Source organism: Microchirus variegatus, assembly GCF_963457635.1.
Source record: "Microchirus variegatus genome assembly, chromosome: 5".
Classification (NCBI taxonomy): Eukaryota; Metazoa; Chordata; class Actinopteri; order Pleuronectiformes; family Soleidae; genus Microchirus; species Microchirus variegatus.
The window spans coordinates 36,387,659-36,459,424 of NC_139806.1; the positions used below are offsets into that span (position 1 = coordinate 36,387,659).

General features: G+C 40.7%; 3 protein-coding genes across 4 annotated transcripts; 1 reads left to right on the forward strand and 2 right to left on the reverse strand.

The window, feature by feature from the left end:
• Positions 1 to 8,991: 8,991 nt before the first annotated feature.
• ppp2r3b (protein phosphatase 2, regulatory subunit B'', beta) lies at positions 8,992 to 30,314 on the forward strand. 2 transcript variants are annotated; one of them, XM_083890200.1, is made up of 14 exons: positions 8,992 to 9,110; positions 10,467 to 10,837; positions 19,775 to 19,960; positions 20,327 to 20,430; positions 21,100 to 21,202; positions 22,555 to 22,629; positions 22,770 to 22,856; positions 23,210 to 23,366; positions 23,963 to 24,011; positions 24,118 to 24,207; positions 24,773 to 24,948; positions 26,170 to 26,288; positions 26,388 to 26,494; positions 28,925 to 30,314. In XM_083890200.1, exons 2-14 carry the CDS (start codon positions 10,484 to 10,486, stop codon positions 29,061 to 29,063), a joined length of 1,746 nt encoding a protein of 581 aa, XP_083746326.1. In that variant the 5' UTR covers positions 8,992 to 9,110; positions 10,467 to 10,483; the 3' UTR covers positions 29,064 to 30,314. The 2 variants fall into 2 exon arrangements, with proteins under 2 accessions (XP_083746326.1, XP_083746327.1); XM_083890201.1 differs by lacking the exons at positions 8,992 to 9,110; positions 10,467 to 10,837 and adding an exon at positions 17,094 to 17,310.
• A 1,533-nt stretch (positions 30,315 to 31,847) lies between these two features.
• LOC310927002 (cohesin subunit SA-2) lies at positions 31,848 to 51,367 on the reverse strand. Its single transcript, XM_083889236.1, has 32 exons — positions 51,245 to 51,367; positions 49,867 to 49,956; positions 49,664 to 49,751; positions 49,210 to 49,374; positions 47,566 to 47,662; positions 46,273 to 46,349; positions 46,121 to 46,192; positions 45,483 to 45,687; positions 45,219 to 45,370; positions 45,045 to 45,118; positions 44,810 to 44,933; positions 44,614 to 44,712; positions 43,571 to 43,650; positions 43,389 to 43,496; positions 43,177 to 43,297; positions 42,971 to 43,088; positions 42,723 to 42,826; positions 42,208 to 42,300; positions 41,994 to 42,080; positions 41,626 to 41,826; positions 40,721 to 40,797; positions 40,532 to 40,619; positions 40,337 to 40,417; positions 39,108 to 39,200; positions 38,815 to 38,989; positions 36,414 to 36,550; positions 35,523 to 35,624; positions 35,262 to 35,413; positions 33,849 to 33,977; positions 33,576 to 33,757; positions 32,375 to 32,450; positions 31,848 to 32,288 (listed from the first exon to the last, which is right to left on the reverse strand). The coding sequence occupies exons 2-32, from the start codon at positions 49,908 to 49,910 to the stop codon at positions 32,153 to 32,155; spliced, it is 3,537 nt and encodes a 1,178-aa protein (XP_083745362.1). The 5' UTR covers positions 49,911 to 49,956; positions 51,245 to 51,367; the 3' UTR covers positions 31,848 to 32,152.
• A 7,002-nt stretch (positions 51,368 to 58,369) lies between these two features.
• Positions 58,370 to 70,010, reverse strand: med14 (mediator complex subunit 14). Its single transcript, XM_083890182.1, has 29 exons — positions 69,629 to 70,010; positions 69,143 to 69,169; positions 68,909 to 69,014; positions 68,152 to 68,325; positions 67,922 to 68,051; positions 67,670 to 67,798; positions 67,443 to 67,550; positions 66,512 to 66,644; positions 66,222 to 66,372; positions 66,008 to 66,119; positions 65,503 to 65,628; positions 65,196 to 65,274; positions 64,715 to 64,874; positions 64,374 to 64,565; positions 63,861 to 63,995; positions 63,694 to 63,770; positions 63,418 to 63,578; positions 63,052 to 63,198; positions 62,496 to 62,740; positions 62,008 to 62,277; positions 61,433 to 61,676; positions 60,801 to 60,923; positions 60,412 to 60,591; positions 60,053 to 60,291; positions 59,749 to 59,928; positions 59,435 to 59,542; positions 59,169 to 59,294; positions 58,873 to 59,062; positions 58,370 to 58,742 (listed from the first exon to the last, which is right to left on the reverse strand). The coding sequence occupies exons 1-29, from the start codon at positions 69,802 to 69,804 to the stop codon at positions 58,669 to 58,671; spliced, it is 4,302 nt and encodes a 1,433-aa protein (XP_083746308.1). The 5' UTR covers positions 69,805 to 70,010; the 3' UTR covers positions 58,370 to 58,668.
• Between the last annotated feature and the right edge of the window lie 1,756 nt (positions 70,011 to 71,766).

A 71,766-nucleotide genomic window follows, 5' to 3' on the forward strand; every position in this document is an offset into this window, starting at 1 on the left:
ATGTTCCACATAAGAGAGTTCTGGAGATATTGAATGCTCTTTAAGCATATAGTGCTGACATCATAATAAAAGGCCACCGTGATCTGACCGCTTGTGCGGTTCGGGAGCTTAAGGCTAAAGAGATGAACGGCCTCTGAAGAAGAAGACGAAGAAGAAGAAAGGCAATTTTCAAAGTCAATACTGCAGCCAAGTGCTCTATGTGGTTGCATTTAGTGCACATAATGAAACTACAAATAGCCTCTTAAACAAAAGACACAATGGATATACTAATATGGAAATGGTGCCGTATAGTCACAATAATTATACAATAAATGGAATGATAAACAATGTGTTCAGTGATTTCTCTTTCACACTAATAGTGCCCTTGACTTATTTTGCAATATTTGGGTTCAACTGAAGTCTTTTCTGAGCGGTAAAAAAAAAAGTGTCAGATATGTAGGCTACATATTCAAATTGACATTGCATAGAGTTTATTTTTAAATCTACTCAAATGCACTTTCACCTCAGTGAGTGTGCATCTGCATCTGACAGTACATTTAATCCATTGTTCGTGACTTCATAAAAAAAAGAGATAAGGGTTGGCAAACTCAGACATCAAAACATTAAGTTGGGTGCTGTGTCTGTGTAGCTGTGTGTTTTCATAACCCGAGTGTCTCAAAGCATTATTAACAAATATCTTTTGCTCAGCCTCGCATTTCCAGGGCCAATGAAAGCAGATATAGAGAGGCTGCACTTTGGCTCATATAAAGCATGCACAGCACAGACAGCCATCTAGTGTTGGAAAGGAGCAGATTCATGAATCCAGTGCAGAGGGAGAAGGCACTTCATTGTAGCCAGTACAACACATTTAGACCATCACTTGGTTTTAAGGGCCGCAAAAGGAGGGATGTTTTGGCTGGAGCAGATAAACAAAACAAAAAAAAACTACCACAATAAACTAACAAAGCCTGGATTATATACTGAGTTATTTGTTGTATGTCATCATTATACCCATAAATTGACGGGAAAACTGCACTTTTATTCTCTGGAATGAGGCACAGGAGGTAGGATGATGGTCAGAAATGTGTCTTTTCAGCCCACACAGAACACAGCGCACCACGGTTTAGCTTAATAGCTAGCCTGCTGCAAGAGCTTAACCTCTCCCAGGGATACGACTGGAATAACAAGGCATTGACTCGAGAGAATGTGTCCACCTCCTTTATGAGGAACCTGTCTTCGCTGTCACCTTGTAACCCCGTTTGCGTTGCAACCGCAAACAGTGCGTTTTTTTCTTAATGTATGCAAACCCAAATAAACAAAGATTATAAACAAATGTGTGCTATTGTGTGTACATTGGGAACATGAATATGCATTTGCCGAGTGTTCAAACAAAGACACAAAGGGAGGCCCAACCTGTTGTCGGCTCAGCCCCTTTTTTCCCTGCTGTGAAAACCCTGCTCCCTTAATAATCACACATCATTATGACAATAGATGTTAGGCAAAACACACAAGCCACGTGCAAATCACACGAGGAGACAGACGCACATGCAGACAAACGCATCACTACTGTACACCATGCATATAATCACACACTGCTTCGTTTTATGCGGGAATAACTAATTTTGTCCCATTGAAGATCTAAAAGAAAATCACCCGAACACAATTTCCGACTTTATACCCTGTTTTCCACGCTGCTGTAAAGGTCTTTGGCCCTGCAGTCACACACATGTGGCTCTGCCTCCACGGACTTATACTCTAATTGCTTTTCATTGATCCTGTCAGATCAGGTGCCTTATGTTCATTCTTTTCTGACGCTGTCTCCCAAGTACTTCTGCCAGCCCTAATCTGAGACGTGTGCATCCTTTTCAGTGCTCATAAAACACGCTGGCAGAACAACAGCGAAACTGTGGTGGATTGTTTTCACACTGTGTGAAAGGTTTCCATCAAAAACATCTAGGTTTTGCTTGTGTGTTTATGTGCTTACACATGGTACGTACATGGAACGGGATATCTCCTGGCCAGCTGTCAGATCCCATGCAGGCCAAATGGTATTTTCTAGCTATAAATATGTATTTAATGCATTGTGAACAGACTGCAACGCTGAGAAGCTTCATTACCTGAAGATGAGAAGACAGTTTGTGTTCCTTGGACAACAGAGAGCACAAAAATGAGTCTGCTGATGCTGGAAAACAGACAATGAGGCTCATCCTGTAAGGTGAACCAAATCAAGGATTTTGGACAAAAATCCCAAAGCTCCTACTAAAGATTAAACGATGTCAGGATCAGGAGTGAAAGCCGATGTGTTGGCAGCCGTTGAACTGCTCGGCTTCTGAGGGATATCACAGATAGTGTGACAATTAATGGACAACTCGTCTGAATGTGCTGTCTTTCTTTTTTTTCTATCCTTAAACTGAACTATAGCCATGATTTTGCACACTGACACACACACACACACCCCCCCCCCCCCCCACACACACACACACACACACGCACACAATTCATCATCTCTGAGAAGCTGTATTACAGCATTGGTTTAATATGCAGGCCAGTTCTTGGTGGTATCAGATCAATGGAGCGTCTCAAATCAGACACAGCCGCTGAGACAGACAGAAGAGACCATTATTGGCGCACATTAAGAGAACACTTTCTTTCCCCTTAAAGATCACAGTTGTTCTCTTTTTTTAATGGAACTATTGAGTAAAGCTCAGCTGTCTGGTGATGCTTATTAAAAATATTAACTCTAAAGTTTGTTTGCGTTTTTCCTTTTTTGTCCTAATTGTGGGATAGGGTTACTTTAAAAGTAATGGCCTACTTACAGTAACATAATGTGTTATTATAATAACCATCTCTGGAAAGATCTGAAAAGGTAACTGTGTGTTTAATACTTTTTTTTAGTTATTCCAAGAGCGACTCTGAGAAGCTGTGGTCTTTTAGTCATTTACCTCACATTTTGTTCACATGAGCTTTGTTGTGGGTGTAAGTATCACTTAGGGAACTCTTATCCTGAAAGTGACCCACAAACAGCTCACCTACATTCTAGTTTACGTTATAGTCTAGTGATGCAAAAATCCAAGGCAATCCTGATCTACTTATCTCACTCCATGTTCACTGTGTTTCATATGTGGTATATGAGGAGTCAATCCTCCGTGCTGTTGCCGACTCCCTTCGCGCCTTTCCCTGCCTTTTCCCGTACATTATTCAGTCTTTTCCTGAAGAAACAGCCACCCCTCTACATGCAGATGTGCCAACCACTAACACACCACACTAATGTGATGTAAAAATGAATGATGAAATTCAAGGAAGCCAAATGAAAGCGAAACCAATGTGTGTTTATGTGTGTGAGAGAGAGAGCAATGTTAGCCCTGGTGTAAGCTTGTGTGTGTGTGTGTGTGTGTGTGTGTGTGTTCAAAGGTTAGGCCTTGGGTGATAGAGAATAGGATTCCCTTCCCTCCTATACGTACAGGATAAAAGCCAGCTGTAATGACCTTGGTATAATGAAGGCCTTGCTGATTTCCATGATTTTCTTGCTTTCGTGCCACAAATCTGCTATTCTATAGGAGGGTCGGGAAAGAAAAAGAGAGCTTTGTCTGGCCAAACGTTAGCCGCCAAAAACATTTACCAAGGATCCAACACAAAATCATGTTCCCATGTTCAAGTCATTATGTAAATGATTATTATCTTGAAGCAAATTTACAGATGAAACACATTTTCTCTTTTTTAGGTGACTAATTTCCATGCAATTTCCTTAACTTACAAAGTTATTTAGAAAGTGATGTAATTCTTGTTTCTTTTTATCTTGAAAGCACAGGCAGCATTGTTGTCTAAGGCTGCTCAGCGCAACTAATATGGCACAATGAAAGGCTTCAAAAGAGCTTTTTCCACTTGGAGCTGATGTAGTGTTGTGGCTGACCTCCAAATATGATTAGACTGCAGTAAACAAAACAATAGCAAACAATAAACAACTGGTAATTGGTGTCACCCGCTGTTCCAACAGACGCTTTCTTGATTTGCTATGAATTATGAGCACTAATGTTCCCGTGCACCATGATCCTGTGAGGATATCAAAATGTCCCGGCTCAGTGTTCATGGGTTTGTCTCATTACAAGAAAAATGGAGGCAAACGTGGGAAAGTGATGTACAGTACATTCATCTGAATAACTGAGTGAAACTAATGATTATTATACACAAGTGAATAATGTTAATGTGTGTGCATGTCTGCCTATGAGTGGGAAAGGCAAAGGTGCACATAGCCTTGATGCATCCCAGGTGAAGTGTGCCCTCTACAGGCAGCCGTCGCACACTCTACATCCTTGCATATTGACTGCACTGAATTTGTCTCAATACTATTATGGGGGAAATGTGCAGAATGTGTGAAGCACATCAGTGATTAAGATAAAAATGTCAAATACCATGTCTATGAATCTGTCCTGCATCCTTGAATATAAACACATCGTTGCCACCAGGTTTTCCTGTTTGAGCTCTCCAACTCCATACTTTCATTAATATGTGATGAGAAAATCTCCAAAGGCCCCGATAGGCAGAGGCATTGTTTCTCTTTTAAAGTCATCTCAGATGGAAGGAGCAAACTTCAGAGCCTCCGTGAAGTGTCTAATGAAAAAAGTCTCCTCCTCTGCGGCTGCTTTTCGCACAACGTATTAAGAATCTAAATGTTGACTGAAGACAGTTTGATTCTCTGTCTGTGATTTTTCTCAAGGAATGAAAACTGTGTAGCATGTTTACAGCGTAGCCATGAAAGAACTATGAGAAGACTCATCACTACCCGATGCCATTTTGGGAGGCGTAAAAAAAAGTGAGGTTCACGCCACAGTTCATATGAAAGCAGTATCAAACAGAGAATGTTTAAGACCAAGATCAAAGCGATTTCTGGTCAAAAATATCACTGGACCAGTAACGTTCTTTTAAAATTGCTGCTTTATGTTTGCAGTTACTTCAATAATGCCTGGCTATTATTGGAAATCAGAGAAGGGGGGGGGGGGGGGGGGGGGGATATCTACAAATCTCTTCTGTCTGTTCATTTTGGAATAGCAGTATCTGCTGATGCATAGGCAGCGGCAAAAGACAAAAAGTTAAAATGACATCTCTGGACCACGGTGGTGGAAGCCTGTAAAGCCAGTGTAGCAGGAAATTGTTTTTATCGCTCTGAGCTGTGCAAAACAACAATTTAAAAAATAATACATTTCCAACATCTGTTTGATATTAATGTAACTAAACAAATACAGCAGGAAAATGCGGATTTGAGGAAGTACACAGTACATGTTCTGTACATGTTATAAGAATAGATTTTGTATATATTATGCATTGTTTTTACTGATAATATCCAAAGTCAGCACAGTTTTCACACAAAAAGCACCAAAAAAACTATGAATAATGTTTTATACATTACAACAAATACAGCATGCTATTTAAAAGCTAAATTAACTTCTTAGTGAGTATTTAAAAAAAATTTAAACACAAGGTTTACTCCTGTTTTCTGGATCATGGTATCTTCACTTTCCTACATTAGCAGTTAGCACTGCTGCAAACTTTCAGCACAAATATATATATATATATATATATAAAGAAATCCTATGATCACTAGACTTCTGTCATTCAGAGTGAAGAAATGTGTAATTCTACACAAAATATAAAAATATATCCTTTATACAAAACTTGTGAGGAATAATAGAAAAGTTTAACAATTTTTTAGAAACAAAATATGAAACTCCCCAACAATATCACACCTTAAAGTTTCTTTTTCTCCACCTAAAATGAATGTGAAACCTTTTTAAAAAACACCTATCAACTCAATAATGTTATATGTGCATAAAATAACAATCCAAAGATTAAAAAAACAGCCATCCTGTAATGAACACAAAAGAATTCCAGAATAATCTGTATTGTATGTTTTAAATGTATCTGTATTTTGTCTTCACTCTTTGCATGTTTGTATAGCGCATAATTATCAGATGCATTTTTCTGAAAAAGAGGAAACTAGCTCAAACACTGTTATTGTCGTCATGTAACCTTGATGAGAAATTTTGAATTTTGAAAAAAATGTAAAAGCACCCATTGCATGAAAACCAAAATTATAATGGATTGAATTTTAAGTCCAAAAACACCAAATTCCCCAAGTTCACTTATAGATATCAAGAGGCTTGAAGGGAACCAGAGACTCTCTGTGATCCATCTGCAAGATGAGTCGTCGTAGTTTGTTTGAATGTAGAAATATAAGCATTTTAAGTTATAGGGAAAATGATATTAAATTACACAATCCATCCGTGTTTCAATTAATTGAGTTATTACAAACAGATATTCTAAATAGTACAGTTAGATAACTTCTTAAAAAGCATTCCATTCATGCTGAACTTGATCTACATAAAAGTCTAAAATTGTAATACGAGAGTCACAGTTAATATGAAACAAAGTTTACAAAGTTGCACCTAAACTTCTCTAATGTGAAACAGACATAAACTTTAAATAACCGTGGTTTATTGCCTAATCTACTATGTGCATAGAATATGGTAGCATCCAAATAAGTCTCTATAGTACACAGCTACAGCACAACACTTTCAACTTTATTCACTCTCCTTATTAGAGCAGATTGCTTATCGCCTACTTCACAGAGCACCCATATAACATAGCTGACAGCAGTAAGGGAGAGCTGCACACATGAACTCCTCACTAACACTTTCCTACCCTAACCAGCTGTCCCCCTGTGGTTTCAGCCTCGGCCAAACCTTTGAAATGTCCTTCAAGGCATGAAAAAACAACATGCACATTGCTTTGGGTAAAATCCTATTTGTACACTGTAATTACGCTTTGAAAAGCAGCAAAGTTTCAAGTTTGGAGACCTTTGCTTTTTAGGCTCGCTGTTCTAAAGAATAAAAAAGGTTTCTCATTAAGTTCTGCGCCTCAGACAACTTTGAATGTTTCAGATTGGATTTACTGCCGTTACCAAGGGAAGCAATCAGTCAAAATTCAGTCGATATTTCTTTTCCACTGTACAGCCACCATTCATTTGCTCCTAACAAGCACGCTGCAAGCTCCTTTTGGGTGTCGTAATCATTGAAATAGCAATTAAAAAGTGTCTGATATCACAAAGACACATATCTTGTCAGGTCATATTTTTACTGACTTTTTCAAGAATTGTCGTTGTTTGATACAGAACAGTATCATCCTCAAGATATATTTAACAAACTAATATTTTTTCTATATTAGAATATCAGTTTTAATTTTACATGTTAGCCACAGTGTGTTACCTCATCAACTAAATTTTGAACATTCCATTTTTATTTTTATTATTTTGCTTCAAGATGTGGTGACAATGATTCAGACTGACCTTTTCCTTGTGTTCGATGCTGGGGATGCAGTGAGGGAGCCACGATGACACTGACCACTCCTCCCTACGGTAATCAATACATATGTCCAACTCCATACGCACCAGTTGTGCAGCCCAGCTGCTTTTAAGATTGTGGGCCGGAGGAGAGAAAGCAGAGTGGAATCAGGCACAGATGTATCATTGTTATTCATGCAAAGACAGTCAGGATCAGGCCCAGAAGAGGCTAAAGTGAACATACAGGAATGTTTTTTTTCTCTGTAAATTAGTGCTGCAGAGATGACCAGCTCCACTTTTGAGTGTGTGCATTGCAAAAGGCCAAACCAATCATAAATGAACATACAACGGAGATGGTAATCAGAGATTAGAGGAAAACAGCGTGCATGAACATAACTGTGCTTCAACAAGTAAGAGCCTTTGTTGTTGTGATGTTGTATTGCACTGTATTATATTATTGCATTGTATACTGTGGAATACACATTTACACATTGTAAAATACAAATATAGTACATGGGAAATTTCTCAAGTGTTTTTTTATGAATGAAATATTGAGACTCATGTATATTTTAGGTTTTGTCAAGGGTTTGCACCACTTACCACTTTCCTCTTGCCCACTGTGGTGAACAGGTTGGTTGGTTGAATATTCCTTGCCTTATCTCAAGCTTAGTAGCTATTACCTGTGAGCAGAAACATAATACACACATTTAAAGGTGAAGTAAGTAGTTCATAGTGCCATCTAGAGGAGAGGCTGAAATTTACAACAAAGAACTGCTCCTCTGCTCACCCCCTCCCTTCCCTGAGCGCTACGGTATCCTCAGAGGGTCAAATGTCGTCCTCGTCGTCTTTCTCCGTGTCAGCAGATGAGGTTCGTGAGGCGAGGGAGAGGGCGGAGCTACAGACGAAGCGGAGAGAGTGGAGGCGGGACTTCCGCTACAAGTAAAGAGACGCTTGATTTGTTCTCTCGCGTTTGTCCTTACAGGCTCCGGTAGAAACATGGCGTCTCTCTGCTAACAGTGGCTATGCAACCGCGGCCCGCGACCGTGTTATTTTACATGACTTTTTGAAACACTACGAAAATGAAACAAAAACTACTATACAGCGACTAGACAATGCAGGAGCACATAATATGTATAAAAAAGTGGATTTTGGGTCATATAAACCCATAAATACTACACAGTGTCCCTTTAAGTTGTTTCCTATTACATTTAGATTTGAATTATAGTAGTAAAGCAGAAGTTAAAGATCTCACCATTATGTGGATGACATCCAAACATCACAAGAAAGAGGGGAGGAGAAGCTGCTCGTGTGCCCACAGTTAGTGGCTGTTGGTTGGGTGAGTGATTTGCTGTTGGCACATTAAAACAATAGTGTTATTACAACGCAAAAACTACTACTACTGTACAATAAAACACATTCAATGAAACACACGACGTTTTTTTCAAGCAAGTTATTGTCTCAAAATAAAATAAAACAGAACCATAAGACAACAAATATATCACTTTTCAGGGATAAATCAAACATTCACCATGTGAAGAAACCGCTGCCACCGTTGGGCTCGGAATCATCGATGAACTCTCACCCTTGCGGGAGATCTCGCGTTGTTTCATTGTGGTTACCAGGGGAACGTGATCCTGAAAAGTTGCCCAGTGAAATGAACATAGGGAGAACACTACTGTCTTTCATTACGTAGTCAACAGGTAAACATGTATCGTACGTAACACAACGACTCTTAAGAGGGAAGAATAAATGTAGAGCGATACCGACGCATCTGGGATCACTGTCCATACACCGGAAGGTTAGTGCCTTATTTAGTTAGTAAGCTAACGTTAGCTTGCTAAAGCTATCGTAGCTAACACACTCCTAGAGTGTATCGAACATTGAGATAACTAACTATTATATCCACCCTGGTTGGTCCGATTTGACCGACAGGTTTACACAACGTCAGCTAATTACTAATCTGGTGTTAAATCGGTTTGCGTTTGACGGCGGAGTTTAAGCTGATAGCTAACATTACACGGCTCTGTGATGTTGTCCGTTTACTCTGCAGTGGGTCTATGGGTAAAGGCTTTGACAGTTCGCGCTAAAATGCAATAACGTAACCGAGTATTTGTTGTATAATCAAACCACTTAAAACGTGCCGTTTTCTTTTTGGTCAAAAAGTGACTTCACGTTTTACAGCGTCTGCCTTTGCTGGATATGTATATATCCACTGCAATATATGTACATACAAAATATAAAAAGCTGCAGCAATAACAACATGTATAATAAAATATAAATGATGACAAAATCAAGCAAACAATACAAATACTATAAACTTTTTTTTAAAATGACAAATTATTGCAACCCACTTCATGTGTTTGCTGTCCCTGATGCAGTTCCTGTAATGCTTTGCATGTTATTTTATGCCAGTTCCAATGATGACTTAACATTAACTTGTAAATTGTTATTATTATTAGTTCTGCTACCTTCTGCTCTGCTTCCTTACAGCAAGGGCAAAATAATGGTTTTAATGTTAACACTATACAATTATAACAGAACATTTGGCAAACAATACGATTAACTTACTGTACGTGGAAGCGAAATCTTTACTAAATAATAATAAAATATTTTTAATAATGGGTGAAGCAGTACATCCCTCAACACACAATTAACACATAATGTCGATATGATGCAATGTGAACTGACAAACACCATGCTGAAGGCCTGTGTGTTCACAGGGTGAAAATAGATTTTCTACACCCAGAAAATTCTGGGTGTATGTTACAGAATGTGCAGGACACATCACCTGTATCTCACCAAAAATGGCGTTATGCAACCTCTCCAAATCATTATTTTTGAATTTGATAACCTGTAGCTGTTAGGATGATATATGTGTTTTGTCCCAACAAATGTACTGAACCATGTCATATAAGATTGCAATAATATGGAATCCCATGGAACATAAATACAGTACATTTTGAAACATCTGCACATATTTATATATTTTTTGCAAGCAAATACTGTAAAAAAAAAAAAAAAAAAAAATATTGTATGTATGTGAATCAGAAGTGACTTTATCCTTAACAAACATAATAGCACTTGAAGAAGCTGGCCTATAAATACAGAGGCCAGGGTGAATTGCTTTGTTAACCATCCTTTCATTTTTGCACAGGTTCCATTGTCAGTACAATGCCATCACCACAAGTCCTCCAGCCAGTTCTTAAAATGAAGGTGGACGAACTCTTTCTCAACTGGTTGAGTGATCCGGCAACACAGTCACTACTCAAAGATTATCTTGACCTAATTAAAAATGGACAAAACATTGAAGTGGGCGATGGGGATGCTGAGGTCAAAAGTTCCCTGAGTTTCAGGGACAACAACAATGTGGCCTCACAAAAGAACCTGGCAGAGAAGAAGCCGACTGCCCACTGTACTCCCTCCAGCCCTCCATCAACCAGTACTCTCCCCTCGGGGAGCAGCAGTAATACCAGGATGACAGGACCTAATGGCAGAGTACTACGGAAGTCTGTCAGCACAAAAAAGGTAAATCAGTCCATCCAAACACTAAGTTAAAATGATGAGCATTTAGGGCCCATACACACAAGAACAAGTTTTAGCCTTAATCCAGCAAGACATAACATTACAACAAGCTTTATGCACACGCTCCACATCTTCTCTGTTCTTGGTGTATTTCTGTGGCGGTGTTGCACATATACACATGTACCACATACAGACCTGGTATTTATCCTACAGTACTTGGAGTTGTTTTGGGGGTTTTCATGTGTATTCAGACATTTCTGAAACAATGCTGTGTTTTACTAAACCTTTTCCGTATAGGGGAAGTTCTGTTTCAGTGTTATTGTAAACACTTGTCTGATTGGTCATTATTATCAAACCTCTTATCCAAATTATTATGAAACAGTTTGACAGGTTTAAACAAGATTTAGTCTTAAGCTAGGCTAGCACCCCTCAGGGTTTTCCTCTAAGGTATTCAATGTCAAAATCCAAGGTGTGGCCTGCTCCACCCTTTTTGTCACCTGAGATAGATGTAACTTTAGAGTGTGTTGCAACTTTACAGTTTATTCGCCTGGAATGAATTCCATGGATTAGGCTTGGGTAATATCCACCTTTACAAAAAGCACTGATGAATTTGTTAACTTTGCTTAGAAAGTTTCCACATTTGCAAAAAAGTATCACGTTTTCCTATTTTTACTTTAGAGCTTGAGTTTGCTGGTTAGTCACAAGATAACCTGTAAGATCCACACCTTGCCTCACAGCAAGGAGATTGATGGTTCACATCCTGGTTTGGGCAGTCCAAAAGTATGCAGAGGTTAAGTGGACACTCTAAATTGACCATAGGTGCGAGTGTGAGAGTGAATGGTAGTTAGTCTTTGTATGTTTGCCCTGCGATGGACAGGCAAACTGTGTCAGCTGAGATTGGCTCCAATGCCAATGCAAGAAGTATACAATCAATGAAATGCATTGAGCTGCTTTTATTGATCCTGAAAAAGTTGAAATGTGACCACTGTAGGTGCATGTCTTCATTTCATAACCTTCAACTTGTTAAAAAATTGATGTAATTGACTGATGAGTAAGCGAGATTATCCTTCTTCTTTCGGCTTGGAGCATCAGTTGATTCAATCAATGTTGACTTTTAGTTTCAAGTTTCTTAAAACTGGTCCCACTGTTTTTCTCTGAGATCTTTTTTTTCCAGGCAGACCACAAACATCAAAAGCAATGAGAGATTGTCCACTATACACTGTCATAGTGGAGTCCCCATGTCTGTAAAGATATGTCCAATTATTCATCAAATATTTTCCAAACGACCCAGCCTCACCCATGAGTTAGTGTGGTATGAGATGTAGGAGTGTCTGAACCTAGCCTATCACGGTCGCCCTTCATTATTCCCGTCAGCCTGTGCTTCAGAGCTTGTTATGCTGTAACTATAGAGCCTGTAGATGTGTAAGAACTTGGCTTTGGGCTGTTTGATTATAAAAGAAAGAAAACAAGCTGCACAAAACTGGTTAAGAGGCCCGAAGTTATTTGAATATCTGTTTTAGGATTCTCTACTCTGTCAAGATGAGTGCAACATGACTGCCTGGAATAGTTATAGGCTGTGGATATTAGCGAGTGTGATGACAGTGAGGCAGCCAGACAGCTGGTTGCACGTGCTCTTTGAGGCCCCGCCTCCTGCATGTTGTTGACATGTTTAAAAAGAAAAAAGCATTGAGGAGGCAACTGTTCCTTGTCTCTCTCTCTCTGAAGCACTGCAGACATTGACCCAGCGTTGGGCTCAAAACAAGGTATATGTTTCTTGATGATAATGTGGGGTATTTTTTACTTATGCATACATGCAGCCTACATGAATGTTTAAATCACTATAACATTAATATGAATCAGATCCCAAATTACAGTGCCTCAACTCAGATAATCACATTTCAGGACTTTTTGTGTATCTTTTCTATTCTTTACATACTAAGTAGATCGCAATATGTAATATTTCCTTATCCTTATCTTTTAAGTTGTTTACATTAGAGTATTTCATGTCAAGGTCAAGTTACAAACATTTGTTGCTAAAATAGCCTGACCGCAAAATGTAGACGGAGTAAAACAGGAAACCATTGGCATGCTGGTCCCCCTTGTAGGTTTCATCTTCAGTGTTTGTCACTGAAGAATGGCTTTTTGATTCTTTAATCAAAGCTTTAGGCCTGAGCAGCCTGACTTTTCCTGATTGATCAGTTGAAAGGCTGGACAGATTGAGGTAAACCTCCTGATTTCTTTCTAGTGACCTTTTAGTACTAATGCCGCCCATTATTAAAGCAACTGTTTTAATGGTTTAATAATACAGTCTGTGTATTCCGCGGTGATGTGTCAAGGCATTTGTCCACTCTGTGTCACTCATTATTGAAGGGACTGTGAGGTTGTATAAAGTAATGTTTCTATTTTAAGACAACAAAATGAATTCCTGCGTACAGATGCATTCTTTGGAGGATTACTCAAAAATTCAATTTATGTCCAGCTGATGCAGTCAAGAACAGCTGGTCCGACTTTGACATCAGACACTGATATAGATAGCCTTAGTTCCCTTGTGTTGGCATCAGTTACCCAGAACTCTGCAAGTGAGAGGAGATGTGGCAGCACATTTATCCTATGTGTAATTTACTCTGACGTTGCCACCATTAGATGCTTCTCATTGTCAGAATATGTTGTCATGTATCTTTTATTTACTCTTAGTACAGTAAATATCACCCCACTAAAGATGTTTAGCTTTCATTTCCGCCGTCTATTTAACTTACTAAAAACACTGCAACAGGCGACATACACAGCAGTTTGTGGTTTGTGTCAAAGTTTCCTTTGCGAGATTGACTTTTTCTTCTGTTACATCTACATTAAGGTTCAATGGTTATTTCTCGAGATGTCTTTTTATAACATGCTTAGTCGGGCTCAGTAACATAAAAGCTATTTGAAGCTGGGGTCTAGGGTCGTGTTATCAGTTGCTTGCCTTGTCAAAGAGTGAGAGAGTGTTTAACTGTTTCCCACAAGTGCTTTATTTTTGCGCCTTGGCAGCTTGTATGTAAAATGTGTGACTGCAAAGTTTGTGTTTTGACTAAGAATCTGCGAATCTAGGCCTATTTCAACCATAGCACAAAGAAAACGAGATTTATTTTCCTCATCCAAGATAACTTACTTGTCCCAATTGATCTGCTGCTTGTGCAAATTCATTAATTTATATGTCTATTGTGGATTGAGGTAAATACCTGAAACCATTAACTTTATTTTATAGCCATATTATTTGAAAATCCTGGAAACTAAACAGTTATTTTTGTAATATTACATTGGTTAAATATATATATATATATATATTAAAAAAAAGATTTTGACAGTCAAAAACAGCCGTCACGAACAAATAACTAAACTTATAATATTTAGGTAAATATGTGTAATGATGTGTTGGGGTTGTCTTGTGAGCTGTAGCTCCTTATCTCTGCAGCTTCCTTCTTCAGTGCTTTGTCCTCTTTGCTCCACTTCTACTTACATATAGACTACTTATGTTTTTCAACAAACATCTAAAGTGACAGATAGGCAGGTGCTTTTGCACCATTACTGTTGCGCAAGTTAGCAGATGTGCACACACCATGTTCTGTTTTGGATGAAAATCTTGTTTGTGCTATTTCTTATCTGTGCAGCTTCTTCCTTTGGTGATCTGACCTTTTGCTCCACTTCTGGTGACATGTAACGTAGACTACATTTCTGGAGGTTTACAACAAATAACTCTGATGGGTTACGCACATCATTCTTTATTTGTTGGCCTTCCCTGAGCCCGCTGTGTTGTCAATCAGGCTTATTTTTGGCTCACATTCACATGTATTAAAAAAATCCCCTGCTCAGACATCCAGTTGTGATGGATTGAGCTGGAGCTTTCTGGGTTCTACAGTTGCATGAGTTCTGTAGCCATGCTGTGACTTTGTTGTAGCTCCACTCCAGGGTCACGATAAGTTCACCTCTGGATGGACAGAGTGTGGTATAAAACTGGTTCAATCACTTCAGCAATGCACACAGTGAACCCAGCCAAACATATCATTTGTGGGACACCACGTACACCATGTATGCTCATATTGACAGTTTGGCAGATGGGCCCTCAGGGGATTTTTGATCAGGTCTCAACCCCCCCCCCCACCCTTCTGGTATTTCTCTCCACTGTAGTTGCTATTCAGCCTTGCCTGTTGACTCCTAAATATCAGTTTAGATCAGCAGTGCAGAGCATCACTTATTTTAAAGTCAGTTCACTAACTCCAGACAGTGTGCTTGATAATCACATCAGTTGAATAATAGACAAAAGAAAATGACTAGACACATGTTTCTGTACAAATTAGACTCAGCAGGGGTTTGCCTCAACTTTTTAGTTTTTCTGTTTGTCGTAATAAGGGCTGCAATGATTAATAACTATTTTGATAATCGGTTAATCGGTTTTAGAGGGTTTATTTTAATAATAAAAGCAAGCCTAACCCTTTAATGTTTTCTGGTTTCTTTGCTCAAGGTCATGGAACACTCAGGTAAAGCGTCCATGGTTTTATCCCAGATTTAGACATTTGCTTTCTTCCTCTTTGCAAATTGACATAATTAAATCCTATAAAAAGGAAATAAATATTTTTTTTATAAAAAGGTTTATGTTCAGTTTTACCACCACAAACATGTTTTGGCCATAGCGCCAATATGATATGCTTACTTTTGACAAAATAGACTTGTGTACTGTCCACATGACTATACTTTGTTGTGTTGTGATTTTGTTCGCTAAATACAAACAACAACAGAACAGGCCGAATGGTGTTTCATGTGAGATGTCAGTTTTCTCTGATCTACCAGGTTTTATTTTGGTCTTGGCACTGTTAGCTTATCAAGCATGTGCAGTGTCCTGCGTGGAGGATAACAGGAACCTGGTTTGAGCGTAAACCAGTGGAAAAACGTGGACTTTGTGATCCTGTCATCTAAAAATAATGTGGGTGTGCTTTCACCTTCAGTGGTGCATACATCTCTATTCCATTTCTCCTTAATTAATCTTTACATCCGGTAGTGATGCTGTAGGCATACAGATGTTGGGCTTTCCCTGCCTGCAGTCACTGTTGTAAAGGCAAACTCAGAGCTGTTAGATCAGCATATTTATGTGGAATTGATGTAATTGCCATCCTTGCGGAACAGCGGCAACCAGATGTAGGTGTTTGTTTGTTTGTTTGCAGACTAAAGATGCACTCTTGTTTCTCCAGAGCTTGTTTCTTAGCTCGTCTGAATGGGCTCGAGCTTGCTAGCACTTTTAATAGTCACAGACTGGTTCGGTCATCATTCTTTGAATTTGACATGCATCCCCCCCCCGTCCCGTCCCCCCGTTGCCCATCACCTATAATAAGATATGGAATGGCTGGCAGCCCAAGCTTGCAAAAGGAAGGCAAAACAAAGATAAGATATGATGTTGTACAATTGAATATACTGTCTGTAGTCGTGTATTATCTGATGGTTTGGCCTTCACTCTTGTTATCTATTATCTATGAGTAGTAATACCTCATATTGTGTCTCCTTGTTGTTTGATTAATTTGATTTAGGCTGTTAAACAGAGAGTTAGTAATAAATATAACTAATTTAAGTAGTTATTTAGTTCTGTATCTCAGCTGACATACGGCGATAGGTCCTGTGGAGGATAAAGCGGTAAAAAATGCATGGATGGATAGTTATGTATTATTGTGGCTTTCATTATAGTCCATTGCTTCAAATATCTGCATGCACTGAACAGAACATTCTGTGAAGTATATAATTGCATGGGAGCGTATCAGAAATGAAGCCAGTGAACATGAGCACCGTGTCATTGTGGTATTGAGGTGCATCCTTGTGGCTGCTGCAAGCTGCAACAACAGGTCTGTCTCTTTACATAACCTTCCATGAGCATGGAGGAATGCAAACTGGAAAGAGTAGATCCATTGCCACACACCCCTCCCATCCCACACATACAGTACACCAAGTGACTCCCACACACACTCAGTCACTTATTATCTTCCCAGCAACTTTAGGGCAAGGGCTCCCTGACCCTGTGCTGTTTGTGCGTGTGTGTGTGTGTGTGTGTGTGTGTTGTGTAGAGACTGAGACAGAGCACCAGTCAGAGCTGAGATTGTGCGACCAGATCTGGAATGGGAGAGAGAGCCACAGTTGCAGCTGCTCACTTGCATTAAGAGGCTCTTGCTCTGACAGAGGACAATCACAGGGACACAAGACTTCCACTGTTGCTACCGCCGTTCGCCCACAGTGTTGACTGCAATTGAGTGCTTTCTAGTGGGAGGAGGATAACACCGGATTGAGTGTCGTGCTTGTATGTTTTCCCCATCCTGTCTGGCGCAAGGATGAGGATGAAGGAGCTGTCTCTGCGTCAGGACCCTGACCTGAGGAAGGAGTTGGCTCTGCTGGCACGTGGCTGTGACTTTGTTCTGCCATCTCGGTTTAAGAAGAGACTCAGAGCTTTCCAACAAGGACAGGCAGGTGTTTGTGTCAGTATGTGCCTTTAATTAAACAGACGTAGCTGGCCTGTCAGCCAGTGAGCAAGTCTATTAATGTGCACTGGTATTTGTGGACTCAATGTCTTGGCATCCAAAATGCATTGTAGAACAGGCCTGCTGTAACGTGGACCACATATTCTTCACTGTTGTTCATTACAGAGAGACGCTATAGGTATTATATGAGTCGGTTGCATATTGGAGAGTTGAGATGAGGACAAATGAGCAGATATGTCTCTTACACACTGCTGTGTCATGTGAATTGTGACAGTTGTGCAATGGTATCTACTTTTGATTACCTGTTGTTTTGTTGTTGTTGTTCACGTCTTATACAAAGAAACACGAGTTGTGGGCCCTCGTTATGCGGTTGGTAAGATGTTTCATCATGTGTGGTATGTTGATATGTACGCTCACCGTCGCCTCTCGGACCTCATCATTGTCAGTGTGCAAAATGTCATGTGGCTTACCAGTTGTGCTCAAGAGCTCTGCTAGTGGTTAGCAGGAAAGTGAGGGAGGGAGAGAGAGGAGGGACAGTGTGGGCCAGGGCAACAGGAGATGTTTATGTCCTTTTATAGCCATGGCCGACACCAACACACTGGGCAGAGAAGAGTAGAGGATCACCAGCAATTATCATTCAGCAGTGTAAAATGAGTAGATTACTGCTGACAGATTACAGTTAAACGTTTTCAGTCCACGCTGACACCCACACATGTTGAATTGGACATGGATAGATTTAGCCCCGGTCTTTCAACATCTACACTTGTGTTGCAGACCTGACGTTATATGTAGCAACTCTAACGAGAGGTGTGAACAATGAGAAGAATGCGTTGAGCTATAACAAACGGCAAAATGAAATGTATACCTCTTATGAACACACCGTGGGTGTATTTATGTGAGAGCTAAAAGCCAAAGAGAGAATTGTCCACTCTTGTACGTCGTCTTTGAATATGAGCTGACGTTTGAGAGAAGCACACTCTCGAGCTGTTTTTAATAACTGGCTAATATGAGCAACATATTGTGTCCTCAGGCATTCTGACTTGTTATATGTGGCTTTTGAAATATGTTGACCGATTCATTTCCTACACTGACTGTTTCACAGCAAGGCATGCAGTGTCATTTCTGTCAATTATTGTGATCTTGTCATCGTCACGTCAACTGTGCTCAACTGGTGTGTTAAATCATAACAATCCGATTAATCGTGAAGGCCTGGGAGTCTGCAACCAGTGGGGCATAGTGTTTTTGTTCGGAAACATTCCAGCTCTGACTGGAAAGCCTTCATGTGCAACGCTGGTATTTTTAGGTACGAGGTTAAAAGGACATAAATACACAAGATGTGTCATGGTTCCTGTGTTAATAAGAGGTGTGGCATTCTGGAATGACACCCTTCCACTTGGTTAGAGAAATCAGTTGGACCAATACAGAGTGTAAATATGTAGTTCCGCCTTCTATCTAGTCTAGTAATGACACCAAGTTAGTGGAGTGGAGTGAATTTTTCACCAAAAAAAAAAACCTTTTTTGTCAGCCTTCCACTTCAGATGAATCAAATAACACATGGTTGAAATAAAGTTGTGATTTGTTTACATCTTGTAAATTTGTGGTTTACCAATTGGACATTATTGTTAGTGTCAGAAACGCTATATTATGCACAACTTTGCTCTTGTCATGATTTATCTTTTGAATTGGTTTGCAATAATTTAGTTTAGGAGACACTGGTGCAGGTTGGCCCTCTCTTATCGTGCCTAAAATGCAATGAATGCTGAATTTTATTTAGCTGATGAATAGAAATACTGCTCTGTTTTAAGTATGTTTTTAAGTAAAAAAAAGTGTCCCCATAGGAGAACCCTTTTTGGCTCCAGGTAGAACCTTTTTATAAAACCCTTTATTCAGGAAAGGGGTTTTAAAGGGTTCTCCGGATCAAAATGGTTCTTACTGGAACCATTGTTGTTACCACGAACCCTTGAAAAAGCAAATGGTTCCAGGTAGAACCTCAGCCCTTGTCGAAGGACACTTTTGGAACCCTTATTTCTAAGAGTGTGTTTAGAGCCACCATTTCCTAATGTTCCTAATATGTTCTGCTGTCAAGAAAGAACTAAATAATTGAATACATATAAACATTTCATACATCTGTGAGTGGATTAGCACATATACCACAGCGGGTGCTAACAAGTTACTCACAGTACTGGCTGACAATCCGAGCTTTCAGCAGGTTTTTGTTGGGTAAAATATTCACCACTTTATTAATGTCAGCTTAAGTGAAATCTATTACAGTGTGACAATCCGCTAGATGCTAATGTGTATCATAGTTGTTATCATTACATTCATGGACCTTCGGGTTGAGAGGTGTGATTTCATGTGTTGCAGCAAACTTGAGCTCATGCACTGCCTGAACCGTGAAGTGTTTGCTAACATTATTGGCTAACTGTTTATTTCTGTGTGTTTGCCTCAGGCCCAGGTGAGGACGGAGGAGCCCGTCACCACTGCGCTCAGTGAAAGCATTCCAAAGTTTTACTTCCCACAGGGCCGGCCCCAAGCCAACCTCAACATCGACGGTCTCATTTCCAAAATTGAGAAAACATTTTCCCAATTTCCAAATGAAAGGGCCACCATTGAGGACATGGGGCAGGTTGCCAAGGTGAGAATGTGATTTGTAGCGTGGAGATTCAGCTGCCACCCAGCAAATTATTTTCATTAGTGCCATTTAGCTCCTGACTTAACCAATGTTTGCTGATTTTGAAAACCCCATGGAAAATATTATCTCCTACTCCTCAAGGAAGGTAAGCACTGGCCTGAGGGGAAACTAAGTGAGCAAAATGACAGCTAGATTTCCTCAGGGAAGTGTTTAAGTGATGCAACACTGCTTTTGAATCAAAACAGTGGTTTGTAATTGTGCTGATTTATTATTGAATCAGTACTGATGTATTATTTCATCCACACACTGTGCCATCTCCTTAATAACTGCAGCCCACATCACACCATCTCGCCTTCCTTGTCTCCTCAGGCCTGCGAGTGCTCTCTGTTTTGGAAAGTGCCATTGTTCAACTTGGCTGGGGGTGACAGGACGGGCTTCGTGTCCGTCCACAAGTTTGTCGCTATGTGGAGAAAGTAAGACAATAGATCCTCTTGTTCTCACTAGACCACTGGTACACTCTCTCACAGCCAAAAAGGCCCATACAGTCTCCTCCGGACAATGATGGCCACTTTGGTAGGGATCACAGACACTGCATGCAGTTTTCTACTATTATGACATTTTCCTTTTTATTCCCAAACAAAAATCATTGATCACTAAACCCTCACATGCACTCAAAGGAGATAGTCTCTGTCCATAGTACTGTATATAAAAGAAAACATTCATTCATTGTATTTCTGTGTGAAACATCGGACAGTTGTAATGGTGGCTGCACATTGTGCATTAAATGCCGTTGCATCTTGTAGGCATGGTCTTGTATTAATGTATGAGCCTCCAGAGAACTGGACAGACCTGGCCTTTGACTTGAGCTCATAACTGAGCTCTCCTCTGACGAGAGGCCACACCACACACGTGCATTACTTTCACATTGCTACCATAACACTCCACACTCATAATCACCAGGCTGCGATACAGAATCCTAATTCCAGAATGTATTATGCCTGCACTCACGCTGCTATATGGAACACTTTAAAAGTTGCGTTTCCAGAAGAATGATTTAAAAAAAAAAAAAAAAAAATGGAGAGAGCGTACGCGTGAAAGAGGGAGTAACCTCACAACCATCTGTTCTCTCTTTTCTTCTCCAGAATTCTGCAGACCTGTCACGATGACGCTTCTAAATTTGTGCACCTCTTGGCCAAGCCTGGCTGTAATTACCTGGAACAAGACGACTTTATTCCATTCCTGCAGGTACTGGCTGCAGCACACCCAGGGAGTGGGTTGAACTTGGCAATGTGGGATGGCAACATTATATTGGCTTGGGTGGTACGAGCTGGACTTGTGCTTTTTCATGTGGCAGAGAAGTAATTTAGGGATGTTAATGTAAGCCGGTAATATAGTTACTGAAAGAAGATTCCACCGGTGCAGGATTCAGGCTCAGCAGAAATTTAAACAAGAGGAGATGGAGATGAAAACAGATCTCATGTCATACACATGTTATAGTACCAACAATAATCCCAGGAAAATCCTGCCCTCATATTCATCAAATGATTTCCTGAGAGTAACATTGTTGACCATTGTCACCATGTGGACCTGCTGTGTTGGCCGTTTGTATTCTCCCTTCACCTGATAATGTGTTGGTTCTCCACACTGACCCCACCCTACACCTGATTCATTTTCATGCTGGCAGCAGGAGCAGCCCGGACACCCGTTAGCATACCAGCAGAGATGCCTTGTGGCACTTACTGTTTAATTTGTATGGTCCCGCGCAGCGAATTGCCTTTGACTGTTTTGATGAATGAAAGGCGGATTGCAGTGGAGTAGATTTGACTGTCCCCGCCTGTTTCCTGTGCTCTGTGATTTATGTGTTTCTCTATGATTTAATTTCTCACAGTAAGAGTCAAAGAGGCACGACGGCTGCCCTGAAATAAGGCCTTTTAATTTCATTGCCGCCTTCGTATTTATGTCAACAATTCTTTCCTCCAGCAAAAGAGAAGGGGGTAGAATAGAGAAAAGACATGAGATAGTTTGACGGTAAAAAAATATAACTGGTTCATTGTAAATGCAGCACACCCCCTGTGTCTTTATGGCTTGAGGAAGGAGAGAAGGTTACGAGCAGTTACTATCAAATGTCCTTTCACTGGTCTCTCACTACTGCTCTGGTAAAGCTGAAAGGCTTTTGCTCATCCCCCAAATGTTTGAACTTGTTTTTTCTGACGTCAAAGAAACATTTATATTTGATAGCCTCCCCCTACAATGCTTGGATCCATTACTTTACATGGCACAATTTATAAAGCATATGGTATGAGAAAGTGATATAGATTGACATTAACAACTGTTTTCATTTATATTCTAGTCTGAATGTCATGTGTTCTCTCTAGCAAAAAAAAAAAAGAGACAGATGTGGTTTTTTATGTCTTTTATCTCGTCTGTAATTGTAGCTGGAGAATTCAGCTCACCATATGCATTTGTAGTTGTAGATCAGCATGTCACTGAGTTGTTGTTTTGCATTTGTGTTTATTAGTTTTGTGGGCTGTGTTTTTGGAAAATAGGCAGAGATGCAGTAGAAAACAAAGTGATCTGAATTTACTTGATGTTTTCAGGATGTGGTGAACTCTCATCCAGGCCTGGCCTTTCTGAAGGAGGCACCAGACTTTCACTCACGATACATCACCACAGTATGTCACCATTACACACACGTCGTCGCATTAGATTGCCGACCATTAAAATGAGACAACACAATGGTTACGTTTTGCTCGTGCATTGGTTAAATTGTGTGTGTGTGTGTGTGATCAACTTGTCTCAACTGTTTTTCCAGGTGATTCAGCGGATATTTTACAATGTGAACCGGTCGTGGACTGGAAAAATAACATTTCATGAGCTCAGGAAAAGTAACTTTCTTCAGGTATCTGACTTTTTACTTTACTTTGTCTGTTTTATATTTATATATATACGTATGTATATATGTATATATATATAAATATATTGTTTTTTATTATAATTTTTTAATATAGAGAGATTTTAATGTTTTTAAGAAAAAGTGTAAGTAATTAAAATCTTTTTTCTTTTTTTAAATGAATGCATTTTTGGTTGCATTTTAAAATGTTGTAATCAAAATCCTAATTCTTTTGTCTCTATGCTGAACCATGTACCATTTTTAACTGTATATGATTAGAAGTCATCTATATATTGGTAGATACTAGAAGGATAGTCTGCTTTGACTGACATAACGTTTTGTTTCCCGCTGTGATGCTGCAGAACGTGATGCTTCTGGAACAGGAAGAAGACGTGAACCAGTTGACTGAGTTCTTCTCCTATGAACATTTCTATGTCATCTACTGCAAGTTCTGGGAGCTGGACACAGACCATGACCTCTACATTGACCCGACGGACATGACACGGCACAATGACCAAGGTGCAAAAAAAACAAAAAAAAAAACACAGCCCACTTTCTTTGAAGAAATATTATTCTTGAGCGATTACTTGATAGCTGGAATCCACTTAACTCTGCGATCATAGTCACAATTCTTTAAAGTCAAGTCATCGTAAGCGCCGTCGATACGTAAAAACAAGCTACGTGTAACTTCAAATAATTATTTGTACATGATTCAGGAAAAGTCATTGATGCCTCTTCCCCACACACACTCCACACCACATGTTCTTGGTTGATGGTCTGTGAGTGAGGCAGGGGAAATGAGACTCAAGATCAATGAGAGAGCACCATATTGTATACTCTGCTCCAATGACGCCATGTCTGGAACAATTTCTACCACTATATGGTCAAAATTATGACTGTAGGATTTATAGTATTGTCAAGATAAAAACAATGAGCTGCACTCTCCAGTCTGGATTTACAGTCTGCGGGAATGGATTACATGTGTTATGAAAAAGTTTTACATTAAGTGAGAGCGCTGTTGTCTAAGAGAAAAATGATAATGTTTTTTCCAAAGGTCTGGATTGTAAATAATCTTTTTTTTCTTTCTTTCTTTCTTTCTCTTTTCTTTTTTTCAGCCATATCGCAGAAGATGATAGAGAGAATATTCTCAGGAACAGTAACAAGGCAGGTCACCGCGTCTTAGAGTTTAAACGACGCTCATTAAAAAACGAGCAAACACGGTTTAAAATTGTGTTTCCGCTGCTGGTTTTAATACCTTTTATTTCTCCAGGGACAGACGAGTGTATAAGGAGGGCAAGCTGAGTTATGCTGATTTTGTCTGGTTTCTCATCTCTGAGGAAGACAAGAAGACGGACACCAGGTGTGTAGACACACACACACACACACACACACTCTGCATCCAAAATGACTCCCAATTTACTGTCTACTGCACATACACTCCAGCATTCTTTAACATTCTAAGCGTGAAAGTTGTGGCCTGGATAACAAAACCCTCCCTCGTTGCCACGGGAATGTTAAAATGACAATGAAATGACACGACATGTCCAATATCTGAACTCTCCTCACAGAGTTAAGTATCCCTGTGTCTATGGACCTGTTTAATGAGGTTATTTTAACCTGGCACTGTAGGAAAAGCACAGGTGTAAATGATCAAATTAACTATGGCGGAGTTTTATTTTGCTGCGTCACTTTCAAGGTCCCGAAACTAGCACTTGTTCGCTGTCAAGTGTCACAGTTTACTGGGGCATTTGAACAGAACAGCGCCGTCATTAATGTTATTGCTAACACCTGTGCTTTTCCTACAATTACTGCTCAGTGTGTCTTACTTTTCTACGCCAAGCACACCTTCTCTACTTTCTTTACAGCCTTTCAGTCTAACACTGCCTGCCTGCTGCTCTTGCTTCTTTTATTTTATCTGTGTCCAGTATAGAGTACTGGTTCCGCTGCATGGACCTGGACGGAGACGGCGTGCTCAGCATGTACGAGCTGGAATACTTCTATGAGGAACAGTGTCAGAAGCTGGACGCCATGGCCATCGAGCCTCTCCCCTACGAGGACTGCCTCTGCCAAATGCTCGACCTCGTCAAGCCCGAGGTCGAAGGTCAGACCCCTTTTTTTTTTTTTTTAACATTTCTACACACTGATAAGTTCACGCTCCGAGTTCCACCATTTCCACAGTGACAGTGACGCACACATGTTCACATTTCCAGCCCAGGTCATTGACCATTAGCAGAGAGAACAGTTATACATAGATGAGGAACTGACTGACTGATGTGGACTGACTGCTGCCAGCTGCTCGTGTCAACAGATTCCCGTCAGCATTTAGCTTTTCCACTATGCCATCTCAAAGACACTAGTCAATGTTGAGGGTGTTGCCTGTGTTTAGTATTGATAGCCACAGCAAGAATGTAACCCTCAGTTGACCCGGTGGTCAGTGGAGATGTGAGATATAACGTGTAATTTGAGACGTAACGGCTTCTTTGCAGTGTGTTTGAGGCTGATGTTTTTTAATCAACAGTTAAAATAACCTTTATAGTGCGAGCGGATTGATAAGTCTGTTAAAGACTCACGTTTAATTAAACATTCTGAATGAGAGTTGAGAGATGTTGCTTCTGATGACAAGGAGCAAGCACAATACGCAGATCAGAAGAGTCTGATGGACATTTCTGAAACACGTCAACAGATTCCACTGTCAGTAGATTTAGGACTTTATGCTTTCATCAATCAAAAGTCTCTTTTCTGCCATTTCAAAAACAGAAATGAGGATGTTTGACTGATCCAAAGATATAAAAGCACATCAATCCATTGTAGGCATCACACAGCAAGTTATATTAGTCTGTTTAAATCTTGGCACATATTGGAAAATTAGACAATGAGGAAAGTAATTGTATTGTATTTGTATTTTGGAAACGGCTTCATAAATACACACGTGTTGGTCACTTTTCTGTTTTAGTCTTAACTTCCACAACATAAACAATGTTAACGACCTCGTAACTTACAATTGACTTTATTGGAAAAAATGAATAGATTCATGAATGTGATCATTAGTGTCAGCTGTAGCTTCAAATATCGTGAGCAAACTGCTTTTTATTTTCATCAGTAGTTGGATGAGCTTAGCCCCGATGTGCTGCCAACCCCAACCAGACCCAGACATGAATTAGCCTTTAACCTCAGACTCATTTTCAATGCTTAGATTGGATGGAAAAACCAGGCAGGAAAGTCTAAAGTAGTTTATTACTAACCTACGCTATAAATTATGTGTCACAGTAAGTAGGTCTGCGTTTAAAAAGCCATCTGAAGTGACTGTGTGAACATTATCCAGGTAAGATCACGCTGCGCGACCTGAAGAGATGCAAGTTGTCCCACGTCTTCTTTGACACGTTCTTCAACATCGAGAAGTACCTGGAACACGAGCAGCGAGACCCGTTCTCTGTCGTAAAGGTAGGGAGGAGGGTTCCATCCTGATGGGACGCCACCAGATGCGAGTCGACTTTGTGGAGTCATGCGGATCTTGACATTTGTCATGTGTGTTTTTTTAAGGAGGTGGAAACAGACGGACAGGAAGTTTCAGACTGGGAGAAATACGCCGCAGATGAGTACGACACACTGGTGGCAGAGGAGGCTGCCAACGAGCAGTGCAACGATTTGTAAGTCTGATTTTACTCCTCGATTATGTCGCTGCATGCAGCTGCAGATGCAGCGAGGGATGAGGCAATGCACTGTTGTGGTGATTGTTTATTGTCAAGATAATCGGTGTGCAGTGAAGGCGGAACCAGCATCTTTCAAGTCATTCTTTGTAATTGATAATACTTTTTCCACTCCACTAACAAAGTGACGTTTTTATAAAAAATATTTCTTTGTAACATTAGTAATATTATTTTTTTTTGCACATTTTACACATTTTGTGATACAAACAAAATGAAGCCTTGTCCATTCATAAATCTAAAAACAACTTCTTTTAATTTTACAATTATCACAATAATAGCATGGATCATAGGATAATCATGAAAAAAAAAAGTTTTATATATATTGCCCCATGTCTAGATATGAACATCTATCTGACTGCTGAAAGTAAGATTTAATAATAAATAGGACAAAAGTAAAAATCATTCTCTTCAACTCCCACCACAGTCTGAAGAATATTATTATGACATAAAGAACATGTTAGATGTGAACACAACTCCTGATTCATGTTTTGGAGTAATTGTTAAAATAATATACAAATCTTTATCATTATTATCTCAATGTGGAAATGTATTATTTATTTATGTGCCGTATCTTACATTTTCCTATGAGAAGCTCAGGCTTAATCAAAACTTCTATCGTGCTGTCAGACGGTGACATTTGACTACATTAACACATTAAAACTATTGTGACTTTTAAACCGAGGATTATGTTCAGCGCTCGAGTCCGTGTGAGTGAGTCAGTGACGGAATAGGCCGTTGACAGGTGTGTTATGTGGCGGTTTTTAGGAATTGCACCGACTCCTAAAGACAGACGTCTAACCAGAGCAGGTAAGACGCATAAGAGTAAGCAGCAGGGACTGTGTTTCCTCCTCCTCCTCCTCCTCCTCCTCCTCCCTGGGCGAGTCTAGTCCTAAACTCACTCCTGGCTTCAAACCCACACCCAACCGGTCTGAGCATGATGTTGACAGAAGATAGTTGTTTTGTCAGCCAGCGCAGTATCATGTGTACGTGATATATCTATATAGAGCTGGGAGTCTGTTTCTGAACCAGACAGCTTCTGTGTTGTTGTTTCTTTTTTTTACCTTTATCTTCTGCACATTAAAAAAAAAACCTCCTGCACCATCCCTGTCCATGCCTTCATGTGGTGCTCCTGTGGTCGTGCATACTGGTTTGCAAAAAAAAAATTAAAAATTTAAAGCCCCTGTGTAATATTTTGACATTTATGAAATACAAATAATTTTTCTCTTTCTCACCATGAAATTGGCTGTAGAGTAGATATGATTCTATAACCATCAACAACCAAGCAATCCCAAGCCCCCAGTTCAGGATCATTGTACTTGATACAGCTGTCCTCACACCATATATGATATTATGTGACATAAACTGACACAAACAAAAGCACAAAAAGCACTTATTTTAAAAAAGTGTAACACAACAACACACAAATACAGTGGACAGATGCAATGTGTAAATAAATATATCCAATAAAATTTGAAGTATACCCTTCAATGCACCAAAAACATTTCAAATGCAGATTTAAAAAATGTGTAACGGCCTAAAGCTATAAAAGTTAATCCCATGTGAAAGTCCACCATCTGCACCTTTAGTCAATACAATAAATGTGATATTCATCTGTTATGCACAGGAGGGTTTGAACAATATGCAGCATATTAATCAACAGATGCAGGATGTTGGTGTGTTGTGTTTAGACGGAGCCACTTTGTGCTAAGCTACGCTAACTGGCCACTGGTTGTAGCGACATATATTTATCATCATCTATATCTGAGCAAGAAAGTCATAGAAAGAAAACCATTGTATTTCCTAAATGTCAAACCATCCCTTTGTCCTTTCAGAATTTTTTTATTCTTTTTTTACGACCTTATCAGCCATTTTAAACATCTCCATACGTTTGCTAAAATATTATTTTATTTGCTGTAATGTTTCCTTTTGTTCACACCGTCTGCTGCAAGATCCCTTCTTAACGTTCTTCCATTGAAAGAAGTGGGGAATAAAAGCCACAGTCCTTGTTCTGTATTGAAAATATAATGTGAAGTTTATGTGACGTAAATATGAGCCTTCAGCAGAGTTTGACAAATCAAGTGGGTGTTTTTTGTCTCTTCCCTCCCTTAAGTCTCCACAGACAGATAGAAACTCAAACAGCCATTTTGTCGTAATACAAAAACTGACCGTTTGCAGCTCACTCTTGATTTGTGCAACACGTGCAGCTGACGCCTCAGATGAACTTCAGATAAACTTTGGCGTACATCTCTGTGGATTTATTCCTCTTACTTACATTAGCAATGAAAATGGAAGGGGATCGATCTTTTTTTAATAACTGACTGTTTTTCTTTTGACTGATGCATCACTGATCTTCTCCCCCATTTGTTCTAGGTATGAAAATCCTTTGAGCCCGTTGGGGCAGCACCTCTCCACTGAGCTGGGTCTGGCAAAGAGACACTTCTTTGAGATCCCCACTCCACACTGCGACCTGGACCTGGACGAATACGAGTACGAGGACGACTACGAATGACCCTCAGTCCTGTAGCCCGAGCAAACTGCGCTTCCAGAGACGGATCACAAAACGACGGCGTTAGCTGCTGCGTCACATTAGGGACGAGCTGATACGATACTCTGTATTGTCTCGGTCTGATACAGGTCAACATTGCTAGATCAGAGAAATAAAAATGTCAAATCAGACACGATCCAAAAACCCTAACTATCACATAAATGCTTCACTAAGCACTGCAGTCTGTAAAAACTGTTTAATTTATCCTTTAAGGGAGCGGAATATTGCTTACTCAGTTGGAGCGTTTAAATGGCTGGTTGTGACTAGATCAGAGTAACATCAGTATCAGGAGATGCTCTACTAGGTTGTGATATCGGTATCGGTCAAGAAAAAGTGGAATGGAGTCACCTCTCCTCTCCACATCAGGTCAGGGATTTGCAGCTTCAGGCTCAGTTTCCGTCCTGCACATAAATACACACAACCACAGCAGAGAGCAAGTGCAAAGGCAGGAGACGCAGTCAGAGTTCTGGCAGAGCAACGGACACTTTATCACACACGTGACGAAGAGGAGATGTGAAGTGGCCTTTAGCAGAAGGCAGTTCCTCACAATACTGAACCAAATGTTTTCATATTCTCACCAGTTGTTGACTCCGTGGCGTGACAAGCAGCACGTTTCTAAATCACACACAAAAGCAGAAACAGGGGAAGTCGTGTTGCGCATGTGGAGCTTTGTACAAATAGCGTTTGGAGCGAGTGTTGTTTTATCTGAACACCAGCGTTCAATTTTTATATTCACGAGCGTCCCGAGTCATTCTGGTTTGGATTTATCATCATCATCTCAAGTCATTGGTTAATTCTACATTCCAGTGATCACAACTGAATGTTTTTTCTCTGAAGCTGTAAATTCATTCATGGTTCTTTTGCTGAAATGAGCAGTCACTGTAAATGCTAGACAAGCCAACGTTGTCGAGTCTGCTGTACACACACAAATGTGTGTATCCATGATGACGCAGGCTTTGTGTGTGTGTGTGTGTGTGTGTGTGTGTGTGTGTGTGAGATGAGGTCATAAATTATTAGAGATGGATTTATTAAGAACTGTAAATATGTCTTTGGTGCTTGCTGTGTTGTAAATGATTTAGGCAAGTGTTTTAGACAGATTCTTTTTTTTCTATGTCATGAAGTAAATAATTTGAATGTACTTTGACAGAACAAAAGGAACCAATTTTGAAAGTGTTTTGTTTTTCGTTAAATTAATAAAGCCTTGGTTAATGGAAGAGAAAAGAAAACAGATGCTGCACTTTAGTTTGATTCATTTGGTAAAAAAAAAAAAAACTGTTGGATTTTACATACAGTTAATGTGTGTCCGCTCCACATGAAACATTTACACAACGTAAAACACACTTTGTTGTTGATTTATGCTGCTCTGTCGCCGAACATAATCTAATCCTGCTGCTGCACACAAGTGTACACACATTTAATTCCTAAACATAATGACATACATTGGTATTTATAAAAACCCATTTTGTGAAACGTCTTCTTGGATATGATGTGGAACACGTTTTTAAATAAGAAAAAGAAAGACACGCCATTTCCTACAAGGAGTAATAATAACCGAACTGTCCAGGGTGTGACCCTGCTTATCGCCCAATGTCACCTGAGATAGGTACAGCACCCCCGTGACCCCTCTGGTGGAGGATAAAGTAGTAGATAATGGATGGATGGATGGAGTAATAATAACCAAGCAGGTAGCACACAATCTCATCAAGACCGAACTTAAACCTGAGTGTGAAACAAAAAATAAATAAACAGTTGGACCAGTCGACGGTAAAGCTGTAAAAAACATACTGATCCAGTTTCCCCACAAATTAAAACATTATTTTGAGTAAAGCTATAGTAAGAGTCTATATTTCTCTTATTTCTATGATATAAAATGTGAAAAGACAACAGCTACTCTTTAGACCAGAGTGTTTCCCTGCTCAAACACACCTGACTCTGCTGAAGCCTGATAACGACCCATTCATTTGAATCAGGTGTGTTTGAGCAGGAAACACCTGAAACATGCAGGACTGTGTCTCCCCACGACCAGGAGTGAGAAACTCTGCACCTAAGCCTACGCCCATTTGCACCTTTGTAAGACAAATCTTTAAACGTATATCACAAATATATAGTTTGTAAAAAGGACAAGTTGTATCTTCAACTGTTCAAATGTTATTTCCAGGGAGTATTTCCAGAATTAATCCATGTTTGGTGCTACAATAATTGGTGCTGCCAATTTATGGCATAACTCACAAAAACACTCGTTTTCCACGAATATGGTAAATAAAGAGTGTTAAAACTCAGGAATCCCTTTAAAAAAAGTCCCTAAGGTGTTCCTCGTGGCAGAAAACAGCCCCTTGCCAAAAACTGCTGTAAAAATATTATATGTTAATATTTTTTCCACTTTAAATGAGTCAATCTTTTAAAGCTACTTCAGCCTGAAATATACATATCAAATATTAATAATATTTTTGAAATTTTAACCCTTTAAAGGCCAGTTTGTTTTCACAACTCCACTGTTTTCTTATTGAAAAAAACAAAAAACGACAATAACTTCCATAAAATAAATTTCAAGAGGAATTTGATTATACTCACTATTGGGCCTTGAGATGGGTCAATGATTGGCAGAAACATTTATTTTGAAGCACTGTTATTTTTTTTGCAGTGCCAGATTTTTCCAAAAAATCCCTAAAGTGTTCTTCGTGGCAGAAAACAGCCACCTTCCCAAAAGCTCCTATAAAACATTGTCTATTAATATTTTTTCCACTTTAAATTGTCAGTCTTTTAAGTGTGTTTTCAATATTCCCTTGGAGACAGTATAACCAAATACACAGAATAAGTGTTTTGGCCACTTAGATAAAAACTCTTTTTTTGAGAATTTGGTGACAGAAAGAATCACCACAGTAATCCTTAAAGCTTGTCTCTTAAATAGAATAATGTACAACACATTTAGAGACTTGTATATAAAAGTGTGTCTGACACAGAAGATACATGAAAACCATTGCTGGAGAGTTTGTGTCCAGTGAGGTTTTACCGTTCATCGACGAGCACCAGTTTCCCCCCAAACCTCCTCGTATTTAAAGTTCAATCTCCACAGTTTCATCATCCACCTCGTTGCTGTTGCTGAGGACGGATCCCTCCAGGTCCAGTCGTCTTGCGGGAGGTTCCGGCGGAACAGAAAACAGAATCGCGTCGGTTGACCTCTCCTGATGGCTGAGGATGTTACAAGTAGTTAATGTGAGAGAAGATGAAGATTCAATTTGTGACAAGTCTAATAAAATCAACCTTCAGTCTCTCACCTTGGGCTGAAATTCAATCTGTGACCTTTACTAAGTCTGGAGTCAGCAGGGCTGAAAGGACAAGGAGACTTGCTTCCTAAAAACATAAAGACACACACGTGATGTAGCTGGAGTGTTGGTGTATGAGTAACTGACACATTATCAACACGGACTGAACCATCCTGGAAGACGCCATTTGTTCTCAGTGAGAACATGACTGTCAACAGAAGGTAAAACAATACCATAGCAACTTACAGGTGAAGTAAGTAGTTTATAGTGCCATCTAGAGGAGAGGCTGAAATTTACAACAAAGAACTGCTCCTCTGCTCACCCCCTCCCTTCCCTGAGCGCTACGGTATCCTCAGAGGGTCAAATGTCGTCCTCGTCGTCTTTCTCCGTGTCAGCAGATGAGGTTCGTGAGGCGAGGGAGAGGGTGGAGCTACCGCGGCCGTAGCAGACGAAGCGGAGAGAGTGGAGGCGGGACTTCCTGCTACAAGTAAAGAGACGCTTGATTTGTTCTCTCGCGTTTGTCCTTACAGGCTCCGGTAGAAACATGGCGTCTCTCTGCTAACAGTGGCTATGCAACCGCGGCCCGCGACCATGTTATTTTACATGACTTTTTGAAACACTACGAAAATGAAACAAAAACTATTATACAGCGACTAGACAATGCAGGAGCACATAATATGTATAAAAAAGTGGATTTTGGGTTATATAAACCCATAAATACTACACAGTGTCCCTTTAAAGGCTCACCTAATAAAATCTACACCCGCTTACGTCTATGATGTAATGATGTTTTCTCGCTATTAGTCAGGGTTTTGAGGCTGGAAACTGAGGTCTGAAAACTGCTCATTCTCTGCACCAAAAGCCAATATAGACGGTAAACAATTCTACATCACAGCCCACAGGAGTTGCTGATCCACTGCTGCCTTCATTGTTTACTTATTTTCTTGAGTTTGAAATCCTTTGTTTCAGATTTATCTAAGTGACAAAAACTTGCCAAATGAGGCAGCAGTAAAACAGAAGCTCCCATGAGTGGCTGGTTTACACCGAAGCTTTACTGAAGTATCCTTACCCTGTTGGCAGCCATGTTATCAGTAAGAGTGTCTGTACAGGTCCCAGGCTGCAGCGTGCTCAGCAAACCCAGTGTTGATCATTTGTCAGTACCTCGTACAACCACACTTCAAAAACACCTAAACTACCCCTTTGAGTGCCGTACCTTCTGGTTTCTGTTTGGAGGAGGGAGAGCGGGTGAGCTTCCTGTCAGAGCTAATACAGGACACAGCGTCCTCCCCTTCAGCTACAGCCAGTAAAGAAGCGCGATAGAAGACGAGCGGCTGCCATCGCTCCTCTCTGAGATTGATAACGTGCTCCGATGTGCGTTTCTGCAGGTAAGAGAGTCTGCACAGACATGAACACACTTTCAGAAACGTCACGTGGCCTCGTTTCAGATATTTATAAACCTGTTCACAGGTCTGTTTACAGCACTTACACTGTCCTCTTGTCAGGTTTGAGCAGTTTGTTGGAGAACTCACTGAGGATGGTCAGGTAGGAGAGGGAAGGAGGTGTCAGCGTCTCTGGAGACTGACTAAACTCTTGAAACACAAACTCAATACCAGTCCTGAAACAAATCAACACAGAAACACTGTTTTTAACGGTGCTCTATGTAATGAATTCATCATAATAAGACATAAAACGACCATGATGTGTCATCAGCGATTAAAGAAATGTGGCTTCGCAGACAACAATGGTGCAGCCAGTATATTCACGAAAGACATTTTAAAACTCAACTTAAAGCTAAAAAAAAAGAAGAAAAGAGGGAGAAGGTCGATGACAGATCGTGGTCAGTGTGGACACAGGGATTGTTGGTCCATTTTCTGGGGTCACAGGTCAAATACATAGACAAACATCCACTCTCACTCTCACACCTAAGGTCAATTCAGAGCAGGGGTCTCAAACTGGCGGCCCGGGGGCCACATGCAGCCCCCCCAATCGATTACATGCGGCCCCCCCCACTTAATATCATGTTATAATGAAAACATGGCCCACGACCACAGTGTGTGGCTGAGACACAGCTGCAATGTTATTTATAACATTAATAATAAGACATTTGGTCATTATTATATGTATCATAGACAACATTCAATTACTTATATAAATACGGTTGATAGGGCCTGAGCCGCGAAGGTCTCTAGGCCCGGCCCCCTCTCAACCACAACAGATGTGCATTGGCCCTCAGGTCATGTGAGTTAGAGCCCCCTGATTTAGAGTGTCCAATTTACCTAAATCTGCATGTTTTTGGAGTGTGGAAGGAAACCAGGGAACCCGGAGAAAGAGTGATGTGTATGTGGTTGTTTATGAGCAAGTGTAGTGTCTTATTCACATTAATCCATCCATTATCTACCGCTTTATCCTCCACCAGAGGGTCGTGGGGGGTGATGTGTCTATCTCAGCTGACATTGGGCGATAGTTCGTCCAGTCCATCACAGGGTCACATATAGAGACAAACAACCATTCACTCACACTCTCACACCTACGGTCAATTTAGAGTGACCAATTCACCTAATCCCCATATCGCATGTTTTTGGACTGTGGGAGGAAGCCGGAGAACCCGGAGAAAACCCACGCACACACGGGGAGAACCTTTCTGTAAACTCCTTGCAGAAAGGCCCTTGTTCCGAAGTTGTTCCAAACGGGGCTCGAACCCAGGAACCCGGGTCTTCTTGCTGCAAAGGCAAGAGTGCTAACAACTACACCATTACTTATTAATGTTCTTATTCTTATTCACATATTTTGACAAATCTGGCAACTAAAACCACACCGATGCATTATTCAGAACTGAGATTGAGGTATTTCACACACATCATTCGTTAAATACAAAAAACCCCTGAGAATCTGCGCCGACCTGTGGATCAAGACGACGCATTCGCGGAACTTGATGAGGTCCGTGAAGGTGAGAGCGAAGCGCCTGGCCAGCTCCTTGATGCTGGTGAAGGTCTGGACTCCTGTGTGAGCCTGACCGCCGCGCTGCTGCTCTCTCTTAAGTCGCACGAACAGCTGTGAAAGAAAAGAAGACAAAACGACGTCAGCATCTTTTCCGCCCGCTCGTGACAGCGAGTGTCTGAAGTTGATTCTTTTTCAGATGTGTGGAGCGAGCGTAGCTTACCTGCTGCAAACAGAGCACCAGTGTGCGAGAACTCTCAATCTTATCCATGTGTCTGACCCTGCACATCGTCTCCTTGATTATGTCTCCAAAGTCGTTATAATACTGTGGGGGAACAAAGACAAAGACAATTTGCCATTTGGTGAAATTTGCTTATTTACTTTCCCGTAAACTGCAACGAACTGACCAATCTGTCAGATCTGGAGATGAGGTCATTCACAGTTAGTGAACTATAGTTATAGCTGTATGTAAAAGCTTTATTTTCTCCTGAAAAACGATTTCAGAACAACAATATGTGAAGCTGAACGTTTTGTTTGGGTTATTCTCGAGATTGGTGTTTTATTCTATTTTAGAAAATGTTGGTGACATTTGGATTCGTGAGGCCACTGGAGCAAGAAAGCATAGAATAAAGAGTGGAAACAAGGCTGAACATTTACCAGCACCTCAAATGTGATATGTTGATATTGATATGCTTATAATTATGTCTGCAATGTTTCACTGCTTTTAGATTTTGTAAGAACTTATTTGTGGACCCCAGGAAGACTAGCTTGTCTAACTTTGGTGACAGCTAATGGGGATCCTTTTAAATAAACAATAAACCTCAAATGTCACTTGTTAACATTTCATGAGTTTTGTTTCATTCATTAAAAAACCCAGGAGAATTTGCGGTTTTACAGGAAGTTCCGTTTCTGTCTATTTCTTGATTAGGTGCTGTGGAGTCTCATATACCAGGAAATGCATCCATGTAAAAGCACATCCTCTACGCTTCACAGTCACTTTATGAGTTGTTTAGTTAGTTAGATTTGGAGTGAGCCTCACCGACGGTTGTCATTTGATTTGCCGTTGTTTTTCTCTAAATGTTGAACTGAATTACTTTAAGGAATTAAACTTTACCTTCATGTAGTACATGAAGACTTCAGCGGCCGTGCTCATCTCCAGCACCCCGTGCACTATCAGTTTGCAGAAGGCCGCGAGCAGATTTCTGCGTTTGTGAAGGTCCTGCAGCCGCTCCACCTCAGAGTGTTCGCTGACTGACGGAGCCAGATGGGAGGAGAAGAAGTGTGCGGTTGGATGTGAAGTGGAAGAGGAAGGAGGGTGAAGCGAGGAGAGCGATTAATCATGAGAAATCATATAACAGAAAGAAAAGAACAAAGCACAGGAGGGAAGGAGTGTTTCACTTTGTTTCGGGACAATGGCTTTAGCAGGTGGAAATCAAAGATAACATAAGACTAGAGTTATGGTTGTGACACCATGTGGCTTCAATCTTTCACAAGGCTAATAAAATAGGCGCGGAGGTGAGCCAGAGTTAATGGAATTTTCTCACGAAAAAAAGATTGCCCTGATTTTATGATTTAACTCGGTGCCCTTGCCCTCCGAGTGATCTCTGAACTAATAGAAAACACTGTCTGTACAACAAAACTGTAACCAGGCAAATCCAATAAAACAACGACTTTTTATTACATGTTCAAAAACCAATAATCCTGTATTGTATTTGGTTGAACATTTAGGAAATTCCCACCAGGACATTTTATTGACTTCCCTGGACTCTGCCATGTTTGGAAGCAATATGTTTCTGAAAGTAGAAGCTCTAGTAAAGTTAATAAAATATTTTAGTTATAGTGAACCTTGAATGAATTCATAGGTTTACCTGCAGCGCTGTGGAAAGAGAACTCCCTCCTATGTATTACCGACATGTCAATCTTGTTTTTCACCATTTAGATCAGACAGGAGCATACTGTCCTCATCAATTTACAAGCCGCATCACTTTACATAACAAAGTGGAACATCCTTTCATTCAAATTAGTCAACCTTGTTTCAGTCTGAAGATATTAACAGGGTTTCCTTTGTAATTGAGGGTCAATTGTCAGGTCAGGTTGCAAATCAGGCTCCATTTGCAGTCAGCAGGCAGCTCTGCGGTGAGTTATTAAGCCAAACGTGTGGCCGTGCATTTAATATCTGCATGTTTTTTCTCCGTCGTGAGCAGCTACTCTGAATCGACGCTTCGCTCTGAGCAACGAGAAACAAGAGGGAGAGAGTGCCATCTACTGGGCAACGCAGCGGCTTGTTTTCCTCCTGTGTGACACAAACGCTGCCAACATGAAGAGTTTGAAACGGAAATAATACGACCGTGATAGAGAAAATAAAATTCAAAGGAGTCCTGCTAGGCTGGATCTTCACGTAACACTGTGTCTCTATAGCGTAATCACAACATCAATTTATTTCTAAAAGGGTACTTTTGCACTACACACAGTAAATGAATGCAATGCCGCAAAAAATATGCTTAGGCCTTTTGTAAAAATATAAACATATAAAATCGAAGGCTCTGTCGTGTATGAGATTTTACCATAGGAGACTTTTCTTTTTCTCAGATGGTGTCAGTTAAAATAACTGTTCAAGAACCAATGGGGTGAAATCAAAGATTAGTGAAAAGGCTGAAATGTTCTTTCTTTCCTTCCTCTCCCATTAACCTTCAAACAGCACAGATTTATTTTATTACCCTGAGCTTTGGGCCTGACCCATAAACTGGAAACCACACCACACTAAATGACCTTTCTTTATAATGACTAGTCTTGTAGTAGTCGTTAAAATTAGCACCACGCTGAGCGGCCACATCAGTCAAATGCTTCTTATACATCAGTATGAAACAATATGATCGTGGACAAAATAGCTTCACAGCATGTCAAAACTAGTATGCTTGCAATACCAATTGCTGTGTGTATATTTTTTACACAAATAATTAAGCTTTCCTTTTGCAACTCAGATAGTATTTTGCTGTTTATTACAGTTAAGTTATTTAATCAAAAGTCCTACACAAATTCCACATGTTACTACAGCTTTAAACACGGTCCCTAATTGATTTAATGTAATGTTAAATTACCCACATGGATTCACTTTGTTTTACGGTCCTGCTTGGTGGAAATTCAAAGTATCTTTAAGTAAATGTCCAATGTTTCATAGCCTGGTGTAGGTTTTGTTGTGAAAGACATAAAATACTGAATATTATATTATATGATAATACAATTACAGGTAAGCAATGAAAACCAATCAATGTTTAACCCCTTACAAGCAAATCTAACATGTGCATGGAAGAATCCAAGAGAAAATATCTCAGTTTTGAAATTACAAAATAAATATAGTATTTTGTATTTAATGCATTTTGTGTATTTTTTTACTTAATGCCAAATATTTCCTGGAAATCAAATTTTTAAAAATACAGTAGCTGTAAACTAATGAACTACTGCCACATCTACTCCTTCTCCATCAGTTTATATTAAAAATCAGACTTTATTCTCACCTCTGCTCTGGCTGTCACAGTCTGGGCCAACAAAGACGTGCACACATAGAAAGGTGGATAGCGCCCTCTGCAGTTTGGGACTGGGCGTGTAGACCAGTGGACCAAAGGAGGTGGGATTCCACACGTTGAGCTGGTTCGAATGAGCCGTCAGGACATCGCACACACCAAGGAAAGCCTAAAACGTAGATACGATTTTGAACAGACTATGAGAAAAGCTTCCACCCGTTTGTGCTGCTGCTGCTGCTGCTGCTGCTGCTGCTGCTGCTGCTGCTGCTGCTGCTGCTGCAACCTACCTGCTGTTGTACACTGTGGTCAGAGTGGGACAGACAGCGATGACTCCTCTCACAGAACACACGCAGCTGGAGCTGCTGATTCACAGCCTTCTCCTAAAATACAAACACACACACACACGGATCAGTGACACGCATTGTAAATGATGTAGTGCAGACACTGTCTGAAAAATGAAGATTAAGATTATTAAGATATTAGTCCCGCAGTCGGGAAATTTCCAATTTCTGCATTTTAACCCATCTGTGAGTTAGTGAACACACACATCACACAGTGAGGTGAAGTACATGCTAACCCAGAGCAGTGAGCTGCCTGCATTCAGCGGCGCTCGGGGAGCAGTGAGGGGGTCAGGTGCCTTGCTCAAAGGCTACCCTCAGGTCTCAAGCTTGAAGCCCTAACCACTAGGCCACAGCTGACTTCATAATAACAGTTAACATTTAACGATTTCGTAAAGTGTTTTAAGGAATTCAACCATGTATACAATATGTACACAGTTATATATATATATAAAAATGGTATATAATGTATACTTTAAATGTCTTTTCTTCCTCTAAATAGTCAGTGATTAAATTAAGGACACATGATCAGGGTCTCAGGGTCTCTGCAGGTTTCAACAAGTCAAATTTAAGACTTTTTAAGACTTTTTTAAGACCACAATGAACACAATTTAAGACTCATTTCAAATACATACTGGCAAAAAAGTACAAAAGACATGAAGGAAAATTGGAGCTACAAATCGTTGAACTTGCAATTAGGCTTAGCTGTGGGCTTTCATTAAGTTTTCTCCGCTGCTACGCTAAGCGACACGCGCACAGCACACTAGCTAGTGGTGCTGGATAAATCCTCACTGGGCAGCAGGTGACCTACTTTACTTCCGTGTTGTAGTCATGTTATCGCGTCCTCAAAAACAGAAACTGAAGTTTATGCATGTTTTAAATAAACGTAACATTAATAGATTTTTAAGACCTTTCAAAATTCTATTTAAGACCTTTTATGAGATTTTAGGAGAATTTAAGACATTTTAAGGCCTTAAATTCAAATTATTGGATTTAAGACTTTTTAAGACCCCGCGGATACCCTGCATGATGTTTTAAATAAATAAATAATATGATAAAATTCATATGTATTTAATGGTTTTCTTAATGGAAGTACATAATGGAAAATGACAATAACAGAATCACGTGTTTTGTCTTAGCAACCTGTTTGAGGGCTAATTACAGCAGATATAACTCACTCTGGAGGTTAGAGTTTCACCGCTCATGTTCAGAGACCAGAGCATGGAGTAACACAGACACTGCAGAGCTTCCAGCAGCACCTACACACACACACACAAAAGACAATTACACTGTAGACAGACAATGGATAAGTAAATAACATCCAAATGAGCGGTGGCTGCTGCATGTGGTTAGTCAGAGGGCAGAGCACGTACCTCAGGTGGAGCCCCCTGCTGGCTGTTCTCCACTGACAGGAGAGGAGAGAGAAGTTCAAACAGACTCCACCGAGCGAGGTCGTGACAGCTACGGCAACACGGAGAGAGAGAAAAACACATGCAGAACATTTAATGCACACGTTATAGTGCGTTATTCACGCGTCATTATGGATAAATCGCAAATCTTACTTGTGAAAAGCTCTGAGTTTCTTCAGTGTGGCTAAAATATCTCCAGTTTTCTCCTCGTCGGCAGAGAAAGTGTCGTCCTACAACAGACAAAAAAACAGAAATATTAAGTTTTCTTGTCTTCTTCTCTGAAAGTGTGACATTCCTGTACAGCCATGGTTCCCAGACATCAGGGCTTGTGACCTCTGTGACACAAAGGAGTGGTTTCATCTCGAGCTATTTTTTATTTGGTTTTATCAATGTTCATTAGTGTGTGTAACCGTAGTATCTGTGTAATTTGCCCTGGGTTTAAATGTACAAACACAAAAACTAGAAGTGTGTGAATCAATGAGGTCATAGACAAACTATGTATTTCTTGAGAGTTTATAAATGTATTATGAGAAACAATTTGATATGAATTGTTGCAAAACATTGCAAACAAAGTGTGTTTGGTGGAAAGCACAATATCAAATAAATATAATGATAAATATTTCTTAAATATATGTATTATTCCTGGCTTGTCTTAAGTCTTAAGACTTTCAGATTCCTGGAAAGGGAAAACCTGTTCATTGTAATATTGTGAATATGTCACAGTGTCAAGAGTGTTGATTTTGATTTTATTTGGTTTATTTTGCACAAAAAACACACATTATGTAGCGCAACAAGAGGCAGAGTGTCCATTGGACTTCTCTGAAGCCTCTATTTAAATAGTTAAACAAGATAATATGCCTACACTCGACTAATCACAAAACCATTACAGTTACAAAAGATAATACAATAATATGTAATAATAATAATGTATTGCCCCTTTTAAGTAAATAAAAGTAAAATAGACTTAAATTGTCACTTTCTTGAATAAATAACAAAAAAAGATGCATTTCACTGATCCAAATTAACACACACACACACATACTGCGCTTCCATCTCACCTTGAGAGCGTCTTCCAGCAGGACCGTCAGTTGCTCCACCCAGTTCTGGACCAGAGAGTCTCTGGCACCGCGGGTCACGGAGCACCAGGTCGTCTCCTCGCCACACAGACTGAGAAACGTGCGTGAAGCTGCCTCCAGAACAGTGGAGCCCGAATGGACGTCCAGAACAGCTCCAATCTCTGACATCAGGCTGGACACTGTCTGAACACAAGGATGGAAACAAGTCACCTCAAAGCTATAGTTTGTCATTTTTAAATATTATGAATGTCCAATACATTAAAACGAGTTCACGTGATAATAACTGTGGTCTAACACCACACAGTGATTTCTTTGTCAAACATGCATCATCTTTTTTTTCCCAGACAGACCTGTGAGTTTTCTGCCACAGGACATTCAGGGAGGAAGAACTGTGGAATCCTCATCAGGGAGGCGACGACATCCACGTGGCTGGAAAACTGCATGAACAACATCAGAAATGACAGGAATGTACAGGATCTGACTGTTCTGCACAGAGTAAAATGTAAAACCTCTTCACAAAATGACATGATATCACATTAACTTTTATTAATGTGTGATAAAAACCTTGGAGAGTAAATTTGGAAGAGCAGGAAGGAGATGTTTAGTGAGTTTCATACAGTCATCAGTCTGGATTTTCTTATCTCTGGCACTCATGACCTAGAATTAAAAAAAAAAAAAAAAAAAGTATATCAACATTTTTATTAAATGAAAAAATAGCATGATGCTATTTCTCTATTGTAGTGTTTCTCAATTCTGGTCCTTACACACCTGATTGAAATGGTCAGTAATGAGCTCTGCAGAAGCCTGATAACGAGCTGTTCATTTGAATCAGGTGTGTTTGAAAAGTATTCTTTTTTTATTCTGTTTAAAGATTACAAATAGTACAAAAAAATCTTCAGAAACCAGTTATTTAACCACACTAATGGTCTGTCTCTCTATACATTTTATACAGTATTCACTAAAAAGAATGTATAAACGAAATATTAAATAATAATAAATGCAAAAAATCAATGAAGAAATCAAGTTATAGTGACTCTGTAACATTATCAAGTTATCAAGTACTGTTTTTGTTGACAGACCTTTTTGGCTCCACTCCTTCCAGCAAGAACTGGTCCCTCTGCGGCCTGACGAACTGACGCCACCAGGATCTCTACTAGCACCGCTTGTTCTGCCAGCGTAAGACCTACACACACACATAATAATGACCTGTTGGGTGTGGCTGTAAAAGCAGACATATAAGAAGCATCTGGAAAACAAGAAAAGGTCAGAGTGGATTGTTATAGCTGAACAAAGCTTTACTGAAACGTTAAGGCTGTGACAAACCCACCTGCACTACGTGAGGACGCGTCCTGCAGGAGTAAGGATGTGAGTGTGGCCCAGTCCTTCAGCAGAGCTCCACCACAGTCCCACAGACTGTCCACCAGGAACACCACATGTTCGTGCAGCTGAGAAAAACACACACACACACAGCATTGTGATAAGGAAATACGGTTGACTTTTAAAGGTGAACTGAGAAAGCAAACTATGTTTCACCTGAGATTCCTGGTGGAACTGCAGCAGAGCCTTCACTCTGGAACAAGTTTGTAGTTTATGAGCTTCCTCCTCGTTAACTTCATCCTGAGTATCGTATGCCTGAGCAACAGTGTTGAGCAACCTGAGAAACAACAACCAAGAATATCCAGGGGATAATTAATAGCTGCTTTTGTGTTTTTTTTGTGTTATTTTGGTCTCAAAGGTTGATGTACCTTGAGTACAGCAGCTCCCCTGCAGCGGCAGCAACCGGTCGCTGTGAGGAGTAGACAAACTGGAGGAGATGTTTGTAGTCCTCAGAACTCAGCACATCATCACACGTTCTGCAAATCATTACACTTATTACACTGAGGAAGGCTGCAAGAGGATGAGAAGAACAAACATGTTGGTGACTGACTTGGCAATGAGAACCAGAAGTTTCATGGTCTGTAATGCCACCTCATTGTCCTTATCCAGGGTCATGGAGATCATCCGCTCCTGAAACACAAACACCTGTCACGCTACTCAAATGCTTTATAGAATTGGAAAAATTAATGAATGAACAGGTGGATTTTAGGGACTTATTTACACACACAGCCGTCACGAGCAACATGAGGTTAAGTGTCTCGGCCTGGGACACTAGTGGAGTTGTGTATCAAACCCTCGACCTTCCATTTGAAAGACAACTCGCTCTACCACTAAGCCACCATCACCCTTCATGTCACCACAGAGCAGGGTTTCTCAGTCCTGGTCCTGCAGAGCCACTGTCCTGCATGTTTTAGATGTTTTCCTGCTCCAACACACCTGATTCAAATGGTCAGCTCGTCAGTGAGCTCTGCTGAAGCCTGATAACTACTCATTTATTTGAATCAGGTGTGGTCAGACCATTAGTAAGGGGTTAGAACATGAAGGGGGTTTTATTGGCAGAAATATAATATACTACTCCTCAGTATGTTTGTATATTATAGAATCTCTTTTAAATAAATAAAATATATTTGTTGTTTCTGGCCTCAGAATAAGCCTTTTATTTATAAGGCAAGTGCCTTGCTTTACAGAGGCAGTCGTCTTATGCCACCATGGATGATGGATGGAACTGCCAGAGTCACAGTTTTTGTGTTTTAAGGGAAGAAGCACACTGTGTAAACACAGAAGAATTACATCTTTTCTGGTACGCAAAGGCCACAGTAGTTCCCTCACATGATTGGGAAAGGGAGAAGTCCTCAATTTGTTACAATGCAGTCTCATAATTAGATGTTACTGAAGAAAAATGTATCACCCAACTCTGCAGCTCTATTTAGTTCTTTATTTTGATTTTACAGGCTGTGCAGTTAAGTTTCAGTCTCACTGATTTAATCAAATGTATTGCAGCTTTGAAACAGAGCTCCATTTTTAGTTTTTTTATCATTTCCTGCCCCGAGTGTCTTTAAATAAAATGTCACAGCTTTAAGCAGGTCTGCTTACCTTGAAACGGCTGGTGAACAGGTCAAGTTTAGGGAGAAGCAGCGGGTCTCCATACAAACCCTGCAACCCTGACACACACTTCAGACGCACATCTGCAATCTGAAAGGTGAGACTCACATTAGTGCACAAGCAATGAACTTGTTTCATGACGCTGAAACGTGTCGCTGCATCGTGTTTTGCCGCTGCTGTTATTTACTTTGTCGTACATCATCCAGCCCATGTATTTGAGGTAGGTATCACTGAGAAACACAGAACTGTAGAGCTTCATCCACAAACCCAGCTCCTCCACACAGATGGAGCGGATTTCTGGAAGCACATCCCTGCACCAAAACAAAAAGGACAGACACATAATTGACTACATGCTAAAAAAAAAAAAAATAATACCGTTATGCACATTAAATGATTAGATGAAACCACAGACGTTATTTTACCTGTATCTCTTAATAAAAACACCTTTGAATATAATATCCATCATGTTTTCTATCTCCACCCTCTTCTCCCGCAGCTGGAGCATGAAGAACGACAGAAAGAGGCGGCAAAGTGAGCAAGGAGGATGAAATCTGAATTCCCATGCACACAGTGAAATACAAGCTCGTTCATCTTACCTCCGTGATCTTCTTCTGCATCCTCTCCATCTGTGCTGTGCTTTTCTGTCTCAAGGTCTTGGTCTTTTGCACCTTGTAGAGTTTCTGACTGTTCTCAATCCCAACACTCAGACTCAGAGCCACGCCCACTAGAGCGCTCAACATCTTCACCGCTTGTGAAAGGTGTCAAAAAACCCAGAGCATTGTTCAGTTCATTCAGCACGTGTGTGTGTGTGCCTATGATTGTGCCCGTTTATATGACAGTGGGTTTTTCTGAGGCCTTACCTGCTAACACGCAGGTGTGTCGAAATGCTCGTACGTTAGAGTCTGAAAGCTCTGCGAGCAGCGAGATGAGCGTGTTCATCAGGTACCCGTCGAAGACGACGCTGTGCTGACACTGAGCCACCAGCACCGACACAAAGTCACCGAACTCGGAGTGAAACCAGCGACCGTACGTGCCGGACTGTACGAGAGGATACTCTACACTGTCCTACAGAGCAGACAAGAGGGACACAAACAACTTTACAGGTTAGAGACGCAAAAAATTTTCAAGGAATCGAGTAAATTAAAGCAGCAGGATATAAAAAAGTAGAGGATGACTGATAAAATATAAGAGTTTAATCTAACAACTGACACATAAAATTGCTTGATATAAGTCAATATTTATTGGCTAAGGCTTATGGTCTATCTCTCCTGTAGTGCTTGCTTATATTTCAAATAAAAACAACGTATAAACTATGTGTTTATCCACATTAGCTGTCGCAACTTCTCTTTCTGAAGTCCAAACACATCAGAACATAGCAATAACACAACGTAACATAAAATAGTAATACCATACCAATTAATCCAAGACAAGAAAAAAACATGACAGACAGATGTTGAACTGTGAGTGTTGTGTGTAAAAGTTGGTGCATACTGCTGACCGTGTCCATGGGCCATGTGACTGTGAGGATCCACGGGAAAACCAGAAACTTTTTATACTGCAGACTTGCAACCTGAAGGAACACAGTTTCAGTTCAAAAGTGTCAGACATGATGCAAGAGAGAGAGAGGGAAAGAGGTGACATCTGTCTTACCTCATCCAGCTCCTCCACCATCTTACTCATCACATCGATGTCCTCTTTGCTCTGGCACATCTCTGCTGTGACCACGCCTGAGAAACAGAGACAGGGAAACGTTTATTAGACATGTCGCTGTGTGTGCTCTCCATGTCTGTGTGTGGCGTGTGTGTGTGTGTGTGTGTGTGTGTGTGTGTGTGTGTGTGTGTGTGTGTGTGTGTGTGTGTGTGTGTGTGTGTGTGTGTGTGTGTGTGTGTGTGTGTGTGTGTGTGTGTTCTTGTACTTGCGGCATACTGAGGACCAGTGAGGGTTTTTTAACCAACAAAGTGAGGTCATTTTTACATAGTGAGGACATTTTGGCCAGTCCTCACTTTGTTTTCAATGAAATCACTTCCCTAGGTTGCTATAACATGCTATACTCAATTTGTCCAAATTTGTTTTCATTTTGGACGACATATGACGTTTTTGTCAAATTTTGGACCAAAAATTTTGGGTCAAATGTTTTTTGTCAAATTTTGGACCTTTTTTTTTGTCAAATTTTGGACCAAATTTTTTTTGTCAAATTTTGGACCAATTTTTTTTGTCAAATTTTGGACCAATTTTTTTTGTCAAATTTTGGACCAACATTTATTTTGTCAAATTTTGGACCAAATTTTTTTTGTCAAATTTTGGACCAAATCTTTTTTGTCAAATTTTGGACCTTTTTTTTTTGTCAAATTTTGGACCAATTTTTTTTTGTCAAATTTTGGACCAAAATGTTTTTGGTCAAATTTTGGACCAACATTTATTTTGTCAAATTTTGGACCAACATTTATTTTGTCAAATTTTGGACCAAATTTTTTTTGTCAAATTTTGGACCAATTTTTTTTTAGTCATATTTTGGACCAACGTTTTTTTTAGTCAAATTTTGGACCAACAATTGTTTTGTCAAATTTTGGACCAACATTTTTTTTGTCAAATTTTGGACCAACATTTTTTGGTCAAATTTTGGACCAAAATCTTTTGGTCCATTTTTTTTTTAATTATGTTTTCCAGCCCTTTTTGCTCTGGGGCTCTACCTGCAGTCATTTTATGGTACTGCAACCAGTAGTTCTTTATAGATGTCATTCATGAAGTAGATATTTGTAATTGTGTTGATTTATAAAGTGGAAATGCTGGTCCTCACTTTGTCAGCAACGCAGTCCTCAGTATACAGCAAGTACAAGAATGTATGTGTGTGTGTGTGTGTGTGTGTGTGTGTGTGTGTGTGTGTGTGTGTGTGTGTGTGTGTGTGTGTGTGTGTGTGTGGATGTTTTTGAAAGACATGCTTGCCTTTGCAGCCACAGCACTGAATGAAAAAGCTGATGAGGTCAAGGAGAGAGGAGTCTCTGTCTGCCACATATGCCTCAATCCAGTCATCTATGACCACCTGCACAAGCATCCCACAAAGAGTCAGAGTGAGTTTATGAAAATATTCTGAAAATATAGCTAATATCAGTTCATCGTAGCTGGCATCTTCAGGTCTTTTGAAAGTGAGGATATGGGGTCATTTTAAGTCTTTAATTGACAAGAAGAGTGAAAACACACAGAATATTAAGGGATAATACCTATTAACCGAAAGATCACATCGTACTCTATTGATATGACATATCAGGGTGAGTAATAAGTAGGTAAAGCACTTAATGAAATAGAGCTCATTTACATTAAAGGTATTAAACAATTATGATAGTAATAACAGAGTTATATTTATAAATTAGCAAATAAAATCAGCATCAAGAACAAAACCAATAGAACAACATGGCACAAAGATAGCAACTGTTCTCGCTCCCTTGTTTCAAGTTGAACATCAAGTAAACACTTGTCAGCTGATCTGAGAGACAGAAATACACTCAAGGCCTCAAAAGTGAATCAAAGCGCTTTGTGACTTTTAACCTTGTTAAACATCAGCCTACAACCCCCTCGATGGAGGCAGGATTATTATGAATCCATATATTTATCTAGTCAGGAAGTTGCAATCATTGCTAAGCATTTTTGACAAAACATGTCTGAACTCTATTGCTCTGTATTGCATACCATTGTTTTATTGAGTGTGCTCACCAGTTGATATTGAATGTTAAAGGTCACATAGAGTGGTCCTGTTGCACATAAATGTTAGTTATGTAGGTCTACGTACATACATTAACTTGTTTTTATGCTCAAAAACCTCCTAGTTGCTGTAAACGAGCCGATAGAAATCTCTCTTTTCTGACGCTGTTCCTCAGCCACGATATTTCAGACATAAATCTCACACCCAGAAGACAGAGTGTGTTGTGATTGGCCAGTACCCGGAAGTGACATAATCAGCACACTCGCTCTCAGAAGCACAGCTCCCCCCTCTGGAACGGTGGATGCACTGCTACTCATTATCAAAACATTGTTTTAACAATGTTTAAAAATAGCTTCTTCACGACTCCCCGCCTCAGTCCCTTTGACGACCTTTGACCCAGAGTCAGACCCAGAGTCAGAAGACACTGTCGCTCGTGAAACACCTCCACAACGGACGTTATTCTTCTTCTGCGGTTCAATGTACGCAACCGGATGTGCCCGGACTAGTGCCCGGAGCAGGAGGATCTGCTGTTCAGGAGAACCGCTGTTTACGTAACCGGACCAGGTTTTTTCAGAGATCTCTCTGAGCCTGAGATTACAATAAAACACAGCGTTCTCAGCAGTGGCTGAACTGTTTGTTTAGAACCTTCAGGGCTTCATAAACAAGGTAATGACGCAGATACACACTAAAAAAACAGTGTTAATTGGAACTTCCGGTCTAGGTCCACTTTAAATTACCAGACCAGGTGACATTTCAGGCCCAAGCCACTCTTGACCAAAAAGTCTGAAGAGACTACTGTGGACAATTTAGATTTTCAAATGACAGGACAAAAATAGAGATGTAGAGAAGTCATTCAAAGAGGTGTTGATCACAGAGGTTTGCTATCTTACCTGCATGGCATTCCTGCCCATAGTAACCACCTCAAACAGGGTGACGGCCTCCACATGCCTCCATTTACTGTGGCTGCCTCCCGCTCCGCCATCGCTGCTGCAGCCGGCTTTGGCGTTTTTCCCTTTGACATTCTCTGAGCCTTTGTGCACTCTTTTCCTTCGTCTCTGAACATTTAAAATTAGGAAACACAGAAGTGACTCACATTCACATAGTGTAGGACAGCATAGTGGCCAAATAGAATAATCATTTCAGAGCTAAAAAGCATCCAAACATGCCAGTAAAATACCAATAAATCTTTGCTTAATCTAGTGTGAAATGTCAAATAGTATTCTTTGAAAACTGCCTATCATGATCCACAGATGCATACAATATCAACATAACTGCATCACAGCATTGTGCTTCCCCCCCTCTGTCATAGGCTCGACCATGTGAGCGTGAGAAAAATCTGCTTACCACATTCTTCTGTCGATTCTCATTCCCCGACTCATCCTCTGAATGATTGACAGCACGGGAAGAGTTTGCCTCATCATGAGAGTTCTTACTGCAAAAACAGTCAATTAAATGACATGATTAAAAAGTCAAATGAAAAAAAACAACTCACTATTCATAGACACACAGTCACACTGTCACACTGTGACTGTCATCAGAACACTCACCTCCGCTGTGAGGACCTGGATGCAGCTGTGGGCTCTGATATCATGTCACTGCTCAGATTTCACACAGGGCTCAGGTGTGCGTCGCTGCATCTGGAAATAAAACGTCACATGATTGATGCCACTGATATTACATCTTGTCCAGAGCACCAATACAAAGGATCTGTTCCAATATCCATCACATGTTATCACAGCACATTTTCTCTGTGCTACGATATCAATGTATTATTACCTCCACAAAGGAGGTTATGTTTTCATTTGTCTGTCTGTCTTTTTGTTTGTATATTTGTTTGTATGTGTGCAGCATAACTCAAAAAGTAGATGACAGATTGTATTGATATTTTCCAGGGGTAAACCTCAGTTATAGCCCAAGGAAGAAATGATTAAATTTTTTTGTAACATCTAACTTTACTCTTGCCTTTGCAGCAAGAAGACCCGGGTTCACGACCTGGTTGGAAGAGGGAGAGGGCGGAGCTACCGCGGCCGTAGCAGACGAATCAGAGAGAGTGGAGGCGGGACTTCCGCTACAAGTAAAGAGACGCTTGATTTGTTCTCTCGCGTTTGTCCTTACAGGCTCCTGTAGAAACATGGCGTCTCTCTGCTAACAGTGGCTATGCAACCGCGGCCCACGACCATGTTATTTTACATAACTTTTTGAAACACTACGAAAATGAAACAAAAACTATTATACAGCGACTAGACAATGCAGGAGCACATAATATGTATAAAAAAGTGGATTTTGGGTTATATAAACCCATAAATACTACTCAGTGTCCCTTTAAGGTGAAAAGAATAAATATGAGAGCAACACATTTGGTCTGTATTTGAGTACAAAAACGTGACCAAGCTGGCTAAAATTAAGGAATTTTACTTTCATGTGTATGTCATTTTTTTTTGCAAAATCTGTCTAAAGTGGATTACAATAACATATCAAAACTTTTACTGCTTCAAACACTTTGTTTTATGTCAAAAGCATCACAACTGAAATGGCAATGCCAATGTTTGATACATTCTCACTAAAATGAAATGATTTTGATGTCAAACAGCGGCAACTTAATATTCTATTGATCAAATAATCGATTAATTGTTGCACCGTGTAAGAAACAATCACAGCTTATTTGTACATAAGCAGTTTATAATGGTGAATACATTATTGTGCATTGGATTAAACCCAACGCATGATACCATGGTCTTTTACCTGCCCCCTCCACTGGGGGGAGCTGTTCGTTGCTCAGGGGGCAATTTGTCATCGTCCACGCTGCTGCAGGACCACATCTATATCGACTTAATGCTGACATATATCAGCGCTCACTTCCTGAAGTGAAGTATCCCTGAGATGTGACAGGAATGAAACACACTGGCTTTAACTTTTCACACTCACCGTATTCACGCGTCGTCATTCTTCTTCCTCGTTCACTGTTGGTGCTTGAGCTGAAACAGTAAAGCTGTTCAGAACAATAATAACTCAGCTGCCTCCGTCAATCTCCTCCATATTTACCCCGGCGCTCTCACAGTCAAGCGCTCGAACAGCCTAACGCCTCCTGATTGGCCGGCGTTCCCGAGTCGACTCGTGTGATTGGGTCTTTAGACACGTCACTCATAATTAAGCACCGCCCTCCTCCGGCTGTGACAACAAACCGTGCAGACGACGCCGTCCGCTCGGTTTAGGGTTTTTGTGTAGAGTTTGTGTATGAACAGCTGTGAGGAAACACATGTGTACACAAACATGGAAACACACACGGACACACAACAACGTGCTATAGTGTCCGCGGAGGAAAACGTAACAAACGACACGGACACAATGAACCCGTGTATTTTAATCAACCAGGAAACAATAGTTACTTCAGATTAGAACTGGTATGACGTATGTTGATGTGCTCTGTTACAAGATGTGTCCGATAGAGGGCGCCATTTAGTTATAATCGAAATATTCTGCCTTAAAGGGACACTGTGTTGTATTTATGGGTTTATATAACCCAAAATCCACTTTTTTATACATATTATGTGCTCCTGCATTGTCTAGTCGCTGTATACTAGTTTTTGTTTCATTTTCGTAGTGTTTCAAAAAGTCATGTAAAATAACATCGTGGGCCGCGGTTGCAAAGCCACTGTTAGCAGAGAGACGCCATGTTTCTACCGGAGCCTGTAAGGACAAACGCAAGAGAACAAATCAAGCGTCTCTTTACTTGTAGCTGAAGTCCCGCCTCCTCTCTCTCTGCTTCGTCTCCTACGGCCGCGGTAGCTCCGCCCTCTCCCTCGCCTCACGAACCTCATCTGCTGACACGGAGAAAGACGACGAGGACGACTTTTGACCGGCAGAGGACACCGTAGCGCTCAGGGAAGGGAGGGGGTGAGCAGAGGAGCAGTTCTTTGTTGTAAATTTCAGCCTCTCCTCTAGATGGCACTATAAACTACTTACTTCACCTTTAAGCGTTAATATAATAACGCTTTATAATTTACTGGGTAATTACCCAGTATTTTGGCCATTGTTCTTACCTTCTAATTACAGGTTAATACCAAGTAACACATTTCTGTTACCATATATTTACTGGGTAAATAGCTAGTAATTGGGGGCTGTAGCTACCTGCTTATTACCAGCTTATAACCCAATAATACACTAAAATTCACCATATAGAAACCAGGTAAATACCCAGTATTTTTGTTTACACTTATTGGTCTGTATCCAGTAATGTCCAATAAACATTTAACAAGCTTAGTAGCTCCTGGATTAAAACTATCAACTGTAATTCATTGCGGGGCCGCCAGAAATGTTTCTGCGGGCCGCCATTGGCCCCCGGGCCGCACTTTGAGAACCAATGTCTTAATGGAACAAGAGACTCACCAGACAAAGTGTAGTATTTACTATTGTATAGTTTATTTTGATATAGGTTTGATGTTTTGACAGGTGGTGGGACAAAACAGAATTGTGTGTGCTTACAGGATGTGATGATGTTAATGACTGAGGTGGAGACAATGACAACAACAGTCCCACAACAGGCAAACACACGTCCCTATTGCATTCAATTGTATTATTTCACCATAGGTTAAAAAGTGGTAACAGTAGTTATTGTTAAGAGTAGTGCAAGGAGGGATTCAACCATCTTACATTCATTTCCAAACAAGTGACGGTGTGACACTCAACAGGAAATATAAAACCTAGCTGATTTATAAATGCAGCAGCCTTTCAAACTCCATCATCAATCAGTTGAATCTTCTCATGTAGCACCTTTTTTCACACACACACACACACACACACAACAGCATGTTATCTAGAAGCAGGAGACTCCTGGAGAAACCTGGAGCATCAGAGCATCAGAGCATCCGGGTTCATTGAGTCAGGACAGGAACTGCGACACGAAGAACACAGCCTGGTGAAGGTCGTCCGTCAGCTCCTCAGGTAGCGACAACACCAGCGACGTTAAGCTTTGAGTTATTTCTAAAATCCTACCAAGAGAACGACACGGGGATTGTTAGCGGGAGCTGCTGCGTTCGCAATTTTAATCTCCACCGGCTGAATCATTTATTTTCACCCACCAGTTTATGTAGTGAGCAGCCAATTGAGGCTCGTGCCGAGAGCCTTCAACGTTCACCAGAGACTCTTTCATCTGTTTGAAGTTGGCCTCGATATCTTTCTTTATTTCAGAGAAGACCTGAATTCCCCTGAAAGAGCTGATGACTTGCTGCAAAGAAAGAGAAGTAATTAAAAATCAAAAGATGGCATTAGTAAAAATTAAAACAAAAGAGAGAGAAATTGCAATTAATCCTCCTTACATATAACACAGAAAGCTGGTGGGCGATGTATTTATGACTCCCAAGGTGCCTGACATCTTCCTCTAGCTGTTGACTCAGCACCAAGAGCTGGTTCAGTTTGGCAATGTGGAAGAAATACTCTGCAATAGAAGCATCAGTGTGTACAAGACTATTCTTTAGCAACACAGGGATGTGTTTTGGTCCATGCATCATATCTAAAAAGTTTCAGTTTTTGAAAATTCACAGAAGTCAACTGCAAACACACACCTATTACAAGCTGTGAATCACACTTGTGTCCACTAATATATGCAATACTTTAATGTTTATTTTTTCCAAAATGGAAAAACCAGCATCATGTGCTATTGTCACATGATTCAGTAAATTGTTGCTTTGGTCTATAGTTTTTATTTATTAGGTTGAACCAAAAAAACAACAAATCCAAATTTAAATCACACTCTGAAACCAAAAAAAAGGCTTTTTTTTTTTTCTTAAATAACAAATAATAGCATCTTCAACAGCCAGAGAAACAAATGTTGTGCAGTGGATTTATTTCTTCTCTTACCATCCATCGGCGGCCTCTCTAACATGTCCACGGGGCTACCTTGAATGAGAAATACTTCTACTCGAGGAAACATCGCCGACAGACCCATCATATCCAGGTAGTCCTGCAGAAACACCAATAAATAAATAAATAAATATGAATGAATCATAAGTAAATAAATGATTTATGGTGCAGCAGGTAACAGTTATGCAAAACTCCTCAATCGTGATGCTTTGATTTACCCAGTCATCATTTTTACTTTTAATAGTTTCATTACTCATTGTGTGTTATTGAGTATTTATTACTAAATCAAGAATTCTATGTATAAATATAGAATGTATATGTTATTTGGAAGTGTAGTGTGGAGGTTTAGAGTAAGGATAATAAATACTGAATGGAGTTTAGACAAGCATTATATGTCTTTACTGCTTGTCATTTTTTTCCATCCACCCTTGATATTTTTTTATATTAGTATTTAACTTTATTTAGTTTTTTTAGTTGGAGTAGCTGTAATGAAACCTAATATTAAAAATGAATGATGCTAGTGCTTCTATAAGAGGTAATTCATTCGTTTGAGATGTGATACCTCCAGCTGTGGCATAGGTTTTGGTAGATGTTCAAGGCACTGCAGCATCTGGTCAAGAATCTCCGATCCTGTAGGAATATAGCACAGCAATGTCAGACATGCAGCAGAGATTAAAAGTCTCTAAGACTAAACCCTGAGAATGATTCACCATACATACCTTGAGCCTGGAAATTGTCTGACTCCTCTGGGCTGCAGCCTTGACCTAACTGCTCCTGGAACTTTAACATATAAGCTCTGAATCATAAGGCAAAGGGAGGGCTGTGTGCACAGAACGACGTGAAACACGGTTTAAACACTGGATTGATCACAGTGGACCTGAAAGGGCTTGGTCAGTGTCCTCCAGAGTCTCCCAAATGTTGCATTCAAGTGCAGGTTTACAGGAACATTTGGGAGGGAAGTGGAAATGACTGCTGCTACTGCAGCGATCTATCGTTTGGGTAGAGACACTAGATCTAATCAAATACAATGTATTTTTGTTGTCAGTGCTTTGTTTTGTTGTAGGCTGACTGTGTTTAATGTGTGTGAATTGTGCATCAGTTACTTCCAAGATGCCTGTATATGAGCTTTGATACAACTCATATACAGTAGATGCACAGTTGAATGGTCAGATTCATTTCAAGGGATTGTTTGAGGGGCCCACGGGTTTCTGGGTTCAAGCCCCGTTTGGAACAACTTCAGAACAAGGGCCTTTCTGCAAGGAGTTTGCATGTTCTCCCCGTGTGTGCGTGGGTTTTCTCCGGGTTCTCCGGCTTCCTCCCACAGTCCAAAAACATGCAATATGGGGATTAGGTGAATGGGTCACTCTAAATTGACCGTAGGTGTGAGTGTGAGTAAATGGTTGTTTGTCTCTATATGTGGCCCTGCGATGGACTGGCGAACTGTCTAGGGTGAACCCCGCCTATCGCCCAATGTCTGCTGAGATAGGCACAGCACCCCCCGCGACCCTCTGGTGGAGGATGAAGCGGTAGATAATGGATGGATGGATGGATGTTTGAGGGACATTTTCTAAATGCCTTAACCAGACAGTTACATGGAAGTCAAAGACACTGTGTCACATGTAAGGCTCAGGTTACCCTACCTACCTGCTGCATCTGTGCCCTGATGAGAAGGTCCAGTTGCCCACAAAGACACAGCATCTCCAGGCCCACCTGCTCTGGACCCAGCTGGACCGGCATCAGCGGTCTCTTCACCTGTAGATCCACTGATCCACACACAGATGGAATCCACATCAGTGTATAAACCTGTATGTCATATATCCTCACTCTCCCTTCATTGTCCACAAAATACATCCACTGTAAATAACGTGTCATGCATCTTGCAGGTCTAACATTAGGAGGGGAGTGGTCACTGCTCACTGTGTTGAAATTAGTTTCTGCAGGGAAACACTTTATTTTAAACACCAGACATAGAAATAGTGAAAGAAAAATCTAGAATGCGAAGCTGGAACTTACCTTTGAACGCCCCATTGTAAAAGCACGGCTGACAGAGCGGCTCTGATGCGTTCACTGCCATGTCTGACTGTCTGGATGATCACACCCACTCACCCAGACCTGCTCCACCGATAAAAAGCCATATGAAGCTTATGAAGCAGACTGACAAAGAGTCGACTTATCCATTTGACAGCATCTGCTGCTCGCAAGTGTCCGACTGCACTGAGGTGCGTTCAAGTGTCCGGTGTTCAAGTGGGAGGACGAAGAGACGCCGACACGGTTGTTGATCTTTATCCGTGATTCGATGTTTCCCTGCAGGTGACGATGATGATGCCCACACGCGTCCGCTAATCCGGGAGCATCCATCCACTTAGCTATTGGAGCCAGTGGAAATGAAAACACACCACTGTGTCCACGCCCAGTTACATAGTGATCACCACTGACACACACACACACACACACCGAGGATCAGGCTTTGTCCATGATGTCATCTTTTAGGGATGCGGTGAACAGCACCACTTGTTGGGATGCACCTTGAATCACAGGTTTAAAGGGATAGTTCATCATGGGTCTAGTGCAGGGGTCTGCAACCTTTAAAATATAAAGAGCCATTTTTGTCCCCTCGCCACCCAAATAAAATCAGTCTGGAGCTTTAAGCAAAACCTATTTGATCCCTAAAATGAAGATAAAATCTAATGCAAAGTTGTTGTTTTTTACACATACCATATTTAAAGAACTACAGTTTGTCGCAAGTTGATACCCAACCTCTAAATTGTAGGAAAACCACTTTGAAATGAAAAATAAAACAATTTCATGTAGTTTATGTCTGAGAAAACCTACCTGGCGTAAGTACACAGATCTAAAGATGGACAGGACTCCAAAATGAGCCACTTTAATGGCTTTCGGGTGGGGGGGGGGTTACACTTTTATTTATCCCTTTATCTTGACAAAAAGAGTGTGAAAAGCTAGAAGGAGCCACTACGGAGAGGCTGAAGAGCCACATGAGGCTCTAGAGCCGCAGGTTGCAGACCCCTGGTCTATGGGGTGCTGCTCCAGCTCGGTGAAACATGGCTGCGTGAGTGAGCACAGAATGGAAAATTGATTTTAGTTACTAAAAACGGCAGTTTTCTCGTTGGACTTTGGGGCAGGAGGAGTGAGCAGCTCACAAGGCAGCACCATGTTCACGTGCCTTTGCGGAAAGTAAAACGTCTGATGGAGAAATAAGCAGTGAACATGTTCTTATGATAAGGTCGTTGGCAATAATTATTACCTCACACAACCACGTTTCAAATACCCTGAACTCTTATCTCAACATCCAAAATCATTTACACAGTAAACAAGTACATCAACTCCAGTACTTGGCCTGTTTCCTTCATTTTCATTTCAAACTCATTTATATTTCAGTGTATTTTTGCTCCAATGAATGTAATAAACTACAGTAATTACTCCGTTATTCTGTTGAGCACTGTACATTATTTTTACATTGCCCATTTAAAAATATATAACTATTTTTATGTACTTATTGAACAAATAAGACATTTGAAAACATCAACGTAAAGATAAGAATGAAAATAATCCATCGATTAATAGAAAATAATGTTGGTAGCGAACCTAAAGCATAAGGGGTTATAAGAGTATGACATGATGAAATGATATGAAATGTCACTAAACAAAGATCACTAACACAGTGGTAGGCTGAAACTATTCTATATAAAAGGTGAATGTGAATAATGTGATTATTTTGGCACTGGCAGTGGAAGATCCTCAAAGCACAAACCAACCGTGGGCTTGTTTTATTTTTAAATATCAAAGTCAGACAGGATTTTTCAAATCTTTCAATCAAGACTCAAAATGCATCGTAATAAAATACAACTGGCGTATAAAGTCTGTCACAGTTTTACAGTATCGAAAGAAAATAGCCTGAAATAAAAATCCAGAGGTCCTTTGACAGTGTAAAGGCAGGGAAGCATTTAAATAGTGTGCTGAGGAATACATCTCCTGATACTACAGTTATATCAGTATAGCATTGTAAAAAAAAAAAGAAAGAAAGAAACAAGACAAACTAGCAAAATTGTAACTCATTTGATTCTTCTCAACACTCAAATTTACAACAATGTACATATTTTTATGTAAACAACAATAATTTCAATAGATAATCTTGTTTACAAGTGCACCTGGAGGAAAATATAACATTTTATCCCTTTGCATCAAATGGGCCACTTGTCCAAGATCTATGTTACAGCAAACCTCGTTTCTAAGCATCTATAAAGAATGAAGAGTGAGTGAGTGGTCCATGGCTGTTCTTAGCTTACTCCCTTTCAGAACAGTGAAATGAATCAGGTCACTAGTCCAGTGGCAGAAATGGAGCACACATGCTGGGGGGGTTAGTCTGTGGACGACTGTTGCTCTCCTGTTTCACTGTAGCTCAGAGGTGGACCCGTGCTCGACGTTAAAGGGACTCCAGTTTAGTTCCAGTACAGTTTGGGAAGCTGCTGTTACTACTGACGAGTGCCGGGGGGTAACGTGAGGTTGGCCATCAGCTCGTGAACTGAAGCAAATATTGTACACTCACCTGAAAGAAAAAATAAACTCTGTTATTAAAGACATTTTGCCTAAAGTGTATATAAAATTACAGAAATGTATCCACGGATTAGTAGAGTAAAATATACAATCATCCATTATTTAGGAGTGCAGTGCCTCACCCTGTCTTGCTGGGTGCAGCTCATTGAACCTCTTGAGGATATTAGAAACCATTAGTGCTGCAGCCCCAGAGGAGCTGTGCTGTCTGGGGATGTCAGCCTGCTGTGTGAGGCCTGTAGCCATGTCGTACACGATAGGTACAATAATGCTCACTGGCTCCTGGGGCACTGGGATACGCTGGGTCAGCTGCAACTGTGAGACAAAATAGACCACATAAAGCGTGGGGTTGGTTTTTTTGTGTCGTAAAATTATTTGTCCTGTTTTTGGAAAAGCAAATTAAGACACTGCTGAGACTTACAAAGAAGAGCATCTTAGACTTGAGGACCACCGCGATGGTCCCTGGTGGGGCGATGGGAGGAGCACTGGGAGGGATGGTGAGACAGAACTGGACGTTCCACTTGAGCTGCGCACCCTGATCAGGGAACTGAGCAGAGACATAAGGTTATGAATATGGCACACTTAAAACAAAGAAACACATTCAAGAGTTTACACCAGGTAAAGAAACATGATACTTAAACATGTGAAAACATGGAACAAACACTGATAGATTAAGACGTTACCCACCAGTTCAAGCTTCATGATGCGCACACAGTCCCTTAGGATGTTAGTGGGTGCACCCAGCAGCTTTGTGAAGGCATTCAGAGTGTTGTATTTAAAGGGAGGACCAGCAACCTAAAAAGTTGACAACAGAACGAGAATGAAATAAATTAGTGTGACAAAACAGTAAAGATGTTTTAATAAAAAAAAGCAACTGAAACCAGATTACAACACCATAAACCTACAATGTAAATCATGAGCAGTAAAAAAAAAGGTTTTTCTATATTATAATAAGATGTGTTTCAATAATTATTGTTTTGATGAGAGCTTTCTTTACATACCCGCGTCTCAAAGAACTTCTCCAGCACCTGAAGCTCCTCTTGGGACCATGGACCGGTATTTTCTGGAGTGACTTTGAGCTGCAGCGTCTGGTAGTTCTTTGGGTTGAGAGCAACCCGGCACTTGAGGACATCCGTCTTGAACATGATGACCCCAGGTTCATTGGAGTTCACAATGGACAACTGGAACCATTTTGATAGAGTGGGAAAAGTGAGATGGTAGTTAGTGGAGAACAGAACTGAAGGGAACAACAAAAGGAGGATAATCATCCCGTGTCCCAAGCAGAATGATTTGAGTAGCACTCACGTTGGCTTCCTGCTGGATAATTCTCAGCAGGTGCCGTCTCATTATCACTGAACCCAGAAAGCGCTCCAGTGGTGAGCAGAGGTAGCTTCCTGCCAGGCCTGGTACCAGGCAGGGGGTGGGTGAGGGTAGTAGAAGCACATGCAAGGCATTGTGGGTGAGAATGGTTGGAATGGAGGCAGCCCAGGGGCGCTGAGGTAGCTTGCGGGGTGGAGGCATACTAGTAGGCATGACTTGAGAACCTAGAGAAAAAGGACAGAGGTAAGTGTGTAAATGGCATTTTATACTCAATTTCATGAACGCAACATGGGAAAATGTTGAATCTTTACTTAAATAAAATGAAGCGAGACTACAAAACTTACTGGTCCCAGCACGTGGAGAATGTGGATCAGGGATAGGCGAGTGCAGTGATGGATTACCAGGAGACATGCCATGGATTCTTGCCCCAGGAGAAGGCCCTGATACCTGGTGGGGAGAGCCTGGCCACTGGCCTCTATGACTGGGAGACACCATGGCATATGGAGAGCTGGGGTCCAGTGCACCTAGGTGAAAGCAAACACAGCCATCAGCCACATGGAAACATTCAACAATAATCAGTCAGATTAAAAACACCACTTTGTGCCCAACTTTACAGGCCATTTGTCATCGGCCAGCTACTACTGAAGTGATGTGAAGTTCAGCCCTTTCCAGCACTTGCCCAGTAGACCACAATTACCACCAAGTGAACATTCAGGGCCACCCTTCTGCTTACCGTGGGGACTGGCAAAGCTGGTCGGGCCCATGGTTATGCCCAGAGAAGATGGAGAGGGGGTGGGCCCAAAAGGTGAAGGTGCCCTCAGAGCTCCACTAGGGGAGCCAGAGGCATGGATGTTCCCTGCATACACATACGTACACACACCAAAGGGGCTCGTCAGAAGGTGACAAGTTCTCCTTACACACGCAAAGATGCGCACACGCGCACACACACACACACACAAACACACACTAAAGCTGGGCGGAAGGGCCATAGTCTCTGGCTGACAGGCTGAGATGGCAAAGAATGGAGGAGCAGGACTAAATGCATGCTTCATTCCCTCTTGGCTTTGCACTGTGTAGTATTGCAGGTTGCATGGAGAACACAACTGATTTCATGTTTTAACAAAATTAAAATGGACACAATGAGCACACGTTCGCTGTTCCTCATTCGCTCCGACATACACACAATATGCTCATGGAACAAACGCACAAGTCAGCAGAAATGTTGGTGACAGTAATGCGACATATCCCCAAAAAAATGATGGTCAAAATGCTGAATGGCAGCTTGACATTACAAGAAATCATTCAGTCACTCGCTCTCTCTCGCGCACACACACACACACACACACACATATCAAGCGCCATTACCTGGTGACTGGGTGGGCATCATAGATGGTGAAGGAGTTACATTAGCATGGTAATTTGGTGGGGAGGTGAGAGGATATACACCACCCGCCCCTCCTCTCATTGTCTGTGGCAGAGGTTGAGGCTGCAGTGGGTTAATCAGACTGTCTATCACATCTACACCCACTGGCGAGGGCGGGTTGTCGTCTTCTGTGGTTGAGCGTCTGTGAGCGTCCTGATTGCTGTCGACAAACATGTTCAGGAATGTCTACAGGAGGAAAAGTGCAAAGAGACAATGGTTAATATATACATGGACATTTCAGTTAGTACTGAAATACATTTAGTTTTGCAATTCAGATGCATTTCTTTATTAAAAAAATTTAATAAAAAATGCTTCAGGTCCAAAACACAGAATTACCGAAGTGATGGCAGGAAAAATGCAAAAGCATGAAAAGTAGCTGAAGATACAGCTAACAAAAAAATATGCCTCCTAGCACCTTTAAATTAAAATGAACACTACAAACATTAAATCTGCACCGAAAACAAAGTATTCAAGTCAGTTACTTAACACCACAACTGTCTTTCAGAGTTTGGCATACCTTGAGTCCTGGAGCAGGGTAGAAGCCCTCAACAATCTTAGTGTTGTCAAAAAGACTGTGGGCTCCATCTCTGATGGCCACCACTCCACGGCTGCGGCAGTAGATGTCAATGCAGTACATGTTTCGGAACGCCAGGCGGATGTGTGTGGGTGACTGGGGTAAAATGGAGAAGCACTGGTAGGCAGTGTTGGTGCGCTGGGTCAGACCCAGCATGGGCACTGTTGGTAGCTTATTGATTGCATTCAGAGGAGCCTGTGTGTCATAAAGCACCTGGGGACCATAATGAATACAGTGTTAGAGCCTTCTGAATATACAGTACGCACACACACGCGTGTGTGTATATATATCTATATCTAGATATATATACACATATATACACGTATATACATGTATATGAAATCCATAACTTAAAATCATAACTTAATCCAAATCTGACAAGTACATATGCATTGTGTATATATGTTGTGAACATTTTAGCTTATATGTACCTGCAGCAGCTGCAACACATTAGGGCACTTGTTGAACATCTCCTGCAGCTGGTGGAGGATGATATTGTGGCAGTTGGAACAGCCAGAGTTTGGCCCCACAGTGCCCAGACTGAGATGGAAACGTTGGCTGCTGGAGTTCCACTGGACGGTGACAGAGCTGCCCTTGGTGGTGCCATAGCACAGCACCAACTTACGGTAATTATATAGCCGCACCTCTGAAAACAGGCTCAGATAAGATGGCATCTCTGGAAGAAAGCAATCACAAAATGCAGCTGTGTGAGGTGGGTGTGTATATTTTGGCAGTAATTGATTCAGTACTGGTCACGGTGGACTCACTAAATAAAATGCATGTTTCAATCTAAACTACAAATGTGTTTTTAGCACAAAACATTAAACCTGGTCAATAAAACTATGCTTGCTTTTACTTTTCCTGTAGCAAAACAGAAGTTCTCTTATTGATTTGCTTTAGGAGGACTGATTGATCACAAAAAAACAAAGTCATTGGATTAGAAGTGAAGTGCAACGTCTGTTTTTCAGTCCACAGCCGTCTTTATACCTGGCAGAGCACGAGCGAAGTTGAGGACACACTGGTAGAGCTGACTGATGGCATTCCAGTCATTGAGGAACATCTCAACCACCTTCCGTCCACCCACCGGCTCCGACAGAGGGTTTTCATAGGTCAGATACACATGCCGCGTGGATGCTAATAGAGGGAACATTTACAGGAGGAAGTGAATAATTTAAGATAAATCTTAAGAAGATTTAAGCCCCATGTTTTAAAATGATTGTAGTTGTATGCAAGGTGAGCTTACTATTGGTACTTTACAAATAATATATATGGTCTACAATCGGACTTGTGTTTCTTGAAACTCGATGTTGATGCAAACAGTTTTAATTAAGAACAGTGTATGTGGTAAATTACCTTGCTCCTTGCTGTGTGTGCTGTTGAGAGGACAGCTGGCTAGCATCAATTCTGCCACCCAGGTTCGGTTGTTACGACCCTGCAATCGGAAGGTGCAGTCCAGTAGAGAGCGGTCTAAAGCTCGTCTTGTCTCATCTCCTACTCCTTTACAAGAATGAATCCTGTGGAATTAAAACAACACCCTATAGTTAAAAAAGTAGGGGCATCACATTTAAAAGACAACTACATTTGGCTGTGAATGGCTGGTGTGCATTAATGCATGCCAGATTGTATTACTTCAGCAGACGTATAGCGTGACTGCTCCCATCTCCCTCCACTTGAACACCCTCGTTTGGAATCTCCATGTTGGACAGCTACCCAAAAACAGAGACAAAGATGCAGAATTAGCCAGGAAGCACTGACCTTAATTTTCCTGCTTGACAGGTCTGAGCATTGTCACTTACCTCTGTTCTGAGGCCAATGAAAGGCATGTTGGTGTCACACATGGCTACCAGGTGAGCCAGCTCCTTGTTGAAGGCACACATTTCCCCAGAGCGCTTAGGCTTTTTTGGCTCTGGTTCCCCTTGATCTGCAGATACCTACAGGGCAACAGGGGAAAGACGATACACATTATGGTCTTACACATTTCTTTCTTGCAAAGCTTTGTCACATAAGGAATACCTGCACAAACAAAAGGTGAATTTATCTTTAATTTAATGTATGTATGAGCTACACCAGACCTGATGATTTTTATCATTTAGAAATATGAACTTCGGAATGCACCAGACATGCCAACCTTGAAAAATTGTTTTGAGTAGCAACTTACCAAGGATTTATTGTCAATGTTATTGTTCTTATATATGGAGGCTGTGCAAAAAGTGCACACACCCTAAAAATCTTCTATGACCTTTTGGTTTGTCATTTTGGCTGATCGGACGTAATTAATATGCTAATAGTGCTAAGCGCTACGTAACCACCTTTCTTTTGGTTCCAGGTCGGGCCCCTTTTCCTGTAGCATCCTGGACAAGATGTTCAAGGTTAGGCTTGAAATGCTGCAGTAGCTGGGCGCACATGGGTCCATCCTCTCCTTCCAAATGAGACACAGACAGGAAGGAGTACTTGTACTGCAAGGCAGTGGGACTGCTAGGCACGTCAAGCATTTCTACCACCTAAGAAGTAGACATGAGAGTTACGAAAAAGCATTGTTGTAAAAAACAAAGAAGGTTACACATTAATAAGAGTGCACTAAATATTATAAAGTTTTCAGTGGAATTTCTTTAAATTAATTTTTAGAAATACACTGATTAAAATAACTCACAATGTAGTACTGTGGAAGACGTGTGAGCTTAATGAAGAGTTTGTGTTTGGACAAATTGCCAACAGGGTGAGAGACTACGTTGGATAGATGGAGGACATCAGTGCAGACAGTGGGAAGGTGCTTCACAGACTGTCGAGAGCGCTGCTCGCCCAACCAGAACCTGAGCAGAGATAAAGAAAAATAAAGAAAAAGAGTCAGTCTTCTAATAAACGTGCAAAAAGGGTTGATAGCTTATCCTAATTATACCTCATAGGATGCATACTATGACAGCCCTGGCAATTCATCTCAACACCATCTTTACCAACTGCTTAGCTGGGTGTTGCTTATACTAGTGAGTTCTGACAAGCTGTAATCAGTGACAAGACTATGGCTCCAGCGTTTCACTAATTGTTCTCCATCAGTGCCATCAACCAAACCTGACATTTGGCTGTAAATATATAATACTATGTTCATGATAAAGTTGATGTGGACGTAGACTTACTTAAGCTGTTGAAGCCAAGATATAATCCGCTTCATATCGTCGTTGATGGTCTTTTCAATGTCATCCAGCATTGACTGGTCTTTAAAAAGAGCACAACAGGGTTTTACGTTCGCAAAGCCAAGCACACAAAAAACAGTAACAGCAGAATTAATTAAATAACATTTTAACAGCCAGGCAAAATCTCCATCAAAGTAGTTTCACTACTCTCTTGTTAGAGGAAACAAACTCCCCTTTATAAAATTTGCATGCAACATAGTGGGCATTCAAATTAAACAATTGTTGTGATTTAATGTTTGCTTGTGCTTACCTAATCCATACAACATGGGCTGGAACATGCCAGAGTGCAGGTCTACAAAAATGTGTAAGCACTCGGACCGACCACATGGCTCAAGTATTGGGATTACGAGTGTGGGAAGAGCCGTCTCAATGAATGCTGAAATAAACAAACACACTTAAGTACTTTGTTTCACTACAGTAAATGGTAAATGAAGTACATCAGGTAACTTGGGGAGAACTGGAGACTTATGAAGAGCATAAGTCGGAAATCTGATAAAAAACATGTAGTTCCCTATAAAAGGCTAGATACACAGTTCATCCCCAAAATCCAAGATTCATTCTTAACAAAACCTCACTATATTTCATTGCTGTCATGAGTAATTCAAGTAAAATTGTTTGTTGGTTTCTCTCCACGTGGTCTTCCAACACCAGCATGTGCTACAGCTGCTGTTGAAGATGAAGCCGTTTTCTGCACTTTTACTGAATGACATGAATAAATGTTAAATTATTGTAATGATGAAAAAGAAAATACACACAATTGTCACCAGGATTGCTGGTCTTTAGGATGGCCTTTAGTTCCTGTAGCTTCTGATGGGACCGTGCATGTACACTGTCAATCAAAAGTTTCTCTACCGATAGATGATCGATCTATAAAAAGAGAGAGGGAAAAAAAGTTAAACTTTATGCAAAATGTCCATACAAAAAGGCAAACCTGCTCTGAACATATTACATTAAATACATCCACTTCACCTTCATAGCTCGCTCCATTAATTTGGAGTCACAAGCAGGAAGAGGAGGTTCATGAGAGATTTGCAATGGCTTAGATCCGTCTGACTCGTCAATCTTTATAGTGACTTTATGGACTGACGCTGTACCAGTTTTCCTACCCAAAACCTGTTGGCTGAAGACACAAAAATAAAAGGAAGCCAGTGTGTTACCATTAATATAGCATATTTTTGAAAACGTAGTGTAGAATCACTCTTTGGTCATGGAAATAATATGAATGGGTTACATTATCATGACTCAAATAGAGATCTTACTTCCAGACAGCCAGTGTGAGGTATTTTGCGGGCACATATCTCTCCTCCTGCACCAGGTCTCCCCATCTCTCTCTGATCAGCATCAGAGTCTGAGAGTGGAGCACCTCGAGCTGCAGTGACAAACAGAAAGAGTCTGGAAACAATGTGGTTAAAGAAAAGAGTCCAGGTGAGCAGAGATTAAGTATCACACAGCTCTCCATTAACATTCAAAACACATCCACACGCACACATACACTTCCGTGGTAAAAGGGCTTCTTGTGCCCCACACAGACTACTCTTTGACACATAAAACTGCAGTGCTAGCATTTTTGGGGGAAAGCCAGAGTAGAGCACTGATTAGCACAGTGATTATTGGGGTTGTGCTCAGTTTGCATGCTTGATTAGGGTCTCTGATGTTAGCATGAATGCTGACAATCTGTTGTTTGTTTCTTGACATTTTAATTTCATCATATACTGCAGAGTCTTCTTAAATGTGCGAGTTATCAACAGCGTAACAAATGTGCAAACGTTGACTGATTGGATGCATTTATACACTGAAAATTTAATTTAGCTACAATCTTGCTAAAGTAGGACATGTTTTTAAAAAGGTACAGTCTTATCGGGTGTTGAGACACATCTCCACACGGAAATAATCACAGCTCTCATGGCCTGGCAAGGTGACACATCGTAGCAGAAACGGTCCCAATACAAAAGGCAGGTTTATGTGAGAATTAATGAAAAATAATAGGATTTTAGATGCAATACTGCAGCTGTGTTTCTTATTGGAATGCTGCACTTGTTTGCCTCACCAGTCAATACTCTGTATGCTCTGACACACACCACAACCCTCCTGCAGTAATTCACAGCAGACTGGGACAAAAGCCAAGGGGTTCAGGCAAGAAATTTACTAAATGCCCATAGATCGATCCAAACAGACAAACGCAAAGGATACGCAAGCAGTTGTACATGTCCTGTAGGGGTTTTTCATCTGCACAGAGACGTGCCTGGACCAACTCGTGGATGAAGTTCACCTGTAAACTGTGGACCAAGGCTCGGCCATCTGTCAGCATGTGGGGGGGGGGGGGGGGGTGTGGCACAGAGTGAAAGAGAATTCTGTCAATTTGCTTGTCAATGACACCCACAAAGTTGTGCAGGAGACAGGATGAGGGACTGTCTTACCTCCTGTTTCTTTGTCTTCCACGAGAATCTCTAGCTTCAGCAGCCTCCAGGGAATATCAGGGTCATCTCCCATCACAGTCAAAGTGGCCTCAAACTCTCCTTCCACGCGAAACTTTACACGTCCATTAGCTACACAATATACACACAGGCAAATATAGGCATAAGATACTCCAATACAAAAAGCTGCCTGTTGCATTACACAAATAAAAAACAATCTACAAACGCCATCATCAGTCCCCACTAGCTGCTTACCAACTGTGAGATTTGCTAACTGGGGTGGTAAGTCTGTGGTGACCAGACGATGTCGAAGAATCTGGTTAAGCTGGGTCAGGGTGGTCTGCTTTTCCACCTTAGTAATGGGATCTGGAGGGATGATCTTATCCTAAACAAAATGGACATAGACAATGCAAACAAATACAAGCGAAAGGTGAGTAAATTATATCATACATAATAACAGATTAGCAAAAGAACTTCAAACTTACTCGTATGCAGGTGGGCAAGCGTGGGTATGACCCGGTGGTGAGCACATCGATGGCAAAGGGGATGGCAAAGCTCGGCAAACGGGCATGAACCAGTGCATCTCTGGCCAATGATGCCAGCCTATCAGCTGTATCCACAAACAAGATTGTCTGCTGATCCAGGAAGCTGGAGATCATCTGTTACCACAATGGCAACAGTTGATAATGGATGAAAGAAAGAGCATGTAAGGGATTGATATCACTAAAAATTCACGCATTTTGATATTTAAGGCAATCTCTAGTTAATAAACAATTAACCTTACTACTAAAAGTAAATGTAAATGAATGCTAAGCTATGAATTTAGATGAAAAATGAATTTATGGAAACAGCTTTAATATCAGACATACAAGTGGCACTTTCAATTCATGTTTCATTGGGTTTTAAAAAGTGCATTGCTCAGGTGTCTCCCTGTACTTTTTTTTTTTTTTATTAATACATGTTTATATGAAGAGTTTAGATACAGGAAACTGGACTTGCTCTAGTTACGTTGAAGATTTTAAGAGGCCTCTTGGATGAAATGTGAAAGGTCTTCAACTTGACTTAAGCAATTCCAGTTGATTGCCTATATATAAACCCCTGAAGATACTATTGTTATGTTGATTGAGAACATTCAAAGACACCTGACAACCATCTAACTATGCCAATTAACCAGGTCTCTCTTTCAAGCACAATATACCAAGTGTTGTGCTAGACTGAAGTCGAATAAATTAAAATACATACCGCACACTTCTCAACTTTCCCTGCATTGCTTGCCCACTTCACCAGGGCGAGAAGACGCACAAATAACTGCCTGGTTCTACTGGCAAACTGGACAATTTCAATTTTTCTGAAAAAGAGAAAATGCAAGGTTGTATGTGGTTTGTTTAACAGAGATGTTTTAACAGCTCATTCGAACTAATGATCGAAATGGATAAATTGATAAATAATTTCAAAGTAAAATGTCTAGACACCCACCTCTCCATGTCCGTTTTTCTCGGGAGTCTGGAAAAAACAAAGTACAATTTTTTACTGCCAATAATCTCTTCAAAAAGTAGCTAAACGGGTTCATATTTTGCCAACCGAATCAGTGCATCCATGCTGGGTCAGCTTCTGTTAGCGTAGACCGATGAAAATGATCCATAATAAGTTCCGCGTCACACCAATCACACAATCTAAAGAAATAAACTACCTTTAGCTTTAGGACCTGTGGTGTGACTTGTACCGGTACGCCCCTTCACATCACACTACTTTTCTGTGCCATCTGCTTTGAAATAACTAAGCCGATAAAAGGTACACACTCACTCCTCGATCACTCACAAATGTATATTATAGATCATTCCGTTAAAGTTTGTTTTGGTGTCGGGATGACCAGCATCCTCCCGGTTCAGTGACGTTAGCCGCTTAGCCCGCCAGGTCACCAAGTTAGCTTTGAGGCCTACAATGCTAAAACATGTTACTTACAGTTCAGCCAGCAGGGTAATTTCATGGTAGGTCCTCTGGAGAAGAAACTCAATCAACAGACTCAGCCGGATACCGTGCGTGGCCGGAGCCCCGGGTGGTGGAGGCTGTGGTCCCGAGACCACCGGACCCCCGAGTGGGACGAGCTGCCCGTCTGACCCAATCTGCACCGGAGCCATTTTACAATGACGGTAGAGAGCAGTTAGCTACGGCGGGCGCACACTCAGCACTACGACAGGAAAACGACCGAGCTCTAGTGACTCCTCGCGAAGATATCGTCTCCGTAATCTCACAACATTTCTTTCGTAACAGTGATCTCTCTGCGTGGACTTGGTCTCACTGTTCCCCAGAAAGCACAGCGCATCCACTAAAGCTGGTATTTCTTCACGGAGTAGACTCAGCGCCGCTCAGCCGCCATCTTTGCTGTCGGGAATGATTACCATAGACGCGGTGGGAAAGAAAACCCAGATAGGAGTCCTGAGTCCTGAGGAGCAGGGGTCACAAAATGCCCCTTTTAGATCATGCTGGAATGGGCTAACACTGCTGGATCAAACATTCGTGTCAGTCTATGTTAGATTAAGAGAAAGCTGCATCAAGTTAAGTGTGAGTTATCACCAGTGATTTATTCATATTTACTAGTATTCTCTCTTGTGGTGCCCTGGTTACACATGACAGTATACTTTAACCATTGGTTGAGCAGATAATTAACATAACAAAAAATAACAAATGCTAAAATATATATGTAAGTATCTTCAGGGAATATTTTTATTGCGTATAATTTAATGCAAAATAATTGAATATACAGAAGACATGCTTGTTGTTGTTCTATGTATATAGTGTATATTATAAACAGAACGATAGCGTATTGTATCAGATGATATGACTATGATGGATATACTAGTAAAACAGCACCCCATTCCCTTGCATTTCTTATACAATGTCAAAGTCGGCACTTCACACATTGGTGCCCTGAGTCAGTAACCTGCCAAGTTTGAAGCCTGTCAAGCAACCCATTTGACAGATACGCGATTAGCAGACAGAAAGTCAGACATCTCTTGCATTTCTTATCTCAACAAAGTCAAAGTCGACTCTGCCCACACGAGTGTGTTCTTTTAACATTCACATGTGTAAATTCCTCTTCCTCCAGAAGGCTGTACACAAACAGGTGCAATGCTGCCCTCCACGTTTCAAAGTTCCCAATCACCTTTTGAAGTCTGAAATCACAGTTTGAAGTTCTTTAACACGGATCAAAGTTGACCTTCATTCCCATTCTTTAGTTTTTTCCCCCATTCCTTAATCTTTCTGGATTCATTCTGCAGTTTCCTCTTGGTGGGTCTTCACCACAGAAGTTTAAAGCTTCCCATTACTGATCAAAGTCCTTCTTCTTTTAAATGTTTCTGGCACTTCATATTCTTACGTAACATCGCTATTGCAGCTAGTAATGTACATGCATTAAGAAATGAATTGTGCATTATCAAATTATCATGCAGCATATTTTTGGCTATGAAATATGTCAGCACTAATATCCACAATGTACAAAGAAGCAAACATTGAGCATTGGATTGACAGAAGCTGAAACAGGCCTGCGGACATGATTTATTTTGAAATCTGTTAAAACATTTAAAACACTGAAAATCGTACTTGTTTATACTGGTCAGTAACATGTTTTATTCTTGTGTGCTTTCAGTGGATGAAATCCACAGGTCTTGTTTGCACACAAATACAGACCGTATTTGAAGCTGCAAGGCTTCTTCAGTCTCATTTCAGCTTACTGAAAAATTGTTATAATATTTTGGATTCCAGCTACCCGTCAAGTTCAAAATCTTTTAAAATAGGATTACATATACCTTGGTTCCCACGAAGTCAAACTACTTGTAAGCTGTGGATTAGAAGCTTCCCCTGTATTACTGTATTACTCAGAATACTTTAATATCAGTCTCAAAAACATCTGAAAACTCCGTATCTCAACCTTATCCAAATCCTAACCATTACATCGGAAGCAAGGTACCATACAATCAGCTCCTGATCTAAATGAATAAACAGAATGCAAGAATAATATGAATTTAGACAATTAATTTATAACTTGAACATGTGCATTCCCCAAGAAAAAGCCGTTGTGGAATGCTGTGCATGTGCAATGT

Excerpts from the sequence above, each read along its gene's own strand:
- ppp2r3b (XM_083890200.1), top strand. The coding sequence starts at position 10,484 with ATGCCATCACCACAAGTCCTCCAGCCAGTTCTTAAAATGAAGGTGGAC. Across the intron at positions 22,630-22,769 it reads ACTCACGATACATCACCACA|GTGATTCAGCGGATATTTTA; the intron begins GTATGTCACCAT and ends CTGTTTTTCCAG. Across the intron at positions 23,367-23,962 it reads GACACGGCACAATGACCAAG|CCATATCGCAGAAGATGATA; the intron begins GTGCAAAAAAAA and ends TCTTTTTTTCAG.
- LOC310927002 (XM_083889236.1), bottom strand. The coding sequence starts at position 49,910 with ATGATATCAGAGCCCACAGCTGCATCCAGGTCCTCACAGCGGAG. Across the intron at positions 42,301-42,722 it reads GAAGGAGTGGAGCCAAAAAG|GTCATGAGTGCCAGAGATAA; the intron begins GTCTGTCAACAA and ends TTTTAATTCTAG. Across the intron at positions 36,551-38,814 it reads CTGTGACAGCCAGAGCAGAG|TCAGCGAACACTCTGAGGTG; the intron begins GTGAGAATAAAG and ends TGGCTCCGTCAG.
- med14 (XM_083890182.1), bottom strand. The coding sequence starts at position 69,804 with ATGGCTCCGGTGCAGATTGGGTCAGACGGGCAGCTCGTCCCACTCGGG. Across the intron at positions 64,875-65,195 it reads TCTTGGCTTCAACAGCTTAA|GTTCTGGTTGGGCGAGCAGC; the intron begins GTAAGTCTACGT and ends ATCTCTGCTCAG. Across the intron at positions 63,996-64,373 it reads GACCTGGAACCAAAAGAAAG|GTATCTGCAGATCAAGGGGA; the intron begins GTGGTTACGTAG and ends GTTGCCCTGTAG.